The sequence below is a fragment of the Muscardinus avellanarius genome (genome assembly GCF_963383645.1).
Source record: "Muscardinus avellanarius genome assembly, chromosome: 8".
Lineage (NCBI taxonomy): Eukaryota > Metazoa > Chordata > Mammalia > Rodentia > Gliridae > Muscardinus > Muscardinus avellanarius.
In genome coordinates this window covers 80,835,617-80,907,705 of record NC_137794.1, presented here as the reverse complement: position 1 = coordinate 80,907,705, position 72,089 = coordinate 80,835,617, and the positions used below count along the sequence as shown (strand labels likewise).

Genomic DNA, 72,089 nt, shown 5'->3' with positions numbered 1-72,089 from the left:
ACCAGGACAGGCTAATGGCGTTCATTTTTTCTCACATTTTACCCCTCATCAAAAAATTTTTCTAAGTTAGTTCATGCAAAAGTATTTATACCTCATCACTATAATCTCAATGATTAGATCTGTTGTTTAAAATTAAGATTATAAATCACTATTGCTCTAGAAAAAAATGTCATAAAAAGAACAAAATTCCTTTAGCATATTAAAGAACGATGACTTTAGGTTAATACTTATCTTCAAAAATTTTGAAAATTTCAAGGACATAGTATATGCATTTCACATGTATTTCAACAGGTCATCAAAGTTACTAGACGGTAACTGCATATACAACAGAGGAGAAACTTATTAGTATTTAGCAACCCTAACAATTATTTTTCTGAAATCCCAACTTTGTTCAGATATATAATTAAGCAATATTGTACGTAAAATAAAAAATTTGTTTCTAAGAATTCATATATGTAAATCCTTGGTATATACTTCTTTGTAAAGAAAAAATATAAAATATAAATTAGTTTTATTAAACCACACACATCTAGAAGAAATTAACTTCAAATATCATTATTGAGTTCATATTTTACACTGGCTAGAAATTATTTTAATTATGTTTTCTACAAACATTTATAAGGTTACCATAAATTTTTAAGAACAAAAAGAAAAAATTTGTTTAAATATAAAATATAATTTTATCTAATGAATTAATATCATAGAGAAGTAATAAACACACCTTTCCATCATTTATTTTAATCCATATCTATATTTAATCAATGTATTTTATTTTGGTCATTGAAAATTTAGGAAAAACATAATTGTTTTCTTCTACCCACATGTGATCATGTATTTGATTAGTCTCAAAGCAATTTTGTAAAGACATTTCTTCTAATATCTCACAGCTGATCTGAAATTTCAGTTAAAGAAACTAGCTTGCTCATCAGTAGAAAAACAGCCTGTGTGCTCATGATTTGTGGTGTACTTTGAGGAAAGGATAGATAAATTTTCTGTTAATGTTGTATAAAAACAGTGGTGTCGGTAACATATAATGTCCTTCTACAATGTATAATATTAATTATATGTAGCATAACAACTAACAATTTTTAAAATTTTTTTTATTTTTTAATTGGTACATTGTAATCATACATCACATTGGAATACAAGACTTGAGAGGACATACAAAAACACATCATCCAATTAGCCCTCATCCACTCCCCATCCCATTCCCTCCCCCTCCCTCCATCCCATGCTTCTTTGGTGATTAACTTTGATACATTTGTTTATGTATCTCCTGCTTTTTAAAGAGGCTCCATCCTCCCCTATTCCATACCCTCCGATTGGTCACCTTAGTTGCTTCACTATAGGGCTCTTTCTATAGCTCAACCTCTTCTTGTTGCCCCTTTCCTCCTAGTTATTGCTGATTAGGGGAAGCATATGATTTTTATTTTCTGCGATATTTCTCTGTGCATGCCGCGTTGCAAGTACTGATCCCACCCTTGACGTCCCCAGTAGTGGCCTGGCTACCCGGTGGACTGATCCAGACCTCCTGGCTCAAGCAGCGGCCTTGCCTCACAGAAGGCCCCAATTCTGGTCTCGCTGGCCCCGGCCAGCCTAATCCCTCAGCTGGTTCAGATCCCAGCCTCGGAGGCCCCAGTAGCGGCCTTGCCTCAAGGCAGGCTCTGATACTGGCCGCTGGTCCCGGCACCGGCCAAACCCCTCGGCGGGCTCTGATCCCAGCCTCGCAGGTCCCAGCTCCAGCCTTGCCTCACAGCAGGCTCCGATGTGGGGCGCTGGCATTGGCCTAACCCCTTGGCAGGCTCCGATCCCAGCTGCAGAGGCCCCAGTAGCAGCCTTGCCTCACGGCAGGCTCTGATACAGGCCATTGGCCCCAGCACCGGCCTAACCTCTCAGCAGGCTCTTATCCTGGCCTCGGAGGGCCCAGCACCAGCCTTGCCTCACGGCAGGGTCCGATGCCGGCCATTCGCTCCGGCACTGGCCTAACCCCTCGGCAGGCTCTTATCCTGGCCTTGGAGGCCCCAGCACCAGCCTTGCCTCATGGCAGACTCCGATGCCAGCCTCGCTGGCACCAGCACTGGCCTAACCCCTCGGCAGGCTCCAATCCTGGCCTCAGAGGCCCCAGCACCGGCCTTTCCTCACAGTGAGCTCCAATCCCGGCCACGCTGGCCCTGGCACTGGCCTAACCCCTCGGCAGGCTCCGATCCCGGCCTTAAAGGCCCCAGCACCGGCCTTTCCTCACAGCAGGCTCCAATGTTGGCCACTGGCCCTGGCACTGGCCTAACCCCTCAGCAGGCTCCAGTCACTGGCTCGAAGCTCCAGCACCGGCCTTGCCTCATGGCAGGCTCCAATCCCAGCCTTGCTGGCCCTGGCACCGGCCTCACCCCTCGGCAGGCTCCAATCTGAGCACTGTCTTCGCCCAACCAATTGTCCCACGTTCTTGAGGGTGCGTGGTGGTAGCATTCTGCCTGTAACTCAAAGGTTCCAGGTGTAAAGCATCAGATCTCTGCCTCCCCTGAGTACTGGCCACTGCCATTGCCACTGCCTCCACCATTTCAAATCTTTCCCAAGTTTTTTTCCACTCTGAATGTTGTCCAGTGTTCCTAAGCATGCATGATGGTAGCATTCGACATTTGGTGTAATTTCTCAAAAAAAAAAAAAAAATAAGGTTGGTAGGATCAAGAATCTGCTTCTCCTGAATACAAGTCTCTACTGCCATCGCGGAGACCACTTTCAATACCGCCTTTCTCCTTGGTCTCCGCTAAACTCTCTCCTTACAGGTGATGTCCAAAATTCTTAACAATATAGAGAAACAGCAGTCCTCCTTCATGGGAAATTTTTCCATAAGTTCCAGTGCATTTGGATAAGTTTTGTCTGCATCTCCAGTATCCTGGCATCCGCAACAGCCTTCTTAACCCCTCTCCGATATTTTTCTTTTTTCTTTTTCTTTTCTTTTTCTTTTTTTATTTTCTCAATAAGAGAAGACAGTATGTGTTGTTTGAGGAGGTAGTGGGATCAGGCACTCAGTAGCACTGTGACCCAGCCTGGTTTCCCCATGGGTCCAGCATGCTCCGTACTACTCTGCGTGGGGCCCAGAGTCCCGCGACCCGGGCCCCGGCTGGCATGCCCTGCGCGATCCCCACCCGGGACCCAGGGCACTGGGCCCAATTTCTCCAGGGGTCTGGCGTGCTATGCGCGGTCCGGCCCGGGGCCCAGAGTCCCGCAACCCGGGCCCCGGCTGCAACAACTAACAATTTTATATGAAGAAAAATACTGTATAATACACAAAGAAGTCCTGGACAAATAGTGTCATATAATAAAAGGAATTCTCTTGTCATATCTTAAGGATATAAGTTATACAACTTGAAGAAGGAACCTAATAAAAGGCACTTCTCTTGTTCATTATTTCAGGGAAGGATGAACAACAGCCAGAAACATCAAAGCAAAAACTCTTCTGATCCTGGGTGGTGGCAAAGGCCTGACTGGGTCTGAAGATGTCCCCATTATGCCAGAACCTACTGCAGCAAGGAAAGGTAATGCACTTACAAAATAACTTAAATCTGTAAAAACAAAAGGCTTATTGTTACTGTTACAGTTTAAGATGTTACGGTTTGAGGTGAGGGTTACTGTTTGGGGAAACTGTACTGGGGGACCTTTGTTAGGCTCCCAGAAACAATTCCCATAAAACCACAGGTTCTTGTCCTGAGCTAAGGATAAATATGCAATAGCCCAGACTCTTGCTGAAGATTTAAAGTAGTTTATTAAAAAGATAAAAATACAGAAGACAGTTATAGCCCCATGCCATTCAAGAGTGGCATGAGGAGGTGGTTCAAATGAATTCACCACAATACAAAACCTGGAATAGTTTTTATAGACATAGGCCCTTCATCTTGTTCAACATCATTTTGACATAGGTAAAGTTCATCCCCTTAATTTTTCCCCACTGAAATTCTGGTCTAAGCCCAGGTTTCTCCTTTCAGGTAGGTCAATCTCCTCCTCCCAAATATCAATTATTATGTAAACCTGCCTTTAGAATGAGGAAGTCCTAGCTCCCCTTCTCTTTCCATTTGCTAATTACTTTTATCTAGGTTAATTTATATTACAACAGCTATCTGTCTCCTAGCAGTAACCAATTCCTGACAACTCTGAGCTTCATTTTCTGTGACCTATTTTTGAAATATATTTATTAATAATCAGAGCTTCTTTCCCAAATCTTCCTAGGCCATTTCCAATACTGGTACAGTTTCCAGAAGCACTAGCAAATATTCCATTGTGCATATATACCATGTTTCATTTATCCATTCATTATGTAGTTGATATTATTCTAGTTTGGGGTACATATTTTTAAATTATCCATATATAGAAATACATGTATGTATAATATGTTTTTGCCTATATTGTATTTATAATATACATTATATATTCATTTCTATATTAGGCAATTTTCTAAGATAAAAAGAAATTTTGACAAGATATTTGATTAATTTTATTCATTTGACCCTATTAACTTCCTACATCCCTTGCAAAATCTCTTGCATTCATCCCTTCTTTTATACATAGTTCTTCAGTCAAAATCTTGAACTCATTTATTGGGCTTTTATTTCAGCCACTCTAACTTTTACACTTAATATCTGTTTGGTTCTCTTTTGTATTTTCTTTCATCATGCAAGTAACATTTTACCTATATATCTTAATACTGTTTTTTATTTCTTTACTTTTCAGATTGTTCACTACAACTTTTTATCATCAAAATACCTAGAGTAATGTACCATTATTCAAAAAAGAAATTTTGGTATAAATACACATATATATATATATAATCAGTTTCTAGAAAGTGGATTTCAGATCTGTATAAAGAAAACTAGTTAGGGCCTGGTTACTGCCAGGCACTCAGGTAGCTGTTATAATGCAAAGAACCCTCACTAAAAGTAAGTAGCAAGTGGATAGAAGAGTTGGGACCTAGGACTTTGACATTCTAAAAACAGGTTTGCATAATAAATGATATCTAGCAAGAAGCTAAGAATTCCCCAAGAGTCCAAGAGTGGAGGAAGGTACTGACCTTTGTGAAAGGGGAGCAGATACCATGTGGCCCCTGCCCTTGTGAATCATTCTGGTCCTAACAAAGAAACCTAGGCTTATACCTGCAGTAAGGCCAGAAGTTTTTTTTGTTTGTTTTTTTCATTGTTTTTTTTTTTTTTTTTTTTTTTTTTTGGCCAGAAATCCCCATTAGTATAACAAAAGAGGCCTGCACAGAGTTAAGGGGCAGACTTAAACCTAGGTCACAGAATTACATGATACAGCAAGATGGAGGATTATGTATCTATAAAAGCTGTTTTGTATTTTAAACTCTGGTGACTTCTTTTCGAGTCACCCCCTTATACTATCCAGAGATAGTATAGAGCCATAATATATCTCCTACATTTTGATCTCTGTAAAAATAAACTCAATTAAGTCTTCAGGAAGAGTTTCATATATCCTAGTTCTGAACAAGAACCCGTGGCTGCAGGAACAGTTTCCAAGACCCTAAAAGGGTCCCTGGGAATAGTTCCCCAAACTGTAACATGTAACATTGAGAAATTATAATACTTAGAAATGTTCTTCATTTTAGGTACATACATGTTGTAGAACAACTTAAAAACTATTTTCACTTTTTCAGGCAATTTTTACACTCTATAAATGGTGCATAAATGCATATATTTTATCAATTATCCTACTGAATTTTGCTTTATAAAATATACATGAATTAACCAATTGGGAATGTTTATTCCTGAATCTTGAGTTAAGCATAGATTTTTCTTCTTCCCTTGCTCAAATTTAATGTAAAATTATCTTAGTTTATTATGCTCAGCAATTTTATACATCCTATTGTAGAGAAAAATAATATCCTATGCTCTCCCATGGCATGGATCATGGCTGCTACCCCTATAACAAAAGACAGATTACAAGATAAAAGCCAAACAAATTTATTTAAACCCATTTTATGTGATTCTAGGAATTTCATAAAGAAAAAAACCAAAGACCCAGAGAAGACTGTACCTATATGCTTAGGTTCAATGGAGAATGAAGAGTCATATAGAAATGTGATTGGACAAAATATGATCTAAGAGTAATAAATGGGGAGGAACTCAACACGTACTGATTGTTCCAACTTTTTGCGGCTTATGTTTGCAGCATTTCTTTCTTCTGAAAATAGGGCAGAACCCTTACCTAGTGAGAGTCCTATGACCTACTTTCTATTGAGATGGGTCAGAAAATTCGTTTACAGCCAACTCTTACAGGAAGTAGTAAGAGAGAATCAGAGTGACCTTTGGTTTCTGGAGTTTTCTCAGTTCCCAGGGGCCTTGTGCTCTCAGCCCTGACAACAGCACCTCATTGTACATTGCCTTGGCTTATCACTGTTTTGCAGGAAATGAATTCTTCCATGGTCTATTGTAATGTTCAATTTATCACAATCTTCTCTGCCTGAAATACCATGTTGTGAATAGGCACTGTTCTGCAAAGAACAGTAGGTCTTTCTTCTTACCAATACCTTCAAATTGAAGGGATAGACGATACATCTTCAGACCAGGAACACCTAAATGCCTGGATGAGCCTTTTGGACCCTTCACTGATCACTCAGACTGCTACCTTCCTTTTTGTGTATTCAGTCCCAGCTCTGATTATCAGTACTTCTTATCAGCTATACTGTTTTTGCTACTTTTAATATTTTCTGGTGCTTCTACTCTAAGCTGGCTCTACACTTGAAACCCTCACTTTAAAATCTACTTTCTATGTTTGCTTCTTTTTCCTGTTAATGGCATCCTTTTCTTAATGTGTTTCACCTGTTCCTCAGCTTCAGCAGAGCTTTGTCTATTTTCACCATCTGTGAGAAATGTCCATATTAGCCTGTGGTTCAGTAACTTCTCTACAACATCTGTTTTATTTTTACTATTATAATTACTTCTCAAAATTTAGAGGGTTGGATCTACTACATATGAGAATGGTACATGCATATTAGAGGTCTGGATATGTATAAAGAATCCTTTTAGGATTGACTGATCTTAGATTGTATATAGGTGAAATAGTGTGCCATTTGTTCTTAATTATCAAAGATCCAAAAAATATTCTCAAATCACAGTATCTTCAAAGAGTACTTAAATCAGATGAATCTTGCCCAAATTAGCTTTTTTTGCATAAATCTTATGAACACAAGAATATATGTATTCTAAAATTCATACCAGCTAAAAAGATCAGCTAAGAGTTTTTGATTTTTACTAGATACCCATATGGTTCAGAAGAGAATTTCATAGAGGAAAAAATGCAGTTACAATTTATTTGTGATTAAATTTTTATTGCCCAGAAGTAAGATAATCAAGATTTCTCTTCTCTCTGCTTGACCTTAGAGTCACTGTTTCTGCTACCACGTGACAAGCAGGCCCTCCCCTTAAGTCAGTGATTGCCAAAGAACTTTCTCACATTGAGAGGTTATGCAATTTCAGGATATGCTTGATTTACCATGAAGCACCACAGAAACTGTATCTCCTCATACCAATTCCTACTCTACATGGATCCAAGTGTGCTAGCTCAGGCTCCTCTCTCTAGCCTCTTTCCCATCATGCCATGTTAGAAGGGCCTCTGATGAGATTTCCTCCAAAACTTGCAATCAGCTTTCCTAGTGTGCCTGAGAGGGCTGTCCTGTGAGGTTCTTTGGGTTCCAAATCTGTAAATGCTTTTATAGATCCCAAACACCTAAAAATTAGGGTTAGGAGATAAAAGTACTGTGATATCTGATTTCTTGTTGCTACTCATGTTCCATCTTTTCCCCACATACATCGGGACAAAAAGGGAAGCATTTCTAGCTTTTTTTCCCCCTACTTCTTCTACATCGTGTGCTAGTATTATTCTAGGTAATATAGCAGAAAAGGTATGTTTTCTACATTACTTAAGAACTCTGTGAACTGAGGTGACCAAAATACTCCTAGATATAAAAATGCAGGCCATCTGCTTCATCTTAGGTAAACGCATGTGAGAATATCACTTTCACTATAAGAAGAAAAAGTTTGATAACATATAAAATGATATTTTATTTATCTTGATCAGAGATGTATAAAAGTCACTAGGTAAACCAGATTCTGGAGGACATCAAATTCTTTCAAGGAGAAATGAGATATGTGAACAGTTTTGTCATGATGTATTTAAGACAAAAACAACTGAAATTTTAAAAATTCTTAAAAGTGAAACAGGGTTTCTTGAGAAGAAACCTGGCATTTCCTTATCAGGTTCTTGTCTGTGGCGAGTGAAGAATGACACCCACAGACAGCAGGAAGGGAAGTAAAAGGTTTATTGGAAGCAGCAGGGAATAGGGAAAAATGGCCAAACACCCCTAAGGGCTGTAGGAATTTTTGATGTCCAGCAGCTGCCTTCAGGTAACTACCTGAGTGTAGCCCGGGCCAAGTGCCTTCAGTTGCAAGCTGCTTTCTCCCAAAGTCCACGCGATCTGCCAGAAAGGAATAGGGAAAGTGGCAGAACACCCCTAAGGGCTGTAGGAACTTTTGATGTCCAGCAGCTGCCTTCATGTCACTACCCGAGTGTATCCCGGGCCAAGTGCCTTCAGTTACAAACTACTTTCTCCCAAAGTCCATGTGATCTGCCAGAAAAGAAGTCCAGGTCACCCCTAGGGGCCCTGGTCAGCTTTGATGTCCAGCAGAGACCTGCAGGTCACTACCTGAGTGTATCCCAGGCCAAGTGCCTTCAGTTGCACTCTACCTTCTCTCAAAGCTAACGTGACCTGCAAGAGAGAGAGAAGCTCTGGGAGGGGTTCCCAGAGTGGGTAACCATCCTGGTGGCTGGTCCAGGGGTTTATATATGTCTGCATGTTCTCTATTGCTTGGAGTTTGGGAAGCAGCTCTCAAAATTTTTATAGGGTATTTGCATGTCCTTTGAAGGGTCTTCTTTCAGTAGGAGTGTCAGACTTGCTCCAGTGATGTCTCCTGAGCTTGTTGATTAGTAAACAGATGGTTTTGTGAAGCTTTGGTTATTCTTATCTCTGAACCTTGGAAGAGCTGATCTCTTTTAGGAGCCTTGAAAGTTAATTAGTATTCATTGCCCCTCAGGAAATTAAGCTTTTTTTCTACCAAGACTTCTTCCCTATCTACCTACTTCTTATTCTACCTCCTCAAAAGCAGTGTAAGTTACAGGGATAGTGTAGAATGCCTGAGATCCCCAATATAATGAGAGTACAGATTAACTCAATAGCTCTTCTCTTGAAATCCATCATACAACTCATGACAATAATTTGGTACAGTACAAGGACCTGCAGTAATTCTCACCATAAGAAGATGTTCGCGTAGTGTTTGTTTGGCTCTTGGTGAGAGATAGCTCAGTACCTGGACCATTTTCTCATATAAGGCCAAAGTCCCCTGATGCTGCAAGAGGTCAAAACTCATTTTCTCCTCCTAAGAAAAGGTTGCTTGCTGCTGAGAGAGTGATAAAAGGAAAAAACCTTGACATTATGAGAGGAGCAGAAACCTACTCATGCACAAGACCCTGTGATAACACAACAGAAAGTGTCATGGGTAAGCATCTCCAGAGCACCAGAGCAGCTGCAGGGAGAGAGGGGAAATAGCTGCAAAAGCTGCCCCAGAACTGCCCCCAAATGGCCAAGAGCTCCTCAGATCTACACCTTTTACAGGTATTACTAGGGAGCGGGTGGCCAGGTCACATGGAATGATGTCTCCTTCTTTGAAGTTTCCTGGTTCACAAAAGGTGAAAATCCCTCTGGGACAGGACTCCTCCTTAGGAGGGAGTCAGGAAGTCAGGGCTGCCAGGGTGCAGGGCTCTTTAATGAAAGGTGTGACTTTTTCTGGAAGTCTTCCTCAGGGCAGAAAAAAGGTGAAGCTCTCTCAGGTTTAATCACCTCAGAAATTTCCTGAGCCAACCCATTATGATTTAAAAGTATGGGCCTGGCTTTTTTAAGAATGACCAAGCGTTTTTAACTGAAGAGTTCAGATTTTAAAACCATATTTTTTCTTTCTTTCCCAATAAATCTCCTTTCTCCCTAAAATTTTACTTCTTCTATTCTACCTTATCAAAAGAACTGCTACTGCTAGTGAACGGCAAAAACTCACTCCCTTAAAGATCACTAACAGGAGAGTTTAACTGCTATGATAGGAAAAGATCAGAATTGGGAGAATTCTCCCTACTCCAACTGCACAGAAGACCCTCAGCAGATTTGTGCAGAACGGAGAATTCTGATATCAAACACCAGGAGTGAATGTAAAAACAGTCTATTGCTGGAATGCTAGTGAATGTAAAAACAGTCTATTGCTGGAATGCTAGTGAATGTAAAAACAGTCTATTGCTGGAAGAAGAAAGAGTACATGTGAGGTTTGCCAAAATTTGACAGTAGGATAAGAATAAAAAAAAAAAAAAACCTCTCTAGTGAGCACTAAGTACAGGTAGGGGCAGTCCACTACTAGATGGATTTGATTTTTTTTAGATGCACTGAAGAAAACTATAAAAGTAACAAACCAAACCTGTTCAGTTAGATTACTTCAACTTCTCATATTGACTAGAGATAAAGAAGCTTACCAATTATGGGATATAAATACTGATTATATCAGGTGTTGCTACACTTTACACATAATTCTGACATTTAATCAAATACTATTAGACACACAAAAACAATTTACAAAAAGTGTTAACTATTGTCAAAAGATAAAGTAATAAATATAGATGTAGAAAACACAAAGATTAGAACTATTATATAAAACTAATAAATACTTTTGGTGCCAAGTGTGGTGGCACATGATTGTAATCCCAGTACTTGGGAGACTGAGACAGGAGGATCACAGGTTTGTGGCCAGCCTCAGCTACTTAGTGAGGCTGTCTGCAACTTAGTAAGACCCTGTTTCAAAAACAGAGAATAAAAAAAAATAGGGCTGAGGTATAGCTTAGAGGTAGAATGCCGCTGGGTTCAATTCCCATTACTGCAATAAATAAATAAATAAATAAATATTTTGATAAATATGTTATAGCATTTACTCAATTATGTGTACAGCACACATGAAAGTTAATGGATAATTTCATTAGAGAAGAAAACTATAAAAATATTAAAAGAAAATCCTATTAGACTATCAGAGATGAAGAATTTCTTTCATGAGAATAACATTAGCCTGAAAACCACATAAAAATAAAGACTTAAAGATAGACTAAAATATTTTTCCACATTAAAAAAAATTAAAGTTAGTATTTTTAAAAAAACATCAAAGTGTAAATGAGAATTCATGAATTTAGGTGAACTGAATATTAAAGAAAAAGCCTCTTTATGGAGACAGTTCAAACATTTGGATACATTTAATTGGAATCTTATAATGAGACAAGAGAGAAAAAGTGGAAGAAGAAATTTGAGAGATAATAGCTGAAATTTTTCCAAAGTAACTTATATTATGGTTTGGACTGTGACTGTTACCATCTAGGGGAATTGTCCCCAGGGACCTTTGTTAGACTCTTGGGAATAATTCTCCAAAGAAAACAAAAACCATGGGTTCTTGTCCTTGGCTAAGGATAAATATGCTATAGCCTGGACTCTTGCTGAAGATTTTTAAAAGTTTATTAAAAAGATAGAAATACAAAAGACAGTTACAGCCTCATGTTACCTATGAGGTAACATGACAGGGTGCTTCGAATGAAATCACCAAAATACAGAACACGGAACAGACTTTATATACATGATATCCTCCATCTTGTTTCAAATAATTCTGACATAGTAAAAGTCCCTGTAAAGTACTTCCCCTTACTTTTCCCACCGAACTTAGTTTACACTCATATTTCTCCTCTCCCAAAGGTTGAACCCCTCCTCCCATTCAAACTAGATTATCCAATTATTATGTAAATCTGTCTTTAGAATGAGGAAGTCCTACCTCCCCTCTCCTATCCACTTACTAATTACTCTTAGCTAAGTCAACTTAAGTTTCAATAGCTGTTTGTGTTGATGATCAGGAACAGACTGTTTGGGCAGAGGCCCTACCCCCTGGGACTTCGGCACAAAAGGCTGAATCAGTAGCATTGGCTGAGGCCTTGGAACGGGCAAAAGGGAAGAGGGTTGCCATATACACAGACAGTCGTTATGCCTTTCATACTATTCATGTTCATGGAATGATATATATAGGGAGTGGGGGCTCAAAACGGCCAAAGGAAGAGAAATAAAAAATATGCCTGAGATCATCAGACTACTCACAGCAGCCCTTTGTCCTCGTAAATCATAAAGTGGCTGTGGTCCATATTTCTGGACATCAACAGGGAAATTCCCTGGAGGCGTGAGGAAATCAAGTGGTGGACAAAGCAGACCAGGAGGTGGCAGCACTGGCTAAGGACTCACAATTCTTGGTAGCCAGACTTCCTTCACTGGGCACGGAGCTGTTGCCCTCCTCCTCCGACATATACACAAGAGGACTTAGAGTGGATCCAGAGACATGCCCAGGGCCGAATGGATAGCAACAGATGGTACCGAGACCAGATAAATAAATTGATACTACCTAAGCAGCTAGGAATAACCCTTCTGGAAAATATACATCAGACAACTCACCTCAAGGAACAGAAAATGCAACAGTTCCTAGAAGTGGCTGAGTTCCAGTTCCAGCACCAGAACCAGATGGCTGCAGACCTCACTGATCAGTGCCGGGCCTGTCAGGTCATGAGGCCAGGAAAAATATCAGCCCAGCATACAGGTACTAGGGTACGGGGCAGGAGGCCAGGATGATACTGGGAAATGACTTCACTGAAGTTAAGCCAGGAAAGTTCAGTTACAGGTACCTCTTAGTCTTAATAGATACTTTTTTGGGGTGGGTAGAGGCTTTTACTACCAAGAAAGAAATGGCTGGGGTGGTGGCTAAAAAGCTGTTAGAAGAAATAGTCCCCAGATATGGGATGCCGGAATATATTGGCTCGGATAATGGACCAGCTTTTATCAGTAAAATTGTTCTGGGTGTCGCTGCTACACTGGGGGTGAATTGGAAATTACACTGTGAATATAACCTCCAAAGCTCAGGGCAGGTAGAAAGGATGAATAGAACTATAAAGAAGACTTTTACCAAATTAGCAATAGAGACTGGTGGAGATTGGGTGACTCTCCTACCCTTGGCGCTCTTTCGAGCCCCAAATGCCCCATATGCTTTAAACCTAACCCCATTTGAAATAATGTATGGCTCCCCGCCGCCAATTCTCCCCGAAATACATGAGTTGACAGACACCTCCTCAAAAGACCTAATACAGGTCATGAGGGCACTAAACAATGTACAGAGATGTGGCTGCAGATAAGGGCTGTATTCAAGACCACGGAAACATTAGGCTCCGGTCATAATTTCGAACCTGGAGACTGGGTTTGGGTAAAAACACATAACTGTAAAATGTTAGAACCCTGGTGGAAAGGGCCTTACATTGTTGTTCTTACAACCCCACAGCCCTAAAGGTCGATGGGATCAGCCCTTGGATATATCACTCACTTGTCCGCTGAGCCAAAGAACAGGAACAGCCAGAGGCAGAAGCTGACTGGAAGGTGACTACAGATCCGCAGAATCCGCTAAGGCTGAAGCTGACTCAACTAAAATGAACCAACTGATGGAGATAGTGGTAGGACTACAAACCCTGGTCTACAGCGACCCCCACCAGCCCTACCAGATAACCCGGAGACTTCGAAATGGAGAGACCTTCGAGGAATTAACTTCTAAAACTGAAATTAGGGCACCTAACACTTGGTGGCCGGATCTGGAGTTCTCCCTGGCTAAGCTCACAGGAACTACAATGGACCCGGGGTTCATCAGGAGAATGGGTTACCCGGGCCACCAAAAAGGAAACATCGGGAACTGTGGGGGAGGTCACTATTATTTTTGTAAAAATTGGAACTGTGTAACATCAAATGATGGGTGGTGAAAATGGGAAGTTAATAAGGAAGATTTAGTCACCGTGACCTTCAAAGGGAGTTTGCAAGATCCAGATTGGTATGCTCTACGGAGTTGTCTTACCTGTGACACTGTAATAGTCAAATTCAATGAAAAGGGGAAAAGGGACAGCCAGTGGATATTGGGTCTTAGATGGGGAGTACAAATCTGGAATACTTATCATCCCTCTGAAATTTTGGTAATCAGTCAAGAAATTCAAGCCCTTGCAGAACAGGGAATAGGACCCAACCTAGTCCTGCAACCTCCACAAAGAGTATTCCTGCCCAACACAACTGACAAAACTGCAGAGCCCACAGCACCCACTGTGGAATCTGATACAGTCGGCATATGGGGCCTTAAACTATTCTAATCCCAATGCCACCCAAGCTTGCTGGTTATGCTTTGATATAAAGCCTCCCTTCTATGAAGCTGTTGGATTTAATGTAACCTTTAAATACTGTCAGGAAGAAAATCCCCCAATGTTCCAATGGGAGCAAAGAGGGGCAGGTTTAACTATGTAACATGTAATAGGGGTAGGCAGGTGTATAGGCAGGGTTCCCAAAGATGAACAAAATTTATGTGCCACCTACTCCAAGGTTTCCCAGGCTAACAAGGACTGAAGAAGGGAACACTCCAAATAAGGTTATGTCCATACAAGGCTTTACTACCAATCTCACTAACATGTTTGGGGAGGGAAAGAATGGTAGTTATGTGGAGGGAAATACACCAAGTGCTGTGTGCAAGTCTGCTTATATCACTTTGAATCTGATTTTAATGTATAATTACACTGCACCAACAGTATAAAAAATTACTATTATACTGTGAGACCAAGAAGATGCTTAAAAGTCTGAAGGATAGAAACAATAAGACCATTCTCTTTACCACCATAAACCATGTAAGAAGAGCTCTAACCTAGTTACAAGATGAACAGCACTGAAGGACTCTGTATGGAAAATAAGAGAAAGTGCAACAATAACAAATGTGCCCTGATATCCTGACATTACATATGGCAGAAGATGGGAACCCCAATATTTTCATCTGAAGTTTCTCATCTGCAGTAAAACTCTAAACCGGCTTTTAGAAGAAGCTTACTGAGGAATCCATGTTAAAGTGTCAAGTTGAGATATAAGATGGTCAAGAAATAGCCCATCCCATCCCACTGCCAAAAACCTTTCTTTAATATAACTAGGATGAGTTGAAATTTCTTAACTTCAGTAAGGAACCAGATTGCTCTGAGGACTCATCTTGTTGGGGTGAGTCCTCAGCTCAGGAACTCAGAATCTGCAGGGTCCTCGGCTAACGTGACGAAAAAGAATTTCAGCACGCGCCAGTCAGAGACATGGACAGTGGTTTATTTGGGATAGGGAAGGAAATACGCATTCAAGAGAGAATGTGGGCCACCTCAAGATGAGGAAGGCATATTGGGGAATTCAGGGTTCTCTTCTTATAGGAGATTTTCATGAGGGTTGAGCTAGAAAAGGTATGTGAGGATAAGCTCAGTCCAGTAGTCTCGAGGCAGTTTATGATGGGCAGGTATTCTGGTCAGCCTCAGGATGGGTGATTTTGGGTTGGTTGATGAATAAGCTGGAATATCTTAAATTATAGGTTTTCTTGGAAATATTGTTAACTCTAGTATATACAGGTTTCCCAGGAATTTTGGGGAGAGTCAGGCCTAGGAAAAAGAACTGGTTTGTGGACTAGAGGCTGAAACACTGTAGGCCAAGGTTCTTATATTAAAGTTATACTTTACTTTTCCTTCCTGTCTGTCTCCTTCTACCTACTTATTTCTCCTATCCTATATCAATCCTGTCTGCACTATTATTTATTCAGCAAGAATAATTTTAGTAAAATGGTGATACTACTAATAATGTTGATGATTTCAAGAAAATTAAATTTCTTCACTAATAGGGTTTTGGTGTAAGCAGACAACTGACTCCTAACTAGGCTAAGAAGTGAGTCCATTTATATAGCTACTTGCATAGAACTGACCCACATCAAAAAGATTAGGTACTTCCTTTCCCATGTACTGTGAGGAATGTAGGCTTAAAACTTTGAAAATATAAACTGAATTCTGAGAAGAAAACTAGGAAGAGAAAACCTATAAAAATTTTAATCCGAATGCAGTTGCATGGTCTAGAAATGACTAAGAGATAAAACCTTAAATTTATTAATTACTCTTTTCTTGATAGCATGACAGCTCAAAATCAAAAACATGACTTTATTACTTTAAGCATTTTTCCTTTATAAAGAAAATTATCATTTCTGTTTCTTCTCTAAAATGTCAAAACAATAACTTTCTAATATCTTCACCTATAATATTTTTCTCCACAGTATTCATCCCTACCAAACATCATGTAGCATCTTAGTCACAGTGATGGTGGAAATTGTGTCAATCTTCTTCACTGCTGTGTTCTCAGTGCCTAAAATACTGCTGGGACCACAGAATGTGCTCATTAAATCTTTACAGAATGAATTAGCAATACAGTAGTCCCTCCTAATCCACAGTGGATACTTCTAGACTTCCAGATTTTCACTGAATGCCAGAAATCATGAATAGTACCAAATCATATATATATATATATATATATATATATATATATATATATATATATTATGTACATACATACCTATAAAAATGTTTAACCGGTAGGCTATTAACCAATAATAAATAATAAAACCAATAATAAAAATAAACAACAATAACCAGTAATAAAATGAAACAAAACAAAATACTACAACATCAGTTTTCTTAAATTTATGAGTTACTTCTGCAATTTTCCATTTAGTATTTTTGGAATCCAGTTAACCAGAGATAAATAAAAACATAGATAGCAAGACCACAGATAAGGGAAGGACTACCAAATATTTTTTTTAGTCTAGTAGATTAAGAAAAATGTATAAAATGCTAACATTCTAATATAATGAAGGATATATAAGATATGCATTAATTTTATATTTCCATGAAATAATTCTAAATATTTATGTGAACCAAAATACTTAAATAAGTTTATAATATCTAAATAAGTTTTTAGACCCTAAAACTTATCTCACTTGATTTTCTGATGTCAGATTAATAAAGTCTTCTAAAAGTGCAAGAGAGTAAAAAAAAATTTTCAATAAAGTTAGCCAAAAGCATATACATTCAATCGAAATGAGATGTAACAAAATTTATCCTCATAAAAAAATAACCAAGACATACATTTGACAATTGGCTTTTCTTTTCATTACTTCCTTTTCTTTTCTCTTTCCTTCCCTTTTAAAATTCCCTTCATTTTTTTCTCTCAGCAATTGAAACTTAAATCCCTTAATTTTCAAGCAGAACAAAACAGATGCCTACAGAAAGGAAAGGGCCCAGTGTGAAGTGCCAGTCAAGCAGAGTGAGCAAGGCCTCCATGCCACAAGAACCCCTGTGCTGGATGATCAGGCACAGATGAAGTAAAAAAAAAAAAAAAAAAAAAAAAAAAGCATTACCCAGGAGCCATCCAGTGTGGTGCACCAGGGCCCAGATGAAAGAAGAAGGTGACCCTTTAGGGTTCTCTGGATGGTGTATATCAGGGCTAATCAGAGGGAAGAGGCAATTCTACCAAAACAAGTTGTTGCCAGGTGTCACGGCCCAAGCATGGTAAGAGAATGAGCAATGGGGTGGCATGGCATTGGCTCTCTGCCATGGAGAAGAATTTGGGGGACTTCCAAATTTGTCATTGCTGCTCAACCCTCCTTTAAACATTAGATAAATTAATAGCTTCAATTGTACTCTTTACTCCTACCTAAATATCACATCTTTCAGTCTCCTTTGGACATTTTTTTTTCTTGAGGTATTGGGGATGGAACACAAGCATTCTACCTCTGAGCTACACCCCCCAGCCCTATTTTCTAGACTTTATTTTTGAAACAGGGTCTCACTGAGTTGCAAAGAACCTCACTAAGTAGTAGCTGAGGCTGGCCAATAACCCAGATCCTCCTGTCTCAGCCTCCCAAATTCTGGGATTACAAGTGTTTGCCACCACACCCGCCTCCTTTGGACATTTTAAACGGCAGAGCTGCAAACAGACCCACAAGCTCCTGAGAAAACTTATTTAAGCCACTGTATTTTCAATCCAATTATCTGCCACTCTTAAGCACTATAACTGTATGTTATCCCATTATATCTGGATATCTGGTATGGCAAATTACCTAAATTTATGTTCTTAACTATACTCTACCTAGTTCTTCTAAACATATTTTAAAACCAGCTTCTCAATTTATAGAGTATTTATTTGAATTTTAGTTCTCACTACCTTTAAACTAGTAGATCTTCTTAGTCATAAGTATATTATAAGTATATATATATATATATATATATTTATAGTTTTGTTATTTCTTTCTAACACTTAAAATATTTTTAGATTTACTACTGATTACTTAACAGTATTCTATTATGAATTATACCTTTCATAAAATTACAGCATCACATTGATTTTTATTGTTGTATGTAAAAGCAATTGACTTTTTTTGCTTTTTTTTTTGTTTTTTTGTTTTGTATGTTTTGTTTTGTTTTGTGACTAGAACCCAGGGCATTCTACCTCTAAGCTACACCCTCAGCCCAACTTTATTTTTTTATTTTGAAACAGGGTCTCACTAAGTTGCAGAAAGCCTCACTAAATTGCTAAGGCTGGCTATGAATCAGAGATCCTGCTGTCTCAGCCTCCAAAGTACTAAATTACAACTGAATTTTGAATGTTAATCATGTACCTAACAAATTTTCAAGAAAAGACATTTTATCATGGAGAGGAAATACATATTTATTCAGTGTTTGTTAATAGTACTTGTATCATTCACTGAGGTTGAATATTATTTAATTATTTGCCTCTATTATTTTTCCTTTGATTTAAAACTTTAATAGATTAAATTACTATTTTATCATATTAAATAACTTTGAAATTCTGAGAGAAATCAAGCTTCTGGTGCCAGGCCATGTTTTGCCATAAAAATAGTTTGTAAGACTATTAACTAAATGTATAAACAAATGCTAAATGATACATTGTTTATGATTTTGTAATTTATTTTATCTTTTGGCAGCACATCAGAAAACCTCAATGCAAAAGAGAAATTTTTATTTCTTTATTTACTTATTTATTTATTTTGTGGTACTGGAAATGGAACCCAGGGGCATTCTACCTCTGAGCTATACCCTCAGTCCTAGTTTTTATTCTCTATTTTTTGAAACAAGGTTTCACTGACTTGCAAAGGGCCTCACTAAGTAGTAGCTAAGGCTGTCTTCTAACCACCATCCTCCTGTCTCAACCAAATACTGGGATTACAATCACGAGCCACCACATCTGGGAAGAAAAAATTTATCTAAATAGATTTATAAGATAGAAATAATGAGCCAGGTGTGGTAGTACATGCTTGTACTCCCAGCATTTGGGAGGCTGAGTCAGGAGGATCTTAGTTTAAAGACAGCCTCAGCTACTACTTAGTGAGGTCCTTTGCAACACAGTGAGACTCTGTTACAAAATAAAGAATAAAAAATAGGGCTGGGGGTGTAGTTCAGGGGTAGAATGCCTCTGGGCTTCATTGCCAGTAAAAAAAAAAATGCAATACAAAATATAGAAGAGAATAGAAAGAATTGCCTTTTTTACTATTCCTATTTAACTTCTTTGTAACAACATTTAACTCTAGAAAACAGAATGTAATGGAGTAAAAGTCATAAATAATTTTATGAAAAGAATTTTGTACTACATTTATGAAGTTAAAATCACCTCAGTAGGCTACAAAAACTTTTTTATTTTATTTCTCAGGGAAAAAAAATGTTTGTTAGTTACATAAGCCTATAATTTTATCTGGAATGTTTGCTAGCATAGTTAGATATAATATGTCCCCTAAAGATATCACTTATTATTTGGAGCTGATGTAATTATGTCATGAGGGTTGTAATCCCAGAAGTGTATAAATCATTATAATGAGATTTACCTGGGTAGTACCCATTAGGTTGGTAGAGTGTGGCTGGAAGTGGGTCCCTTACTATGTAGCTCTGGGAATTATATAAAGGGTTTCTGTTTCCCCTACTCCTTTTCTTGCTTCTGATCTACATGATCAGAAGAGCACAGCCCATGTGCTCAGCCTTCACCTCCTGCCATCATGCCCTGAGATCCATGGTTCCCAGCCTCAAGAGCACTGAGCCCAAAAATCATAAGAAAATAAATCTTTCCTCTAAGTTATGTGGTCAGATATTTAGATTATGGCTGCAAAAATGCTGGCAGATACAGTTTGTCAACCATAACACTGATACACAAATTTACATTTCGTTTCTACTTTCACTGATTTATGCCATACAATTGTAAATGTATTTATCATACTGATAATAGTTGAGCATTTATTGCAATTTTATAATGAAGTCAATGAAAATTAAAATATATATATTTAGATCTTAATCTCTTTCAGAAATGGAAATAATTTGGAATTTTATCAAGACAGATCTAGTCAGATTTTGCTTCAGAAGAATATTTTGATTCATAAGTTTAAAGCAAGCCCAACAAATCTAAAAGTAATGATTTGGAAACTTGGCCAAATCCTATAAAATTCATTTAAAAAAAAAAAAAAAAACAGAGAAGGGAAGATGGTGGCCACCAAAAAGGACATGCATTCCTCGGAGAAGCCATGGACACCAGACTTTGGTTTAATATCTTATTGGGACAACTTAAGGAGACATTTCCAGCTGTGACTTCCTATCTAGAATATAGAAGAGAGAGTGGATAATGGCAGAATTAGAAGCAAGATGACAAGAAGGAGCATGCCACTCTTGAAAAGTGATTTTTGGAAGAACATCCCAGAAGAGATTAGAGAAAAGACCACTTCAGCCATGCATGCTGGGGAACTCTTAACAACATATTTTGTAAGAAAAATGATCCGGGCATGGTGGAGGGACCCCTGCAGTGCCAGGCAGGAAGCCCAGCTGTGTGTCCCAGGGAGCTCAGCATGCCTGGCCACAGAGCTCCTCTATGCTGTGCTAGGGGCCATGATGTGCTTAGGACAGCAGATCTTGCTCTACGCGGTTAGGCTGTGAGCCTCTGCTCTTGGAAGGGGGATAAAATTAATTGCTGCTGAGTGCTCGATATCACAACCTCTTCAAAACACAGATACTGTCTTCTCTTATTAAAAAATATTGGGCCAAGATGGCAGTGGCAGCAGCCAGGATTCAGGAGCTGCAGACAAATCCTATTCAATCCACCTTGAACTTCTGGAAAAAAATCTCTGCGAAGGGGGACTGCTCCTGCCGCACATGCTTAAGAATTCTGGACACCATACCATTTAAGGACAGAGCTCAGCAGAGAAATAGGGGGAAGGTAGTGGTAGCAGGGGCGGCAGAGGCCAGTATTTGGGAGAGGCAGAGATCCGACCCAATCCACCTTGATCTTTTGAAGAAATTCCCCCACAGGTAGGCTGCTACGGCCACGCATGCTTAGGAAGTCTGGACAACTTGCTGTGTAGGAAAAGTGTTTGGGAGAGAACTGAGATGGTGGTAGTGGCGGCAGTGTTGGTGGTGGTGGCAGCGGCGGTGGCAGTGACTAGTATTTGGTAGAGGCAGAGATCTGATCCAATCCACCTTGATCATTTGAAGAAATTGCCTCAAAGGTAGAATGCTACCACTGTGCATGCTCAGGAATTCTGGACAACATGCTGTGTGGGAAAAGTGTTGGGGAGAGGACTGAGATGGTGGAGGAAGCAGCAATGGCGGCACCCAGTATTCGGGAGAGGCAGAGATCTGATTCAATCTACCTTGATCTTTTGAAGAAATCACCCCAAAGGTAGAAAGCTACTGCCACACATGCTTGGGACTTTGGGACAACATGCTGTTTGAATAAGGTGCTTGGAAGAGAACGGAGATGGCTGTGCCAGCAGCAGCAGTGGTCAGTATTTGGTAGAGGCAGAGATCCAATCCAATCCACCTTAAAATTTTAAAGAAATGAACTCAAAGGTAGACTGCTACTGCCGTGCATGCTCGGGAATTCTGGAAAACATAGTGTGTGGGAAAGGTGTTCAGGAGAGAACCGAGATGGTGGTGGTGGCAGTGGTGGTGGTGGTAACCAGTATTTGGAAGGGCAGACAGATCCAGTTCAATCCATCCTGAATTTATGAGGAAATCTCCCCAAAAGTAGACTGCTTCTGCCATACATGCTCGGGAATTCTAGAAAACATGCTAAGTGGTAAAAGGATCTAGGCGGTATCAGAGGGAGCTCTGCGTAGCTGGGATGGGCTACCATGCTGCGTGTTCTGGGAGACATCAGCCCTCATGGCCACTACACTCCTTTGTGCAGAGTGGGAGGCCAGGGTGCATGTGGAGCAGCAGAACCTGCTCTCTGAAGTGAAGCTGTGGACCTCTGCCTTTGGAGGGAAGACAAAATTCAGTGCCACTAGGTATTTGGGGTCCCTGCTTTTGCAAAAGACCTGTACTGCTTTCTCATATTACAAAAAAAAAAAATGGAAGAACGCCTGGCGTGGTGGCACATGCTTGTAATCCCCGCACTTGGGAGGTGGAGATAGGAGGATCATACAGATTCGAAGCCAGCCTCTCTGGCTTAAGAGAATCTGTTAACAAATGAAAATATATTTTAAAAAAATAGGTCTCCGGGAGTGTAGCCTGGAGGTAGAAGGGTTTCCAGGAACCCCAGTACCACCAAAGAAGAAGAAGAAGAAGAAGAAGAAGAAGAAGAAGAAGAAGAAGAAGAAGAAGAAGAAGAAGAAGAAGAAGAAGAGGAGGAGGAACATCTGTGTAGATGACCTATGCATAGTGATAGAGACCAGAGCCCAATGCATGGCAAGGCCAGTGCCCGGGCCTCTGAGGCCAGGATAGGAGCCTGCTGGGCAGTGAGGCCGGTGCCAGAGCTGGTGAGGCCAGGATCAGAGCCTGCCATGCTGTGAGGCCTCTGCTGGGGCCAGTGAGGCCAGATCAGAGCCTGCTGTTAGGCAACGCCAGTGCTGGGGCTTTTGAGGCTGGGATCAGAGCCTGTAGAGGGGTGAGGCCATCCCCGGAGCCAGCAAGGCCAGGATAGGAGCCTGCCTTAAGTCAAGGCCAGTGCAGGGGCCTCTGAGGACAGGATCGGAGCCTGCCATGAGGCAAGGCTGGTGCTGGAGCCAGCAAGGCCAGGATCAGAGTCTGCCGAGTGGCCAGGACAGTGCTGGGGCCTTCAAGAGTAGGATCAGAACCTACCATGTGGCAATGTGGCATACACAGAGAAATATCACAGAAAATAAAAAATCAGATGCTTTCCCTAATATGCAAAAACTAGGAAGAAATGGGTAATAGGAGGAAATCTAGTTGAAGAAAGGGCCCTATGGAGGAGCAATTAAGGTGACCTATCAGAGGGGATGGGATGGGGGAAGATGAAATCTCTTTAAAGCACATGATATACTTAAACAAATATATCAAAGTTAATCACTAAATCAAGCATGGGATCAAGGGAGGGAGAAGGAATGGGATGGGGATTGGATAAAGGCCAATTGAATGATGTGTGCTTGTATATCCTCACAAGTCTTATATTCCATTGAGATGTTTGACTACAATGCACCAATAAAAATATATTAAAAAATAAAACAAGTTTGTGAAAATAGCCAAAAAAGCCTAAAATGAGTAGCATTTGAAAATCATTGCTTTCACCTTATACTGTCTGTACTAGTAAAGCCTTTGAGATATATTTATATAACTCAACACAATACCAGATGGAGAAAAGTTTTCTGAAGCAAAAGAATGGAAATTTTTGTCCTGCTTTTTCTCACAAATTCTGACGTTTACAAAAGTAAAAAAATCTCAGACATATATACATAGACACCCATGCACAGAGGCATTCACCTTGTAAACTACATCTATGATAAATAACGAGCTACTGTGCCATCTGCCCCTTCCAACATGTTTCTTCACCATTATATAATTGTCTCACTATAATACAGAGACTTGAGTTTTCTCACTTTGAGAAGTATATTCTCTAGCCTATCAAAATAATATCAACTAGAGCATCTTTTAAAACCCTTAGCTTGAGGCACTGCACTAATTTTCTTACACACACTATCACATTGAATCATCCTAGATGTCAGGAGTGACCAGCATATCTGAGAGGAAAAGAATGACACAGACATGAAAAGCAGATCCAAAGGGATGGGCCAGGGGCCCACACCCAGAGGTGAGGTCCCTGGGCTACTTTTCCACAGATTTTATTTTTCAATAAGGTTATATATTCAAACACTGCTGAATCATTACTATTATTTATAATAAATTTGAAGCTTAAGATTAATACATAAGGCTAAGGAACACATACCATAACAGAATCACTAATATTATATCCAAGGGTTGTTGTATAATTGTAAAAATGAGAATAATTTTCATGAGAGATATTGCAAGCAAACCAGGAAGACCTAAGCCTCCAAATCTCATAATACTAGGAACATATTAGTTCTGTTTTATTAATTGGGGGAATGGGCCCTGGAAATTTCCATATAAGGGGCTATAAATAAATTTTCTAATGTGCAGGGACTCCTGTGTGGTAGAGAATCTCCTTGGTACTCTAGGTGACCTTTCTTATGACTCCTCAAGTGATTCCTGGCCTTGTTAGTGTGATGACACGTAAGTTGAACTGAGGCATTCCTGGTAGTAAGGGATCAGCACTGTTATTAATCCATAGGTAATGCATCTGAAGGATCAGGTTGTTCTATTGATTTTTCAAGCTCATAATAAGGATTGGCTCTTTTGTCATGCAACAAAAGAGGTCCAGTTTCTGTGTAGACAGAGGCATATATTCCTCTCTAAGTTAGCGAGGAAGCAGAACAATGCCATTTTTTCTTTACAATGTGAATCTTTATAAAGGACTTTAAATAAAGCTCCTTGCAATGAATTTTTTGAAAATTTTTATAAATAGGGATTGTGCCATGTGTGTCACAAAACAAAAAATTAAAAGTACACTAAAATGTTTTGAGTAGAGGAATGATATTTAGATGATAAGAGATTTTACTGATCAATAAACCAGGTCTTAAACAAAAGTAAACTCAAGAGATTATCTTGATAAAGGGCAATTATAAGTTATTTTTAATAAATGTTAGGAATAAAAAACCATATTGTTTTGAATATAAAGAGAATAGAAAATTGTCTTAATTAAAAATAATTTTAAGATATATTTATAAAATTTTACCAAGAACAGAAACAGATCAATATGTAAGAAAACCTAATTGTTTAAACATGTAACTAATACATTAAATGATATTTTTAGAAAACCCTTTAAATATTTTCTTAACTTTAACCAACTTAATTACACAAACAAAAATGTTTTATGAGTGTTATCCTTTATAAATGATTTGCAACTTTCTCAAAGCCTCTGTGACTTGTTTAATCTTTTGATTTGTTTTTACCTTTTTCTTTATGGAATAACTCAGTCATTTAGAACAAAAATATTGTCATATAAGATCCTTTTCTATCTAAAAGCATTTTTACCCTTCTTTATTAAAATACTTTCTCATAAGCCGGGCGTGGTGGCACATGCTTGTAATCCCCGCGCTTGGGAGGCAGAGACAGGAGTACTGCGCAGGTTCGAAGCCAGACTTGCTGATTTAAGAGACCCTGTTTCCAAATAAAAATATAAAAAATAGGTGTCTGGGAGTGTAGCCTGGAGGTAGAACGGTTTCCAGGAACCCTAGTACCACACACAAAAAAAACTTTCTCATATTTTTTATTGGTGCATTGTAATCATACATCTTAATGGAGTACACAATGTTAGAGGCATATATGCATTCACAAGGATATCAATGTCAATCACAAAGCCAAACATGAGAAGGATGAAGGGGGAAGGAAATGGGGTAGGAATTGGGTAAGGGCTAAAGTGTTGTGTACTTTCTCATATTAATAAATATTTTTATTATTTATTGGGCTTTTGTCTTAATTCTTTTGTCTTAATTCTTAATCTTATGTTTAAAATAATTCTTATAAAAATATTTGAATTTAGATTTTTTGGGGGGTTACTGGGGATGGAACCCAGGAGCATTCTACCTCTGAGCTATAGCCCCAGCCCTAGTTTTTATACTTTATTTTAAAACAAGGTCTCACTGAGTTGTAAAGGCTGTCTTTGAACTGTGATCCTCCTGTCTCAGCCTCCCAAATGCTTGAATTACAAGCATGTGCCACCATGCCTGGCTAGATGAATTATTTTTAGGTAAGATAAATTATATTCTTAATAGTTTTTGTTAAAACATAGCCTAAATTTTTAGCAGTATATATAGCATCACATATTAATTAGAATTTTAACTTTTAGTAATTTATGTTTAGTTAATATCCAAAAGAAGGCAATATTTTTTTTTTACAAATATAAAAAATAGGCCAGGCATGGGGGCATACTCTTGTAATCCCAGCATTTGGGAGTCTGAGACAGGAAGATTATGGTTTGAGGACAACCTCAGCTACTTACAGAGGTCCTTGGCAACTCTGTAAGACCCTGTTTCAAAATAAGGAATAAAAAATAGAGCTGAAGGTATAGCTCAAAGGTAGAATGCCCCTGGGTTCTATCCTCAGTATTGTAAAGTAAATAAATAATAAGTAAATAAATAAATTTGATACACTAAAATATATTGTTTTGGGCTGATACTATGATGCCAATAGTATTTCATATTAAGTAATTGATTTAATATTTTAACTTACTTATAAATAATTTAGATTTTTAAAATATAGAAATCTATAACACTTGTAATCCCAGCATTTGGGAGGCTGAGATAGGATGATCACGGTTCGTGGACAGCCTTAGCTACTTAGTGAGATTCTTTGCAACTGACTGAGACTCTATTTCAAAATAAGAATAAAAAATAGGCCTGGGGGTGTCAATTGGAGGTAGAATGGCCCTGGGTTCCATCCGCAGGACTGAAAAAAAATACATAGCCATCTATAAAACAAGTCATTTATATTCACCCAATTTACCAATTAATAATTATCCATAAAAATAAAGATATTAAACAAGTAGACTTAGCATTTTAAGCTACTTCTCCTGTAAAAGAAGGAAACCTAAACAAAAATGTTAATTATACTTTAAACATAAAAAATAGCTACAATTCTAATTGGCTAGCATCCTGGAAAGAGTCATGTTAGTAATTTTTAATTATTTTATCTTTATTTTTACCAACAAATTTAAATTAACTTATTAAAGATTATTTATTTATTTATTTATTTATTTATTTGTTTTGTGGTACTTGGGGTGGAACCCAGGGACTTTTCTACCTCTGGGCTATACTCCCAGACCTATTTTATACTTTAATTGGAAACAGGGTGTCACTAATTTGCTGAGAGCCTCACTAAGTAGCTGAGACTAGCTTCGAACCTGTACAATCCTCCTGTCTCAGCCTCCCAACCGCAGGGATTACAAGTGTGTGCCACCATGCCCGGCTAACTTATTAAAGATTTAAATCACATAAACTAAAGGGTGTTTGAATATATTTTTATCTTTATTATTACTGTTTTTAATTTATGAGTATTCTTTTATTTATATAAGCCAATTTTGATACCCTGTAGACAATAGACAGACAATACACTTATGGATACAAACATTCATAAAAATAGATAGTAAACAATATCCTATAGCTTAAACTTGCCAGGTATTATATTCTCACCAGTAGGATCAAGAGAGTTACAAATATTTACTAAAGATGCCAGATTTAAAGCTTTAGAATTAAAACATAACCTATCACAGATGTTTGTTCTTGATATAATGAGTAATAGATTGTAAAATAGAGGACACAAATATAGTAGCCTATTTATTTATTTATTTATTTTTAATTTAGTTTTATTGGTGCATTGTAATCATACATCACATTGGAATACAAGACTTGAGAGGATATACAAGCACACATCATCCAATTAGCCCTTATCCAGTCCCCATCCCATTCCCTCCCCCTCCCTGGATCCCATGCTTCTTTGGTAATTAACTTTGATACATATGTTTATATACCTCCTGCTTTTTAAAGAGGCTCCATCCTCCCCTATTCCATACCCTCTGATTGGTCACCTTAATTGATTCACTGTAGGGCCCTTTCTATAGCTTGACCACTTCCTGTTGCCCCTTTCCTCCTAGTTATTGCTGATTAGGGGAAGCATCTGGTTTTAATTTTCTGTGATATTTCTCCCTAGCACGCCGCGTTGAAAATACTGATCCTACTCTTGTCAGCCCCAGTTGTAGCCTGGCTACCCGGTGGACTGATTCAGACCACGCTGGCTCAAGCAGCGGCCCCGACACTGGCCTAACCCCTCAGCTGGCTCCGATCCCAGCCTTGGAGGCCCCAGCACCGGCCTTCCTCATGGCAGGCTCAGATGCTAGCCTATGGCCCCGGCATTGGCCTAACCCCTCGGCAGGCTCCAATCCTGGCCTCTGAGACCCCGGCACCGGCCTAACCCCTCGGCAGGCTCCGATCCCGGCCTCAGAGGCCTCAATAGCGGCCTTGCCTCATGGAAGGCTCAGATGCCGGCCGCTGGCCCTGGCACATGGTAGCCTATTTAGTATAGGATGTCTGGGACAGAATCTACCAACCATGGCTGACACTAAATCAACTGATTTAGGAGTCCACTTGTTGCTCCATGGGGAAGATTCTACATCAGATATTACCACCTTTAGTTTTTTAGCAGGGACAAAAACCAAATATTTAGATCATACTTTTGATCACTTTTTTTCTCCAGTGTTTGCCTTCTACATATACGTACCCAAGGAATAAGTTTTTAGGGATAGCATGTTTTAAATATTCTAAAGCCTGAGACATGTATCCCTCATTATATTTTAAAAGTCATACACTATATTAAGTGGGAATGAGCAAGAAATGGTCATGGGTTTTCCAATTAAAAGGAGTTATTTATAAGTGGATGATATAGCTTTTAAGAACTTCTTTAGTAAGCAATTTTGTTATATTTTATCATAACTCTTTGAGTAGCTGAAAAGGCAAGGATTTATGTCTCAGATATTGAATTGTGCCTTGATTCCTAAAGCCAGAAAATGTCTGGGTTTATTATTATTATTTGTACATGTGTGTGTGAGTGTGTGTGTGTGTGTGTTAGCAACATCCATAAGCAGGCAGCTATTACAGGCACCAATTGTCTAGAAGTCCTTATGGGAGAGAGGAGATTAGATGACCAAGTAGATGAATGTGGTAAAGGAAACTTTTCCTCTGTTGTTAAACAGGATCTCAACTCCAGAGAAAGAAGAGAAGAGAGAGCAGGAATAAGCAATCAACCCTTCAATGTGTCCTTAGGATCTCTACCAACTGGCTGTTGTCCTAAGGAAGGAGGAGAAGCCAGCCATTTTTCCAATGGTGCCAAGCTCCTGGAAGAGGGACAACTGGAGGAGGTGGAGGGCAGCAGTGTTCATGGTTCATATGCAGCAAATTCCTCATTATCTGAGTTTAACGCCCATAAAGCTCCCCAAACTAGGCCCCAAGTGATGATAATTTTCCCTAGGATTTTTTCCCACATGCTGTGCCCTTTGAAGGTTCTTACTGAGTCTACCCCATATTTTCATATCTGAGAGAAGGAAAAACAAAAAGAACACTAAGTTCTAGGAAACTGCCTGTTGGACCCCAACTGGGAAAGGAAACTCAGAGAAGCATTTAAACCCCTAGACAAGCCACTCTAAATGGTTACCCATTGGGGGACACCTCCCTTTGAAAGCTTTTCTCTCTCTCCCAGGTCACATTGTGTCTTTGAAAGAAAGTATAATTGACAACACTCAGCCGGGACAACTTCTGCGTAGTGACTAGAAGACACTCAGTGGACATCAAGGCTGACTGAGGATCCTATGGGTGGTCTAAACCTCTCTTTGGTAGATTGCATGGAATTTGGGAGAAATCAGTTTGCAATTGATGATGCTTGACCTGAGCTACTCCAAATTAGTGCCAAGAAGGCAACGCCTGGACACCAGGGTCCCCTACCCATTGCCCAAAAGGATGATCTGCCTCTTTTTCCCTTTCCTGTTCATTACAATAAGTTCCCCGCTTGCTTTTCTGTTGTCTGTGAGTGTCATCCTTTGTACTTCATAGACAAGAAACCCAGTAAGGAAAATGTGCATTTCAGTTATAAGCAGAAAGGTCATGTACTGCTGGATACATGTAGAGAGTCCTTGAGATAATGGTAAAAAAAAAAAAAGCAAGATATCTGGGAGTTTGTACCAGCAAGAAAAACAGAGACGCTTACCTTGGAGGAACAGTCCACGTCCAGCAAGTTTCAAAGTCCAGTCATGACTTTCCAAAATCATTAGTTTTTTCCAAGGCAAATGTTTACCTGCCTCTGGCCGTCACATTCTCCACACCTAAGCTCTATGAGAGATGTATCTTTTGTCCTTATTTTATGGAGAGAAGAAACTGAGCTTTAGCAATTTTATGTATTTTTTAAGAGAACATCTAAACTTGTGTGGTTAAGTTGAAAATTCTAAAGTCTAACCAGAGACAAATTTTCTTAACCATAACTGACCTGATTTTTTTGTGGTTCTTATGTGTGCAGTCATCTCACATGATGTTTTCACCATATCCTACAAGTTTAACTGGTGGTGCAGAAACTATGCTTCTTAATGGGATGAGTGAAGATGGTGGAGGAGAGGTGAAGAGTGTGTTCAAGCTTCTCTGCAGCTCAGGATGAAGCAGGTGGAGAACAACTAGTCATTGGAGTGAATGACTGAAGGAATAAACTGTGGTTCAATGTTAGAGAGTCTGATGACTGAAATGACTCAGAAGAGACAAAAAACTGTCACTGAATACTGGTAAAGAGAGCAATTGACCAATAAGGTATTGAGGTGGTAGAAAGAAGTAGGCAGATAGGGTTGGATGGACATGATGGAAAAACTTCATTTCCTGAGAGACAACTTCTAAAACTCTTAAAGAGACCAGACCTCCTAAATGTCAAGTGATAACAAGATTATATGCTTCCTGAGAGTGACCAGAGAATCACAAAACTCCAGTTGTTTCTGCTGAAAAGCAACCCCAAGAGATTCCTTGAGGATGCTCCAGAAGGCTCAGGAAACCCCATCTGAAACTCCAACCAAGAGAAGGAGAACTAAAGAAGGACACTGCAAATACACCATGTGAATCCCAGGAAACTGCCTCTGAGACTCCAACTGGAAAAAGAGATTCAGAAGCATATAAACACTAGAAAAGTCACTCTGGTCAGTTTTCCCACAGGATATTGGTCTATGCTTGATACATGTAATACCCTCTATTGATGTTAGTGGGGCTCAGTGTTCCAGGATGTGAACTATAGGGTAATCAGGATGTTGGTCTTTGCTTGCTACATTTACTATAGGGTAGCAGGATATTGCTTTAACTCCCTGAAAAGCTCAGGAGATGCATTAAACAATTTTGGCTTGGCTCTTGTCAGGGCATTAAATTAATATCCAACCAAGCAGACTTCAAACCAAACTTAGAAGAGACAAAGGACACTCTGGAGATATGGCTAATGAAATTCTGTTGTAGACTCAGGGATTAGACTCAGATCTCCAGATTCTCTTTGTGCTATAATATATCTATTTCATTTTCCCTTATCTCCTCCCACCAAGAAAAACAACACTGTGAGAGAGGAAAATGTATGAGTGTCTACATTAAAAAATCATATTTCAAGTAAACAAATAGATAAATAAGTAACCTAGTATTACATCTCAAAGTCATAGAAAAAAATAACAGGCCAAACCCAATATCAGAACAAGAAAAATAATAAAAACCAGAGCTAAAATAAATGAAATAGAGACTAAAATAACAATACAAAGGATTAATAAAACAAATGGTTTTAAAATATAAATAAAACTACTAAATACTTATCTAAACTGACCGAAAAGAAGACTCAAATTTCTAAGATAAGACATGAAAAAAGATATTACAACAGATATCACTGAAATGCAAAGGCTCATTAGAGACTATTTTATAAGCTTACATACCAAAAAATTGGAAAATCTAGAAGAACTGTATACATTTTTAGATACATATGACCTACTAAAATTGAACCAAGAGGATATAAAAACACATCAAAAATAAGCAATGAGATTGAAGCAGTAATTAAAAGTTTCCCAACAAAGAAAAATCCAAGACCAAATAGATTCACTGCTGAATTCTACCAGAATTATAAAGGACTAACACCAATGCTCTTCAATTTCCTTGCTCCATTTCATAGCATAAAAAGAGAAGTGCTTTTAAACTCATCTTTTGAAGCCAGTTTTTCCCTGATAGCAAAACCTGTTAACAATACAATGAAAAAAGAAAGAAAGCAATAGATGAATATCTGTGATCAAATAGATGTAAAAATTCTCAATAAAATATTTGTTAACTGAATTCAACAGTACATTAAAAAGATTATAAAGAATTTCAGCAAAATTCAACAACCAATCATGTTAAAATCCCTAAATAAACTAGGTTCAGAAGAAGTTACCTCAAAGTAAGATAGGCTTTCTATTGCAAACCCAAAGCCAATATCATATTGAATGGGGAAAACCTAAAGCTATTATCTCTAAAATCAGGTATGAGACAAGAATACAAACATTCTAAGAGCTCATATTCAATATAGAACTTCAAGTGTTAGATATATGGTTTAGTGAATATTCAATTGAATGTAAGAAAGATCACCTCTGATTAAGCTTGTGACACTTCCAAAAGGAACAGGCAGTGAATGTCAAAACTAATAAGAGTATTTATTTATTTATTTATTTATTTATTTATTTTGTAGTTCTGGGGATGGAATCCAGGGGCATTCTACCTCTGAGCTACACCCCCAGCCCTGTTTTTTAAATTATTATTATTATTATTATTATTATTATTATTATTGTTGTTGTTGTTGCTGTTGTTATTATTATTGTTATTATTATTAATATTATTATTATTATTATTAATTTTGAAACTGGTCTGACTGACTTGCAAAGGACCTCATTAAGTAGCTGAGGCTGTCTGTGAACTGCAATCCTCTGGTCTCCGCCTCCTGAATGCTGGGATTACAAGTGTACGCCATTACACCTGGCTAAAATGATTAGAGTTTTTAATCAATTTGGATTTAAAGTAGAAATTATTGGGAAAAGAGAAGGTTCCTGCACATTTTGAGATTTCTTGACAGTTAATGCAATAATATCAGAGCTCCTATTCAATGTGAAATCTTTCCCTCTGTCCCTGAGATCCAGTCACCAGAGCTTTGATGTTATTTAGAGGATCCCTACATTAGATAGAGATTGGGCTAGATCAGGCAGGGTGAAATGATTTATGTAGTCACTTCTAAAGTTAACATGATCTGAATCCCATTATCTCATTATGACAGAATATATTTATTCTAATTTTTTCATCTCCCATTTTTCTGCTTGGCTATGGACTACCTTGAATCAGCATATGGGAGAGTGAGACTAATAACTGTCAAAATGATAGATCAAACTTTCCAGCCACAAGCTTATGATAGTTTTATGTGAATAGGAGATGGTAATAGCAGGTAATATTTCTGTGGCACTTTGCATTTTATAAGCACTTGAAGATCCATTATTTCATTTGATAGTTCTTCTACTCTGTGAACCAGTTATTATTATTAAGCCTCATGTGGTGATAAAGAAAGAAATTTCAGACATTCCTCAAGAAACACAGCCCTTGAGTTGTAGACTCAGGGATTAGATTTAGATCTTCAGATTCTGATTCTTTTTGCTACAATATATCTATTTCATTTTTCCTATCTCCTCCGGCCAAGAAAAACATCACTGTGAGGGAGAAATACTGTTGCTATCCCTTTTAACAGATAAAGTCACAAAAGATAGGATGTGATAGAAATGGAAATTAAGTCTGAGTTTACTGCCTAAAAATCTTGTGTTCTTTTTATCTACAATGTATATTCTACAGCATATAGTTGTATTGCTATTTGTGATATAAGAAAGACATAAGAATCTAAAGGCAGCAGTTGGGGACAGTGGATTATGAGAAGAGGAAATGAAATCCAAAAGAACATGGGGCCCAGGCTATTTTCCCCACCAGGCACTAAGAGCCCTAGCCTGCAGTGCAGTTAACACTGAGGGGAAAAACTATGGACAAAGAAGATAAATCCAAGTTATTAAAATGACTAACATAATGTATGAAGAATTCTATTTCTTCCTGTTTTAACATCACCTTTCTTCTTTCCCAACAATTAGTTGTTAAGCTCCTCAGAAGCCACAAACTGTCTGTTTTCTATTTCATTTGTATCATAAAAATTGTAAAGTTTGAGAGACGATTTTAATCTCTTTATACCTATCCGCCAATTTCATCTTTGTAGCAACCCCTTACATTATTATGTCTCCCTTTTCCCATTCTTAAATTTGAGGAAATGAGGGCCTTAAAATTAAGATAATTTATTTCACATTATATAGCTAGTAATTGCAGTAAATTAATCTAAGAAGGGAGAAAGAAAGAGAACAGGAAGAAATAATGGAAAGAGGGAAAGATGAAGAAGTAAAGGAAGAAAGTAGGGAAGGAAAGAAAAGAAAGAAACGGAATAGATGATGTCATTCATAGACTAATACCCCACTAGGTGCAAGGTCAAAATGGGTTCCTGTCAACTCTTCTACATGGTTGTTTAGAGTGCAAAGTACTTCAGCCACTATGGAATCGGTGTGGAGATTCCTTAGAAAACTGGAAATGGGTCCACCATACAATCCGAATATTCCACTCCTGGGTATCTTTTCAAAGGGGTTGAAATCAGAGAACTACAGTAACATATGCATACTCATGTTCATAGCAGCACAATTCACAATAGCCAAAATATGGAACCAACTGAAGTCCCCATCAACAGGTGAATGGATTACAAAATTATGAGAAATACAGAGAGAATACAGACAATGGAATTCTACTTAGCAATAAAGGAGAACAAAATCATGTTATGTCAGAATTCCTACTTGCTTTACTTGAGAGCTTGGAAGCATGTGGTGTTAATGTGGGGTCTGTGTATATGTTAATGACGAGCATCCATGCAAGCTCATGCTTGAAAACATTTGCTTCTCCTCAGTTTAACTTCATCTCCTTTTCCTCCTTTGTCATTCTGAGAGCTCCACTAGGTTTGTGTTTTATTCTAAAGCTGTAGCACCAGAGCCAGAATATTGGATATGGAATAGACATTTTTGGATGACAGCTTCCACCACTGACTAGCTGTGTGTCACAACTTTGCTGTGGCCTAACGTACCCATAAACTAGAGATGTGATAACCATAAACTTTACAAATGCATGGAAAAATATCTTATCCTCTGAAAAACACTTTACAAATTTAAGATATTATCTTCTATCTCATAGAAATATCTACTTTTTTCTGAAGAATTTATATCTCCCCCATTTATTTTATTTTATATTTTGGCACTTCTTACTTGGCTCCTGTTTATTTCTCAAAGGCATAAGTGCATGTAACTTTCTTATAAACAGTATTTGAAACCAGGTACTTTCCTTCCCAGATGTGTCTAATATATATTTTTGATGGCTCCCTCACCCCTTATCTTTCCTTTAGAAATCTTCAAAAATAACAAGATGTGATGAAAGCCATTTGGGCAATGAACATAAACATTGTGATGGAAAAGGAAGTCTAGCCTTCTAGCTGGTAAACAACTGTTCCCCAGTGCACCCCAGGAGAAGCTCCACTGGCCACTGCAAAAGAGAAAACAATCTCAAAAGTTTTAACAAAACTGGGTGCAGTGGCTCATGCCTGCAATCTCAGTATTTTGGAGGCTGAGACAGGAGGATCACAGGTTCAAGATCAGCCTCATCAATTTAGAGAAGCTCCCAGATGCTTACACCTTGTTTCAAAATAAAAAAATAAGACTGAGGGTGTAGCTCAGAGGTAGAACAGCCAAGGTTCAATCCACTTTAACACACACACACACACACACACACACACACACACGTTCACACACGTTTTAACCTATGATAGGACATTTACATTGTCTATCCTGTTGTGTCAAAACCTGTATTGTTGCATTGTTGGGGGCAACACTTTTATTCAGTATGCTTATTTTTATGTGCCTGCCTCTTTTTTCCACTACCAAAAGCTAATCAACTAAAAATTATATTATACTTAAATTTCTCTGTAAAAACAGTTGAAAATAGGATGAAAGCTCACCAACTATTTTTACTTTCTAGAATTTGTTTAGTCATTTTTCTAGTGTTATCATCATTCCTGTTAAGGCTAACTTAAAATATATATAATTATATCAAGGGTGATTTAAAACAACTAACCTTCTTAACTGATTCCCTAGGAACTGTGGAAATAAATTTCACTTTACATTTTTCAATTTGTTTTATAAATATGCTGTACTCTGGTGTTTTGAAGAAACAAGAAAAGTCTTTGTGAGTTTTAGAAACTTTCCATAACTTCATTCTCTGGCCCCTAAAAACCCATTTATATCTAAAATATCTCCAAAGTTTTGATAATATTCTTTATTTTTTATATACCATATACTAGATTATTCTTTAGATGAATGTTTATAGAGTTGTAGAAAAACGATTTAGTCAATCATAATATTTTAAAGGAAAAGGCAATAGAACTGTAATGAGAAATAAGTTTGGTTGACCAAAAGCCAAAGTGATCTGTAAATAGTGTGTATTTGTACATCACTTATACCTGTAAAAGCTGTAAAGAATACTTCAAAAGAATCACATTTTGTAGTTTATCTTATTGTGTTTATTCAGAAACAATAAATCTTTGCCTCTAGTAAAATTAAGAGAAAGCACATTTATCTGGTAAGAGATACACAAACATTTAATAACAAGCCTTAGACTTTTTTCATTAGTCATACTCTTAAAAAACTGAGTTTGATCTGATAAATATTTTATATTACACAAAAAAATTTGTATGTAGGATAAGAGAGAGAGAGAGAAAGAGAGAGAGAGAGAGAGAGAGAGAGAGAGAGAGAGAGAGAGAGAGAGAGAGTGTGTGTGTGTGTGTGCGTGCTGGGTATTGAATCCAGGGGCATTCTACCTTCGAGCAACACCTCTCAGCCCTTTTTAATTTTCAAACAGGATCTTGTTAAGTTGCTAAATCTGTCCTTGAACCTGCAGTCTTGCCTCAGCCTTCCAAGTACTGAGAATACAGGTGTGTGCCACCACTCCCATCTTATTAGATATTTAGTACCAAAGAGTTTCTGATTATAATAAATCATGAAACAACTTTTAAAAAAAATTATAGAGATTTCTCCTGCAATGTTTATATTCTGATTTTGTTCACTCCTTTTTTTTTCTTTTTAAATTACAGTGAACCTTGATTTCCAGTGCTCTGAAGTTTGTTTAGTGATTAGATTCTGGTAATATTATATGTTGTCTACAATTTCTGAAACTTTATGGGACGGTTTAAACTATTATTTATTTTGCCTATTTATGCCCATAGAAACAATACATCACTAAGGTTTATGTTCTCACATCTGAGGGTTTTGTTGTTGTTGTTGTTGTTGTTGAGTGTTGTTTGTTTGTTTTGCAGCACTAGAGATTGAACCCAGGGATATTCTATGTCCAAGCTACAACTCCAACCCTATTTATTTATTTATTTATTTATTTATTTATTTATTTATGGTACTGGGAATGGAACCAGTGCCTTTCTATTTCTGGACTACAGTCTCAGACCTATTTTTATATTTTATTTGGAAACAGGGTCTCAGTTGTTGAGAGCCTCACTAAGTAGCTGAGGCCGGCTTCGAACCTGTGTGATCCTCCTGTCTCAGCCTCCAAGTACTGGGATTACAAGCATGAACCACCATGCCCGGCTCCCACATCTGAGTTTTGAATGCTAAAAAGAATCATCATTTAATGCCAAGAGCTTGGCACACCGCACCATAGATACTTTTGCACTTACACAGTTTGCTAATTTTTTTGTAATAGGAAATACTTATTATTTTTTTAATCTGGTACATGAGAACAATTTAAATTTGTAGGTTTTTTTTTTTTTTTTTGGTGGTACTGGGGTTCCTGGAAGCCCTTCTATCTCCGGGCTATACTCCCAGACCTATTTTATACTTTTTTATTTTTGGAAACAGGGTCTCAAACCAGCGGGGCTGGCCTTGAACCAGAGTGATCCTCCTGTCTCCACCTCCCAAGCGCGGGGATTACAAGCGTGCACCACCATGCCCGTAGTTTTAAAGTACAATTCTTTGATTAGTAAGTCAAGAGAATTAATATTTTACTTTGGTTGTCAATCATCAAGGGCTTTTTGTTAGAACTCATAGAACTTTTCTAACTTAATATAACTCTCTAAACACTATATTTCCAATTGTATTGATGTTAAAAGTGCAATAAACTTCATGTTCATTATAGCAGATTTTGGGAATTGGAAGTAGATTTTCTAGTTTTCATCCATATGTGTTTCTTGTTATGTTTAACTATAAAATAACTAATTTCCTAAATAATTAAAATATTCTTTAACTTGAATTAAAATCAAATTTTCATGACTAAGAAGGAGAAATCATAGATGAGCAAATAAGGTGACCCTTCCCCCTTCAGGGAATTGGAAGGAAGAGAAATTCCCTAATGCACATGATGTTGATTCACAAATATATTAAAGTCAATCACTAAGCCAAACATAAGGAGGGAGGGGTGAGGAAATGGGGAGGGAGTTGGGGAAAGGCTAAATGAGTGATGTGTGCATGTATGCCTCTACCATCTTGTACCCCATTAAGATGTATAACTACAATGCACCAATAATAATAATAATAATAATAATAATAATAAGTAAAATTTTAAAAAGAAAGTCCTCTTGTATGTAAGAGCCAGGAGCAGGGAAATAGTTTTCCTTCCCCTCTTCAACCCAATAGATCCACAGTGTTGGTCCCAATCAAAAGGACCAAGTGTTGCAGCATGGTCATGCTACATAAACAGGTACCAAGTCTACTAATTATTAATGTTGTTAGTGGATAATGCTGCCCCCTTCATAAGGGAATCATTCAAGCAGTTTTTGGAATGGGGATAGAAAGAAAATGAGAAACAGAAAAATGTGATGCTTTGACTTGGGCTGGCTCAACTCTTACAACCAGAACTTCAATATGAAACTCTTCTAAGAGGAAAGTCAACAACTAATATGACTTACACATATTCATCCAACGGTTTATAACTAAAGTTACTTCTAGTTAGAGACTATGTAAAGTTGTGGGATATGTGAACCAGAATTAGGCTGGTTCACTTAAATCAGAATAGCATGAAAGTGTTTGTATTTCACTGTCAAAATATTCCTAAAATCTTACCACCACTTTTTACTGCTCCTAATTTCCCTATGGCCCAAGCAGCAAGCATTTCTGTTAGGTTTATGAAAGTAACTCTGGAACCATTATTTGTATTCTTACCCCTGCTAACTATCAATCTATTTTCACTGCAGTAGTTGAAACAGTCTCATTAAAACATATGCAGCGCCGGGCGTGGTGGCACACTCTTGTAAATCCCCGTGCTTGGGAGGTGGAGACAGGAGGATCGCGCAGGTTCGAAGCCAGTGCACTGGCTTAAGAGACCCTGTGTCCAAATAAAATATATATGTGTATATATATAAAATATGTCTAGTGTATCCCAGAAGTAGGTTTCCAGGAACCCCAGTACCACCAAAACAAAACAAAACAAAACACATATGCTGCACAGGACAGTCACTCTGCACCTCACTCTGTAAAACTCCAGATTGCTAGAAGAATCTGTGTTGTCCTGTGTGGTCTATTCCCGTTGCCTCTAAGCTCTTCCCTCTGATGCTCTCTCTTCTCTTGCTTTGTGCAGACAGCACTGGCCTTCCTATTGGTTGTCCTCCATGCCAGGGAGGGCACTTCTACACTCAGGGAATGTAGAAGGATGGGACAAGGGTACCTCCATCCCAGGAGGCATATTCTCTCCTGGTGTGCACATCACCTCTGTTTGCACCCGGGGAGTCCTTGGGGTATGGAGAGAAGCACCAAGGTAAAGGCACATGTAGATGCTGGTGAAGAAAGGAATTGTCCAGGGGAAAAGAAAATGCAGGGACTTCTTTTGTCTCAAGCAGAACTCTCAGGCATGCCTTCCAAAAGATCGCTCCCCTCCATAGCTATCTGCTTTTAAGTTGAGAAGCACAAACACTTCTCATGCACCAGACTGTTACGCAGCTCCCACATCAGCTACTTTCAGGCTGCCTTTATGTTTTGCAACTACTTCATACAATTTTGTCCATTAGGATTCTCTCTCTTTTTCCCTTTGTGTCACCCATATCCCCGCCTGCCCCAGCACGGCCGGTGCCAACGCAGCCCTGGTGGAGTTTTTCTCCCTCTCTGTGCAGTGTTCAGGATCTGTAAGTCTCCTTCAGTCTGACCACTCGTACTGAACTTTGGTGCATTCCCTCAGTAACTCACCTTGCTGAGTAGCTGCTTCAGTTTCAAACCACAGGGACGCTGAGATGTGCTGCCTGTCTTTCTCTGTCACATCGCTCTCCCTCGAGTCATTCATTTGCTGACAGTTTTTAATGTAAATACAAGTTTTGATTATTTATTTGCAGATGAGACATGAAAGATAAACCCAGGATACCTTTCTTTTGCCATAAAGTAATTCTTAGTATTTTTAGCTCAAGTTGAAACAATTGACAAAAATAAACGATGGCCTAGAATACATGCAGATTCTATTAGATCAAATAATGGAGAAGTATCGACAGCAGAAAAAGTTAAATATCTATCAATTTCACCTTTAAGGTTAAAGTTGGCAAAGTCTTGTCCTTCCGAATAGCAAAATCCAACCCTTCTTATGATGGTAAAATAGCTAAACATTTCCTTACATAAACTTTACTAAAGTAAATTAAATTGATTATAAACTGAACATGAACATTTGCAAATAATGTTCTAATATGTACATTAAACAAACATTTAATTTTAGTTTTCTGAGTTGTTTTTTGTTTGTTTGTACTTAACTCAAAATCCTGCCAGACTATTGGCCTATAACTGAATTTTAACTATGAAAATGAAGATAGGGTTTAATCATAGAAACAGCCACTAGATGTTGCTATTTGTCTAGTTTTAAATATAAGCAGTCGGAATTCTCAAGTTTGATTCTCCCTTATCATCATCAAATATTTATTTATTTATTTATTTATTTATTTATTTATTTATTTATTTATTTATTTATTTATGGTACTGGGATTCCTGGAAGCCCTTCTACCTCCGGGCTACACTCCCAGACCTTTTTTTTTTTTTTTTTTTGGAAACATGGTCTCTTAAGCCAGCGAGGCTGGCTTCAAACCTGTGCAATCCTCCTATCTCCGCCTCCCAAGCACGGGGATTACAAGCGTGTGCCACCACGCCCGGCATCATCAAATATTTTTATCAAACACAATATCTAATTCAATGCTAACTTTGAGTAAAAACAAATTATTTTATTTTATTTTATTTTATTTTTAATTTATTTTATTGAAAGTAAATGTTATACATTTAATCTGTATTTGGTGCCCTCTTTCCCCCCTCATTTCCCTTACCCCCTCCCGATACTTAATACCCAGGCTAACCTTGCTATATTTGTACTTTTACAACTATTTGGGAATAGCCGCTCATCAACCAAGTTCAGCCTCCTTCCTCTCTTAGTTTTCCATTCAAACTTTGCTGAGATTTCCCTTCCATTATCTGGATTCTCTCTGGTATCCCCAATGCTCACTCGTTTGGGCATATTAGAGGAAACATATGTCCCTTCTCTTTCTGTGTTTGGCTGATCTCACTTAACATAATGCTTTCCAGCCCTTTCCATCTTACAAATGATGTGATTTTGTTCTTCTTTATAGCTGAATAGAATTCCATTGTGTGTATTTCCCATAACTTTGCAAACCATTCATCTCTTGATGGGGGCCTAGGTTGTTTCCAAATTTTGGCTATTACAAATTGTACTATGAACATATGTATGTATATGTTGCTGTAGTTCTCTGTTTTCAATCCCTTTGGAAAAATACCCAGGAGTGGTAAAGCTGGATCGTATGGTGGATCTATTCCCAGTTTTCTAAGGAATCTTCACACAGATCTCCATAGTGGCTGAACTAGTTTGCAGTCCCACCAACAATGTAAAAGAGTTCCTCTTTCCCCACATCCTCCCCAGCATTTATTATTGTTTGATTTCTTTATGCTTGCCAATCTGACTGGGGGGGGGGTAGATGGAATCTCAGTGTAGTTTTGATTTGCATCTCCTTGATGACTAATGATGAAGGACATCTTTTCAGGAATCTATTGGCCATTTGTATCTCCTCTTTTGTAAAGTGTCTATTCATTTCAGTTGCCATTTCTTGATTGGGTTGTTTGTTTTGCTAGTGCTGAGTCTTTTGAGCTCTTTGTATATTCTGGATATTAGCCCCCTATCGGAGTGATGACTGGTAAAGATCTTCTCCCATTCTGTAGGCTTCCTCTTTAGGTTCTTGATGGTTTCCTTTGATGAGAAGAAACTTTTTAGTTTGATGCTATCCCACTTGTTGATTTTTGCTTTAATTTCCTGAGCTTTGGAGGTTTTGTTGAGAAGGTTACTGCCTGTGCCTATATGTTGTAGTGATGAGCCTATGTTCTCCTCTAATAACTTCACAGTCTCAGGTCTGATTTCTAAGTCTTTGATCCATCTCGAGTTGATTCCTGTGCATGGTGAGATATAGGGGTTTAGTTCCATCTTTCTACAAATGGATAGCCAGTTCTCCCAGCACCATTTGTTGAAAAGGCTGTCTTTTCTCCAGCATATGAGTTTGGCCCCTTTGTCAAAGACTAATTGACTGTAGGTGTGTGGATTTGTTTCTGTATCTTCTATTCTGTTCCACTGGTCAGTGTACCTGTTATTATGCTAGTACCATGCTGTTTTTACTACTATTGATCTATAGTATAGTTTGAAGTCTGGGATTGTGATGCCTCCTGTGTGATTCTTATTGCTGAGAATTGCTTTGGCTATTCTGGGTCTTTTCTTTCTCCATATAAAGTTCATGACTGATTTTTCTAGGTCTGTGAAGAATGTAGTTGGTATTTTGATGGGAATTGCATTTAATCTATAAATCATTTGGCAGAATGGCCATTTTGATGATATTTATTCTGCCTATCCACGAGCATGGGAGGTCTTTCCATCTTCCAAGGTCTTCTTCAATTTCTTTCTTTAATGTTTTATAGTTTTTGTTGTAGAGGTCTTTTACATCTTTGGTTAGGTTTATTCCTAGATATTTTATTGGTTTTGAGGTTATAGTGAATGGAATTGATTGTTTTATTTCTTTCATTGAGGATTCATTTTTGGTATAAAGAAAAGCCTCTGATTTCTTTAAGTTGATTTTGTATCCTGAAATTTTGCTGAGTTTGTTAATTAACTCCAGAAGTCTTTTGGTTGACTTCTTAGGGCCTTCTAGGTAAAGTATCATGTTATCTGCAAATAAGGATAATTTTAATTCCTCTCTTCCTATTTGAATTCCTTTGATTTCCTTCTCTTGTCTTATTACTGCGGCAAGAGTCTCAAGGACTATATTGAAGAGGAGTAGTGATACTGGACATCCTTGTCTTGTTCCCAATTTTAGGGGAAATTCTTGCAGTTTTTCCCCATTCAGTATAATGTTGGCTTTGGGTTTGTTGTATATTACCTTAATGATGTTGAGGTATGTTCCTTTTATTCCAATTTTCTGTAGTGTTTTTAACATGAATGGGTGTTGGATTTTGTCAAAGGCTTTTTCAGCATCTATTGCTATGATGATGTGGTTTTTATTCTTGATTCTATTTATGTGGTGGATGACATGTATTGATTTGCGTATGTTGAACCAACCTTGTTTTTCCGGGATGAAACCAACTTGGTCATGGTGTATTATTCTCTTGATATGGTGTTGAATGCGTATGGCTAGTATTTTGTTTAGAATTTTTGCATCTATGTTCATTAAAGATATTGGTCTGTAGTTTTCCTTTCTTGAGGTATCTTTATTTGGTTTGGGGATTAATGTGATACTGGCCTCATAGAAGGAATTTGGGAGAGTTCCATCTCTTTCAATTTCCTGGAACATGTTATGAAGTATTAGTATTAGTTCTTTACTGAAGGCTTTGTAGAATTCAGCTGGAAACCCATCTGGGCCTGGGCTTTTCTTTGATGGAAGAATTTTTATTGCCATTTCTATTTCATTGTTTGCTATTGGTCGGTTTAGGCTTGCTATGTCCTCTTGGTTCAGTTTAGGTAGGTTAACTGTGTTTAGGAATCTATCGATTTCTTCCATGTTTTCTTGTCTATCGGAGTATAAATTTTTAAAGTAGTTTCTGATAATCCTTTGAATTTCTTCACTATCTGTGGTGATGTCTCCTTTTTCATTTCTGATTTTAGTAATTTGCATTGATTCTTTTTTTCTTTTGGTTAGGTTGGCTAGGGATTTATCAATTCTATTAACCTTTCAAAGAACCAGCTTTTTGTTTTGTTGATTCTTTGAATTTTTTTTGTTGTTGTTGTTCTCTATTTCATTTATTTCTGCTCAGATTTTAATAATTTCCTGTCTTCTGCTGGCTTTGGGGTTGGACTGTTGCAGTCTTTCTAGATCCTTGAGTTGTGCCAGTAGGGTCTGAACTTGGTGATTCTGAGTCCTTCTTATGTGAGCACTCAATGCAATAAAGTTTCCTCTTAATACTGCTTTTATAGTGTCCCAGAGATTTTGGTAAGTTGTGTCTCTGTTTTCATTTATTTCCAAAAATTTCTTTACTTCTTCCCTAATTTCTGCTCTTACCCATTCATCATTCAATAGTGTATCATTCAGTCTCCACGTATTTGCATAGTTTCTTTTGAGTTTCCTGTTGTTGATTTCTACTTTAATTCCATTATGGTCTGAAAAGATGCAAGGGATTATATTACATCTTTTGAATTTGCTGGTGCTTTCTTTGTGTACCAGGATGTGATCTATTTTGGATAAGGTTCCATGGGCTGATGAGAAGAATGTGTATTCTTTAGTTTCTGGATGAAATGTTCTGTATATGTCTATTAGGTCCATTTGGTTTATAGTTTTCTTTAGTTCTAAAGAGTCTTTAGTCAACTTTTACCTTGAAGATCGATCCAGTGGTGTGAGAGGCATATTGAAGTCTGCCAGAATTATTGTATTTTGGTCTATTTGAGATCTGATGTTCTGAAGGGTTTGTTTTACAAATGTGGTTGCATTCATGTTGGGGCCCACTCGGCAGGACCGAGGTGGCACCCAGGCTTGTTGCCAGCGTGGACTCAAGATGGCGCCTGGGCTTGCAGCCAAGTCACGAGGCTCACGAGGCTGGCGGTGCCCTGAGCCTGCGCAGTGAGCCCTATCAGGCGCCTTACGGATAATTAGTGACGCAACGCCTCGTGCTACCACCTGCCCGCCCAGGAGAAGGTTAAAAAGCGCGCATGCCCTAGCGGGAAAAAGGAGAAGGAGCTAAGAGGGTTGGTGGACAGGAAGAGCAGTTCCTTGGCGGACTGCTCCGGGCTCCGAGCTGGGACGGACATGTTCACAAAGCCACCACTGTGACCGGACCGGCATGTGGCTGCAGCAGAGACATAGAGTGCCAGAAGGAGGGTTGGTGGAGTGATGAGGGAGAGGATAGAAGACTGATGTTGTTTTTACCTGAGAGAGCATTAAAGAGGAATGGTAACTGTATAAGAACCTGGGGTAATAAAACTGCTTGAGGAAGATCGTGTAAGAGTCGTCACTGCGCGCGACAAATGGTGGCCCGTACGGGGAACTTCGCTTTGATCAGAACCTCGGCAGTCCCGGGCAGCCGGCTGGTAAGTACTCCTTTGACTCCGAAAAGGGAGGAGGAGGCTCCATTAAGGAGGATATTTAGTAAATAAGGCTCGCGGATAAGCGAGGCTCGCGGAAAAGCGAGGGACAGCGCTGTATTTTCCCCGATCAAAGGGGGCTCCATTAAGGAGGATATTTAGTAAATAAGGCTCGCGGATAAGCGAGGCTCGCGGAAAAGCGAGGGACAGCGCTGTATTTTCCCCGATCAAAGGGGGCTCCATTAAGGAGGATATTTTCCCCGATCAAAGGGGGCTCCATTAAGGAGGATATTTTTTAGTGTAAGCAAGTTAGAGAATCGGGCTGGTCCTGATTCGACTCCCTCTCCTAATCCGCCACCATAGATGGAAGACACCTGAGGTTAGTTGGAAAAGGCGCTTAATGTGTAAAGGATAGGTCAGAAGATTAGTTCCTAACGTAAGAGTTGTAAACTGCTGCTCGGTACCGTAGAGATGAGTTGTTTTCTTTAAGATCTTTGGGGAATTATTTCTACTTTCCCTCTTCCTTTACCTTGGTTAATGATAGTTTAGGTTGTTTTATTGATACCTGTTTTCTGACTTTCTGCTATGCTTCTATGCACCCTTGGAGACTTTGGAATTTCTGCTCTTATTGCTGTAATTGTGGCCTCTGTGGCCGTGGCAGTTATTGCAGCCACTATGAATGCTCTATCCTCACATGTGGCTGCTGGCATGGCTCAGCAAGCTCAATTATCTGGACTATATGTATAACGTATGTGCAGTATCAGAATTTCTCCCATGCAGGCAATTTGTTTCGTCAATTAAGCAAGACGCTTCTAGGAACTTGGAGCCGTGAATTTGAACACACCATGATTGAGCTACGAGCGTCCATCGCTGCAATTAATCCTACCCGCGTAGAAGTCGCTGCAGTACAACAATGGATGGACTTGATACATGGAACATTGGGTTTTTTAAAAGACTGGGGTGGCATGGCGTTCTGGGCATTCTTGCTGGTGGTAGCATGATGTTTCATGGTTGGATATATCAGGCGAACTCGACAACGCGCACTGCAACAACAGCGCATATTGGTGCAAGCTCTGGCAGCCCTAGAAGCTGGCTTATCTCCCCATGTATGGCTCAGTATGCTGGATCGGTAGTCAGTGACGGGTAAGATCGTCCCCGGGACCTTTCAACCTAAGACAGGGAAACAATCATGCTATTGTTCTCCCAATGACGGGTAAGAATGGTCCTTGAGGGTCGGCAACCTAAGACAGGCACGATCCCGAGCCTTATTTTAATAAAACAAAAAGGGAGATATGTTGGGGCCCACTCGGCAGGACCGAGGTGGCACCCAGGCTTGTTGCCAGCGTGGACTCAAGATGGCGCCTGGGCTTGCAGCCAAGTCACGAGGCTCACGAGGCTGGCGGTGCCCTGAGCCTGCGCAGTGAGCCCTATCAGGCGCCTTACGGATAATTAGTGACGCAACGCCTCGTGCTACCACCTGCCCGCCCAGGAGAAGGTTAAAAAGCGCGCATGCCCTAGCGGGAAAAAGGAGAAGGAGCTAAGAGGGTTGGTGGACAGGAAGAGCAGTTCCTTGGCGGACTGCTCCGGGCTCCGAGCTGGGACGGACATGTTCACAAAGCCACCACTGTGACCGGCATGTGGCTGCAGCAGAGACATAGAGTGCCAGAAGGAGGGTTGGTGGAGTGATGAGGGAGAGGATAGAAGACTGATGTTGTTTTTACCTGAGAGGGCGTTGAGAGAGCATTGAAACTGGGGTAATAAAACTGCTTGAGGAAGATCGTGTAAGAGTCGTCACTGCGCACGACACATTCACATTTGGAGCATAAACGTTTACTATCATTATATCATCTTGGTGTATTGTTCCTTTTAATAAAAGGAAGTGCCCTGATTTGTCTCTTCTGATGTATTTTAGTTTAAAGTCTGTTTTGTTGGATATCAGGATTGCTACCCCTGCCCTTTTTTGTTCTCCAGTAGCATGGTGTATCTTTTTCTATCCTTTCACTTTCAGTCTGTGAGTGTCTTTGGCTGTTAGGTGAGTTTCTTGCAAACAGCATATATTTGGGTTATGTTTTTTGATCCACATTGCCAATCTATGTCTTTTGATTGGTGAGTTAAGTCCTCTAACATTAAGAGTTATTACTGAAATATAATTTTTGTTTTCTGTCATTTTGTGTTCTGTCATCTGTTTGGTAGCTTTTTCTTTCTTCCTTACTTAGAAGCCCCTCTGATCACTTTCCTCTCTTCTCTGGTTCTGAAGTCTGCTTCTTTTTTCTTCTTTATGGTTTATTTCTTTAAGTATTTTCTCTAGTGTTGGCTTTGAATTCATAAATTTTTGGAGATTTTGTCTGTCCTGAAATACTTTTATTTCGCCGTTGACTTTGAATAGTAGTTTTGCTGGATAAAGCAGCTTCGGTTGGAAGTTATTTTCTTCCAAGGTCTGATCACGTCATACCAGTCTCTCCTGGCATTCATGACCTGGGTTTTATAGTCTGGGGTGATTCTTATTGTTTTGTCTCTGTATTTCACCCAACCGTTTGTTCTCACTGCTTTTAAGATCTTTTCCTTGGCCTCTATGTTAGTCATTTTGACTATTATGTTGCATGGGGAGGTTCTTTTTTGATCTTGTCTTAATGGTGTTCTGTATGTCTCTTGAACATGAAGATCTATGTTTGGGAAGTTCTCTGAAATTATTTCTGTGAAGAGATTATGGATGCCCCTGGTCTCTACCTCTATCCCTTCTTCAATGCCTTTTATCTGTAATTTAGGGCGTTTCATGTTGTCCCAAATTTGCTGTATGTTTAGGTTTTGTTGCTGTAATGACTTCTGCATACTACTGACTGTGTTTTTGGTGTTGGATGAACTGTCTTCTAACAGTGATATTCTACTTTCCATTTCCTCTAATCTTCCAGAATTTCTTTCTATTGCTGACTTCATTTCATTTATTGACTCTTTCATTTCATTCCAAACCTCTTTCTGATTCTTTTTTAGTGTTTCTAACTCATCTTTCATCTCCTCTAAACTTGTTTTAAATCCTTTCATCATATTGTAGATCAAGATTCGGAACTCCCCTTTCTGCATTTCTTGTAGGTCAGTATTTGTGATTTCTGTCATTTCTCCATTATTCCTAGTTCTCATATTTTCAGAGTTCTCATGTCTGGTTTTCTGCTGTCTTCCCATCGTTAGTGGGTATTATTTTTATCCTAGTCTTTGTATTAGAACTTTAGAAAAGACTTATCCCCCCAGAAAAAAAAAAAAAACTTATCCCCCAGAAAACCAAAAACCAAAACAAACCCAAAGACCCAAAAAGTAAAACAAACAATACCAAATTGCAGTAGTGAAAAATAAAATATAAAAAGATAGAAAAATAGTAAAAAATAAATAAATAAATAAAAGAGATAACAGTCCTACTATGTTGCTGATATATGGTGAATCTTGTATTTGCTTGGAGTGTCCCCTTGTGGCCCCGTGCAGGTATCGCACCTTAAGCGCTCTTCTTTGGTCCCGGAGTTGAATTGGCCCACTTTGCACACACTGACACTCACATATGTCATACTCACTGTGTGCTTGCCGGGTCCATGGCTCCTCTGAATTCACGCTGGCAGTCCAATCTGTGGCTCTGAAGCTCTGGCAGCTCTCCCGTATCCTGCTGACTTTTTACTGCCTTGGTGAGCAGGTCCACTTCCTGGTCCCTGCCAATCTCTGGGCATGTCTGCGGGGCCACCTTTGTTGAGTGCCGCTCAGGAGCTCCAGTTAGCTAGCAACTTCAGGTATTGGAACTCTCTGGTCACTTTCAGATTTTAGAGCTTCTCTGGGAATGTTAAAGAACCAAAAGTCCCGTTTGGGCCAGCGGCCCTGAGGCCACTGCGCCTGTGTCTGCACTCCGCAGGCCGCCGATTCTTCAGCTCACTATCTGCTTTCTTTGTGTGTTGTGGTGAATCTTGCAGATCAGTTGCTGGATTTTTTTCTGCCGTACTCCTCAAGTCTGTTTTGGATCGTACGTTTAATTTTTTTTTTTTTAAGACACTTCTGTCTCAGTAGTTGAACTTAGTTTGCTTCAGCTAGTGAGGGATGCTGCATCTCTCCGTCGCCATCTTGGAAAAACTAAAAACAAATAATTTTAAAACCTATAATCTATGCCTGCTGAGGGGTTAGGCCGGTGCCGGGACCAATGGCCGACATTGGAGCCTGCCGTGAGGTAAGGCCACTACTGGGGCCTTCAAGGCCGGGATCAGAGCCTACTGAGAGGTTAGGCTGGTGCCAGGGCCAGCATGGCCGGGATCAGAGCCTGCTGTTAGGCAAGGCCGGTTGCTGGGTCCTCCGAGGCTGGGATCAGAGCCTGCTGAGGGTTTAGGCCGGTTCTGGGGCCAGCGAGGCTGGCATCGGAGCCTGCCATGAGGCAAGGCTGGTGCTGGGGCCTCCAAGGCCGGGATCGGAGCCTGCCAAGGGGTTAGGCTGGTGCTGGGGCCAATGGCTGTCATCGGAGCCTGCCGTGAGGCAAGGCCGCTACTGGGTCCTCCGAGGCCAGGATTGGAGCCAGCTGAGGGGTTAGGCCGGTGTTGGGGCCAGCAAGACCACAATCAGGGCCTCCCATGAGGCAAGGCCGCTGCTCGAGCCAGTGAGGTCTGGATCAGTCCACCAGGTAGCCAGGCCATTACAGGGGCCATCAAGAGTGGGATCAGTACTTGCAACGTGACATGCACAGAGAAATATCGCAGAAAATAAAAATCAGATGATTCCGCTAATTAGCAAAAACTTGGAGGAAAGGGTCAACAGGAAGGGGTCAAGCTATAGAAAGGGCCCTATAGTGAAGCAACTAAGGTGCCCAATCAGAGGGTATGGAATAGGGGAGGATGGAGCCTCCTTAAAATGCAGGAGGTACATAAACAAATGTATCAAAGTTAATCACCAAACAAGCATGGGATCGAGGGAGGGGGAGGGAATGGGATGGGGGCTGGATGAGGGCTAATTGGATGATGTGTGCTTGTATATCCTCTCAAGACTTGTATTCCAATGTGATATATGATTACAATGCACCAATAAAAAAAAATTAAAAAAAAAGAAAACCTATCATCTATAACATTCACTTGGTCATAAATTTTTTTTCTTGTATCTCTTCATGCAACCTCTTTTCTTTATATTCTGAAAGGTAGCCACACAAATCTAGAATACAGTTATAATATCTAAAATTATATTCTTAATATATTTTTAAACTTTTAACCTGCCTAATTCAATATCCTTATTAATTTTTCATTTATTTTGTACAGAAGTACACATATTTAATTGCTACTTAGTCCAAATTAAAGGACAGGTTACAGAAGCTTGCTGTATAAATACTCTTAGATGTTGGTAGAACACATATACCCTGCTTCTCTGCTCCCTTTACTCCCATAAAACTTTGATAAATATTTAGTGTTTTAAAAAATAGAAAACTTTTTAGAACAGATTTAAATTTATAGGAAAATGGAACAGAAAATACAAAGAGTTCCCATATACCCCCAGATCCTAAACACATAAAGCTTTTCCCACTATCAACATCCTCACCACAGTAGTACATGTATTAAAATCAATGAGTCTGCATTTTTATATCAGCCCATAGTTTTCATTAAGGTTCACTATTTTTTTTCATTGTATTAAGGATTGAAAAGGGGTATTCTCTGAGCTATACCCAGCCCTATTTTATTTTTTCATTTTAAGCAGTGTCTAATAAGTTTCAGAGGGCCTCACTAAGTTTTTGAAGCTGATGGTGAACCTGTGATCTTCCTGTTTAAGCCTGTCAAGCACTGGGATTACAGGCATGCTCCACCATGCCCAGCGAGGTTCACTCTTGATGATATGCATCTTATAGGTTTTGATTTTAATAATTTCCTGTCATCTACTGGCTTTGGAGTTAGATTGTTCCTGTTTTTCAAGGGCTTTAAGGTGTGTCATTAGGTTATTTATTTGATGATTTTCTGTTTTTCTTATGTGAGCACTCAGTGCTATAAAATTTCCTCTTAATACTGACTTCAAAGTGTGTTATCGGGTTTTCTTATTGTGGGGTTGTGGGAGCTCACTGCTCCATTGTTGTTCCTCCTTCCCATGATTTCAGAAGTTTGTACCTGTTGCTTTTGATAGATTTCTCTCAGTTTCTAGGTGTCAGCTGGTATATCCAAGGGCAAGTTGTGTTGTATTCAACAGTGAAGGTTGAGTTCATGTATAATGTTATGTGTCTATTATTATACAGTATGAAAATATATACAGAATTGTTCACTACTTAAAATTCCTTTGTGCTCTACCCACTCATCCCTTGCTCTCTCAATCTCTTGTACTTTACATTTAAAATCATATTTCATTTGAAGTTAATTTTTATTAGGTCCACATATAGATTCACTTGTTTCATATGGCTATCTAGTTGTTTTTCTCCCTTGTTTGAAAAATCATCTTTCTTCATAGTACTCTTTTTGTTCCTTTCTCAATATGAGCAGATTTTATTTATGTAGTTTTATTTATAGGTTCTGTTTTTCAACTTCATTGATATATTTATTAATTATTTTGCCAGTACTACACTTTCTTGATTACTATAGTGTTATAGTGAGTCCTAAAGTAGGGTGGCATCAGTCCTCTGACTTTCTTCTACCTTGATATTGTGTTGGTCAATACTTTTTTCAATATAACATAGTTGCCTGACAGTGACTACGCAGGTGTTTCCAGTAAGTATAGCAAAGCCTTAGTAAAAACATGTCCAGACAATTAGCAAATTGCAAAAAAGAAGGCAGTACATAAAAGAGTAATAGATAAAGATGATAGGAAGATCGAGCTGGGCATACTGGCATGGAACACACCTGTAATTCTAGTACTTGGGATGGTGAGAAAACAGGTTTGAGACAAGCCTCAGCAACTTAGCAAGACCCTTAGCAACTTAGGGAGAGCCTATTTCAAAAAAATAAACAATACGAGCTGGGTGTGGTAGGCACAGGTTTATAATCCCAGTACTTGAAAGGCTGAGACAAGAGGATAATGAGGGTTCATGGACAGCCTCAGCTACTTAGCAAGGCACTCTGCAAGACCTTTTTTCCAAATAAAGAATAAAAAATAGGGCTGGGGGTGTAGCTCAGTAGAATGCCCATGGGTTCTAGGCCCATTACAATGTCTTCCTTGTCTTGGTTTATTTCTCAATATTGAGAGATTTAGGACTATGATATCTGGCTATTTAATTGTTGCTGAATTGGTGTTTATATTTCTTCAAGGGCATCAGAAATATATAAATAAAAGATGCCAGATGATTGAAATATCATCAGAAATTGTAAAGCAGAATGCAAGGAGACAGTCAGAATACTTCCAATAGTGCCACCTAGTGGAAGCACATATTCATTTAAGCATTCATGCATTAGAGTCCTTTAAACATTTTGGTCCTGTTTACTTTTTAAGAAGATTGACATAACACGAGCGATTATATTTTGAACTTAAAAATTTTCCTCCTTTATCCCAGAATAAAATTTTTCTGAATGCATTGCTAGTTATTCATACGGTGGTTTGGTTTCAATTGCCCCTTTAGACCTATTCCAATTGTCAGTAACACATCAGAAGGGAAATGATAAGAAAATTAGAGGTCAGCTCTTTTTCTATGTGAACAACAACAAAAAAGTTTAGAAAGAGTGGGTTTTAGGGTAAGTTTACTTGGAGTCCATTGTTTTTGTTTTGTTTTATTTTGTTTTGTTCTGTTTTTCTGGTACTGGGGATTGAACCCAGTGGCATTATCGGAGGCCAGCTGTGGTTGCAGGAGAGGTTTTAACAGGGAGATCCTCAGAGAGAAGAAATTATGTGCAGTCATCATTAGGAGAACAACAGTGGCTTTATTCTATAGACCTCTTCCTTATATAGAATAGTGTTTGCACTTGAGCATGGGTAACAGGCAATTCCCATCACTGGGCCACCAGACCCATGGTGTGGGCACCTATGATTCCTAACTTCATATGTAACCACAGTGATACCAATTAGGGCTTCAGGAGTAGTCAAAGAGCCTGAACTTGAACTAAAGTGTCAGCAGAATTATTATGCAGGGTCTGTAAAGGCTTATGCCCCAGAACATAATGTATAGTAGCTCCTTCCTGAAGGCCCCGATTTTACAGGTCCTCCCACATATCCTTGCTCCACAATGGTCAGTGTCCAAGGGGGCAGAAACAGTGTTATCCTCCACTGCACAGCCCAGCTATCTTTACAAGCATGTAACTGCCCAATCTCCATCATGAGAACCAGTAAGACTGCCTGGAGTTCAGTCTATTGGCTATAGTGTTTCACACTGGTCTCATACCAAAAAGCTGTAAAGCTACAGCTGCCCACGACAGAAGCCATCAGTATACCACACTCTTGCAGGTATTGGAGCTTTCCCTTCTTCATAAGGACTTGGGGCATCTTCTACTTGGTGGCTTCCAAGGGAGCTGTCATTTGGAAATGATGTGCTGGCTCCAGAAGAGTATGTAGCTTTTTAGACAAAGGGCTACCATGTTCAGTGTTCTAAATATGTCCCCAACTTGGCCATAATGGTTGTTTGTGCTACCCCTGTCCAGGAGGCACAAGTCCGATACCGTAACCAAACTTCAGTGAGGTAGGTGGTCTGCTTCATCGCTAACCCAGTACCTTTAATGGGTTCATATAATGGGTGCCCTAAGAGGGCAGTGTACACAGCTGCTAACTGTTTTTCAATGAGGGTGTGGCACTCCTCTGCCTCTTTCCACTGCTGTGATAAAAACAAAATTAGAGTTTGCCAAAACAAAAAAAAAACACAGATATGTCTGTAACTATTTAACTGTTCCTGGTTGAAGATAGGCTTCTATTTTGTCTGTTACTGCTTTGGGTATCACCGTTGTCTTACCTGACCAGATAACACCCAAGAATTTGACAAAATATCTAGGTCCCTGTACTTTGTCTTCATTGAGAGCCCATTGACTGTCCCTCTGACTATACCTGGGGCAATAACGAAAAGGTCCATTGCTGCCCTTCCCAAGTAAAAGCAAATTACTTTTGGCTTTCTGGGGTAATGTCAATGGAGAAAATGTGTTTGTCAAGTCTACAACATAATGGAACTATCCCAGTTCATGTGACAGGCAATTTATCAGTTCTGAAATGTGGGGTACCTCTGCATGCAAAGGCAGTGTCACTTTGTTTAGTTCTCAGTAATCTACTTTCATGCATGAGGAACCATCAGGTTTTTGCACTGACCCTATGGGAAATATGAATGGACTATGAGTTCAGTGAATTACACTTGCCTCTTCTACCTTCAGTATTATCTGTCCAATTTTCTCATGTTCCCTGGTAGCTTGTGCTGCCATGCATTCACAGTCCTTGTGGCTTGTGGGAGTTGTAAGGGAGCATTATCTTCTAGTGATGATGTTATCACATGCACTGATAGCCACCAAACTTGTCTGCATGGTCAGTCTTTACAATATGTCCACCCCAGGATATATACACAGCTATGAGAGATACATACATGTCACATTCTTTAGGAGGCAGATGTTTTATTCCCCAAATCACTGGGGTACATAGAACCATAATGAAATGTACCTCGTCCCTCTATGGCAGCTTTAGGTCTGGTAAATTTATCTGGGTTACCAAAGAGGATAATGCTGCCTGCTTCCTATTAACTAACACTAAGATGCGTTTCACATTATGGGGGGACCAGTAAATAGTCAATTTCACATGTGGCCTTGCATCAGCTGCTTCCCCCTGCTAACCTGGTACCCCAGCAGAGTCTCTAGTCTGGGAGAAAATCAGTCACAGTATCTCTTGGGCTATTTCCTTGGTCTTTTTTGGAGGTAAAGAGGTATATATCTGGGTAGGAGCAAAGCCGCCACCAGAGCTCCAAAAGTATTTTGTTGGGCTGGCATTTTATCTTCTCTGCCAATCCAGCCACTCCATCATCACCACTGCTGGGGCCTGCATGACCCTGCCAAGCCCAAAGTGATTGAATTCATAGGGTGCATGCCTCTGCTACTGTAGCAGGGAAGAGGTCCCAGCCCCATGCTGGCTGGGCACTGGCTGGCACCGTGGGTGAGACTGTGAGGCTGCATGCCTCTCCAACAGTAGAATACAGCTGTCGAGTCACATCCAGCAGCCCCTAGGTGTGCTAGCCCAAGCCCTAGCTTGTGCTAGCCCTAGCCCCAGCTTTCTGAGGCCTACACCAGCAGCTCTCTGGTCTCCTTCAATCCTCCTGAAGGCTGAGGTCCCTTTAAATTACCAAGAGTGGAAATGGAGCCAAGTCTCCCAGATGGGAAGTTGGTTGGGCGCATCACTTCCTCCTGAAAGCAGGCCTGGACTGATGTCTCCTGATTGACCACGCACAAGGCTGAGGAAAGCAGTGGTTGTTGGCATAGGTTCGGGCAAGGGGCTGGTGGGCTTTGTTCACACTGACCACAAGCTCCATTCTGGGGACCCCAGGGCCTGCCTGTTGCAGCTCCAGCACCTTCAAAGCCTTGTGGACTTCTTTCAGCAGGAAATATACATCCTCCAATCTTTTAGCACATTTCCTCCACCTTATGTTGTTCATTCTGGAGCTGTTACTCCAAAAGAGCAAGGGAGGTACTCACCTTATCCTGCCAACTATGCCAAGAGTCAGAGGCCAGTTGTGATTGCAGGAGAAGCTTCAGTGCTGAGATCCCCAGAGAGGAAAAAGCATGCACAGTCGCCATTAAGAGAACAACAGTAAGCCGGGCATGGTGGCACACGCTTGTAATCCCAGCATTTGGGAGGCTGAGACCAGAGGATCGCAGTTCACGGACAGCCTCAGCTACTTAGTGAGGCCCCCCGCAACTTAGTGAGACCCTGTTTCAAAATAAAGAATAAAAAAAATAGGGCAGGGGATGTATCTTGGAGGTCAAATGCTCCTGGGTTTGCAAAAAAAAAAAAAAAAAAAAAAAGAATCAGTTTCATTCTACAGACCTGTTCCTGTTCCTTATATAGTGTTCTGGGCAATATGGCACACACCCATATCAGCATGGATGTGCGCAGACGTGTTGTGTTTTGCCCTATTATGCTTATATAATTAAGTGGACATTTATGGCTGCCAGGACAAGCAGGGTCACATCTTTAGTGTCCACTTGTATTTCCTCTGGCCGCCCCCACCCCAGGCATTCTACTTTCTAGCTATAACCCCAGGTTTTTATGTTTTGTTTTGAAACAGGGCCTCCCTAGGTTGTTCAGAGTCTTACTAAATTGCTGAGGCTTTTTATCAAACCTGCAATATTCCTGTCTCGGCCTCCCAAGTACTAGGATTACAGGCATGCACCACAAGGTAAGTCTATTGTTAAACGTAATCTTGTCTGTCCTATAGGCAACAGCTAGCATCTCAAAATACTAGGAATTATGCTATGTAGAATTTTCATAGGCAGCAGTTCAAAAGTGTATAAGAAAGATACAAAACAAATCAATAAATGCAGAATAGATCAAGTTTTCACAGCAGATTTGAACACAGAAACATCCTATCAATCTTACCCAAAGAAAATCTATTTACTTGTTAAAAAAAAAAGTTTAGGTTTAGCTTTACCAAAAAAATTCATATAAGAGTGTTTTATAGAGTCCTTTTCATATAAGCCAAAGTGAATTAACATTATGGCAGAATTTTATACATTTAAATTGACTCAATTCAAAATGTTCTGGATTTTGGTTATTAATCAGCAGACTATCTCCTTCCAAGTTTTCTGATATTATGTTACATAAGATAACAAAAAAGCCACATAAATTCAATAGCTTTTTATTAATTTCTTAGTAATTATTTTTATAGATTCCTGCAAGCTCCTTACCATTTAAGTATTGATGAATTTAAAAATAAAGAACTATTACTTAAGCAAAATAATCAGATACCAATTTGAATTTAAAGGCATAAATGCATGGACAAATTTTTAATGAATGAGAATCAGTCAAAAAGTACCAGAAATAACAAGACTACATGGCTTTAGTTTAATTAAAATTACTACTTGTCAAAACATTAATTTATAATACTTTAAATCTTTTCAGAAGTTTTAGTTATTACACAATAATTTGTCAAAAATCTCTAGAACTTGCTTCCTTGAAGCTTCTGTCTTCATTAACGTATTCCATAAAAGCAGAGATAATGAACCTTGAAAAAAAATAAAAAAATTACTACAAGTATATTCCTGAAAACATTTCTTGGTTCTATTTGGCAATAGATAATTAATCAATTTTATTTAATTTCCCTTCTACTAATCAGTGGTAAAAATCAATTATAACAAGAAAAGTAAACATTGCATGTCACTGTACATTACTGGCAGTATTGTTTAGCAATACATGACCTAATAATTATTTTTTATTTTATTAATTTAGTAGCAAAGTAGTAAATTATCCAAGAGAAGTATATCTGGAATACAACTTTTGCATAATTAACAATAGATTATAATAATAAATAATGTGCACAGTTGTGGTACACTCATTAAATTCAATATTATATGTCTATTAAACCAAATGACTTGAATCAACTCATTTTATGGGATAAAGTTCAAGAATTATTTCCACAGATTAAAAAAAAATTGGTTCCCTATTATTGTGCCATAGCTACCTGCTAACTTACAGTTCTGCACTAGAGCCATCACTTTTTTTTGGGTACTGGAGATTTACCTCTGAGATATGGTCCCATCCATTTTTAATTTTTATTTTGTGGGAGAGTCTTGTTAAATTCCCAGGGTGGCATCAGACTTAGATTCTTCTGCCTCAGCCTGCTGAGTAACCGGAATTACAGGAGTGTACCACTTGCACAGCCAAAAGAAACATCTAAGAAGGAGCTTCAATTGCACCAAGTCCCTAATGTATTTGAATGTTTTTGTTACTCCATTAATGCAATGTTTTATTTCTTAATATATATTATTTATTTATGCTTAATTTACTCTCTGTATGTATGTATATATATATATATATATATATATATATATTCTGATTTGAACTTTTTGCTTTGAAGAACACTAATAGTATAATTATGATTATAGTTTGGGTGAAGGATTCAGTCCATTTGAAGCAATGAACCAGAGGACTTTTTCCATGATTAACAGTATTATAAGTTGGAGAAGTCAAGCTGCTAGTACTTTAATAAATTATGACAGGCTTTTTAAAAACTTTCTTTTTTTTTCTTTAGCTTAAGAGCAAAGTAAGACGTTTAAAAATAAAAGTTTTGATGAGAAAAATAAGAAATACATATGGGTGTGTGGAACAAAGAATTCTTTAGTTGATAGATGCACACCAAGGTTTAATGTCTATTCCATATGAAAGGACAGGCCAGCAGTGCGAGGACTAAGGTGGCTCAATGATTCTGCCAGATATCAAGAGTGATTATTTCTTTAAAAAAAAATGCCAAGAAGAGCCATAGGAGATCCTACATTTCTTTGTGGAGTATATATTGTGATGTCTCTAGCTCTGATTCAATTAGTCTATCACTATTTGTCCAGCATAGTCTTGATTTTTACACTATTACAATTCTTACCTGTAGATTCATCCAACCTGCTAAGAAAATTCAGACCCAACAGGACTGTGTTCTGAAGAGCAGTAAAGTCAGTGATGTAAGGGGCTATATCCGTATCAACAAGTACTTTTGGTGGCAGGCCCTTCTGGGACTCGTATACTCTTTTCAAGGTTGTAGGAATGTAGGCTACACCTAAATACTCCACAGCAGTGTACCATTCTTTCTCAAATTTAGCTTCCTGTTTAGAATAATAGGCATATCTAAAACAACCAAAAAAAGAGTTTAATTATAATTATTCATCTTCAATTTTCAATATGACTTCCTTCAGAAATGATTGCCTCTTGATACTAAATAAAATTTATGCTTTATTTAGAAAAATAAGTTTTAGGTGTGATGGTTTTAGACCTCAGGAAATGTGAAGATATATAATTAAAAAGTTAAGACTGGAAAGGACCATCCCATTTGTCATTAATATTTTGATTTTCACTTTGTCTTTGAATTAGGAACATTATATATTGGGAAACCATATAATAAATGAATGTTAGTAAATGTTTAAATAATATTTTTTGAAAATAGAAAAATATCAAAGATCTAAGTTACAATTGTTGGACTCAGACGTTCATTGTAAAATTTGTTGACTTTTCTGACTTGGAGAGTCCCTAAAACATTGAACATCTAGCAAAATAGACGTCTAGTTATTTGTCTTGACTAATTTGCTAAGTAATTGGAGTTTAAAAACCACTGTAAAAAGTCTCTTAAAAATGGAACTTTCTGCCGGGTGTGGTGGCGCACACTTGTAATCCCCGCGCATGGGAGGCGGAGACAGGAGGATCACGCAGGTTCGAAGCCAGCCACGTTGGCTTAAGAGATCCTGTTTCCAAATAAAAATATAAAAAAGTAGGTCTGGGAGCATAGCCCGGAGGTAGAAGGGCTTCCAGGAACCCCAGTACCACCAAAAAAAAAAAAAAATGGAACTTTCTTATTTCAGGTACAAATCATTATAGTGGAAAGTAGTGAATTGTTTTATAACTATGTCTATAAAGATAAAAAAAGATCAATTCATAAGGATTTTGAGCAAAAGCCATCAAGCCTAGTGATAGTGTATTGAACAGTTTGTAAATAAAAAAGAGAGAAAAGAAAAGAGTGAGGACATCAGTCCAACATACAAGAGTCACAAGACAGAAATTAAATTTAGCAGAAACTTTTCCAAATGCTTTAGCTGAAAGATGCATTGGTCAGCTGATCTAATGAGTAAGAGAGAATTGGCCATAAAAATAATAGAAATAAACTTTAAGACCTTCTCATAAATTAAAAATAAAAACATAGATACAAGAGTCAATCAGTCTTAGAATTAAGACCATAGAGTTTTATTGGAGTTTGTGTGGGCCACGCAGTATTACTATTGTGTCACTTAGATAACCACATCCTATTATTTTCGCCTGAAGAAAGTGACTTATAAGATTTTAAGGTTGCTTGTTAGTGTGTAGTAATTTGCATCTGTGGCCCTAACACTCTCCCACTCTTTATTTTATTTTTGCGTGTTTGGGGATGGAACCCAGGGGCATTTGACCTCCAAGCTATACCCCCTGCCCTAGTTTTTATTCTTTTTTATTTTGAAAAAGGGTCTCAGTAAGTTGCAGAGGGCCTCGCTAAGTAGCTGAAGCTGTCCGCAAACCGCGATCCTCCAGTCTCAGCCTCCCGAATGCTGGGATTACAAGCGTGTGCGACCATGCCCGGCTCTCCCACTCTTTTAAATCCTGTCTTTTTTCCTTTAACTTTCTAGGACCACTTTTCCCTCCATCTTGATTTGGACAATAAAATATTAACTGATTTGATACAGCAGAGAATAAAACTGTCACAATTTGGTTTCTCTCTTGCAGCTCTGCCACCACTATGGAAAACACTCAGACTCGTCTGATGAAGAATGAGGTAAGCACAGAACTGAGGCTCCCCAGTCATCTCTGTTGGGCCAGTGAAGTCAGCCCCCATGGGAGTATAAAAGGGAGGCCAGGAAAGATCAGCAGAACTTCCCTGCTAGCCTAATCCCTCTGAGCAGTACACACCCTCTGTGGCTTGACATGGAAGCTTAAGATGTAGGTTCTGTTGCTATTTTTTTAATGTAACTAACATAATGATGGGTCACACACTTAATAAACTGCAAAAACAGATTTAGTCCTGACAATCAGTCTTTAAAACTCATGTTCTTTACAACGATTATGACTCATATCATGGTTATAATCATTATTTTCTGAAGGTATCCAATGTGTCAGTGGAACTTTAAGCTTAACATGTATATCTCTCACTCCCCCAAATTACCCTTCATTTTGAATGATTTTGGAGCAATTTTTAAATAAGTCCGGCCTGTTAAAAATTTAAATGTGACTTCTCGATTTTTTTCAAATGTGACTCAATTGTTAAAAAAAGAAACTAATACAACGTGGTTGAATATCTAATTTTATAATGGAAAAGAAATACACTTGAGAAGAAAAAACCTGCAATCCCTCTGAATTTATTTATTTTGACTCTTCAGTGCTGGGGATCAAACCCAAGGCCTCAGACATGCTAGACAAGCACTCTACAGACACTGAGTTACACCTCCAGCCTTCCATAAATTTCAAAGTATTTATGATCCTATATTCAAAGTTGTACTTTTCTAGCCAGGATTGTTGGTGCACACTTGTAATCCCCGCGCTTGGGAGACAGAGACAGGAGGATCGTGCAGGTTCAAAGCCAGCTGCACTGGCTTAAGAGACCCTGTTTCCAAATAAAATATAAAATAGGTCTGGGAGTGTAGCCCAGAGGTAGAAGGGTTCCATCCCCTGTATCACCAAAAAAAAAAAAAAAAAGTTGTACTTATCTATTGAGGTTTATCATCACCACTTGGGATGCTTGTTGGATAATCTCATGAGTGTTTCTTATCAGCATAGAAAGAGCAAGTTAGTTCTAGCTGCTGAAATGAATGTAACCCCAAATTATTTCACAGACATTGCCAAGGGATCAAACTCCTTCATTGCCTGATGTAATTAATACTCAGTTGTTGAAGCCATATCAACAGGAAGAGAAAATGTCCTGTGATCAGCTGACTAAGGCATTTACCTTGAGGGATGATCAAGTGAGTATAAAAAACATGAGAGTAAGCCAGGCATGGTGGCGCACGCTTGTAATCCCCGTGTTTGGGAGGCGGAGACAGGAGGATCGCGCAGGTTTGAGGCCAGCCTTGCTGACTTAAGTGACCCTGTTTCCAAATAAAAATAGGTCTGGGAGTGTAGCTTAGAGGTAGAAGGGTTTCCATGAACCACATACCACAAAACAAAACAAAACAAAACAAAACAAAACAAAACAAAACAAAACAAAAAAAACCATGAGAGTAGAACATGAAAAGCTCACGTGTTACCACCTGGATTTATGCATCTACTGATAAAATACCACTGAAAATCCTTTCCTTTGTTTCTGCTTCTTACCCTTTCTGGGTTTCTACCCCATACCTTACTCTGGGTGGTTGATATCATGCCTTAGAGTGTGCTATTTACTTCCAAATCCAAATTATGCTTACACCCACACTTCTAGGTGCCCCTCTATGTGGAGTGCTTTGATGATCTTCTAGGTTTTCTTGTGAAAAACCATGAAGCTGTCTGATATTTTCTCATGTGTATGCCACTATAACTCATATCTATGATCAAAGTAATAAAATCTATCTACATATTTATATTGTTTCTTCAATAATTAAAAAATTTTGTTGCATGTTGTTTGATTTTTAGTGCAATCCTTTTGTCATAATTTTGTTTCTTCACCATAAAATACTTTCTATGTTGTATCGTGCTAAAATAAACTAGCATCTCCAGTGGTGAAATCCATTATCTTATATTCAGATTGGAAATCACTATCAGTCTAGCTGAGTAACAAATGGTGTAAATAAGGCAAAAATCATTTAGCATATTAAAGAGAGATCACTTTGGATTCATTCTTACCTATCTTCAAATGCTTTGATCGACTTTTTCAAGGATAAGATATGTGCATCCCATAAGTATTTCACCAGGACATCAAAGTCACTAGAAGGTGATCGCATATACTAAAAAGGAGAAACATTTTAGTATTTAAGCAACTCTAAAATGTCCTCTCCCTGAAAATCAATTCTGTACAGAAATATAATTGAGCAATATTCTATATAAAAAGCAAATCATGTTTCTAAGAATTAATATATGTAACACCTTAGTATCTAACCTTTGTAAATGGAGAAAATATGCATTACATTTAGCAATTCATCTTTATCTAGAAAAAATGAGCTTCAAGTATTTTCAAAAATTTCACATTTTATACTGGCCAGGAGTCTTTTTTCATAAATGTTATTAAAATTGCCATAAAATCATAAGAGGAAGGAAAAATTTGTTTGAATGCTACATTTAATTATCTCTAAAGTAGTGAATTACTAATTTAAAGAACTAATAAATAATGTTTCATCTGTGATTTTAGTCTGTATCTATGTTGACCACTGGGTTTTGAGTCACTGAATATTTAGTTCGGAAAAATATATAATTTTGTACCTCTACCAAATATGATAATTTACTATTTAATTTCAATAAGTTGATTGACTGGTGTGCCATCCTTAACGAAAAAAAAGCAGTGAGACAATATGCTCCTGGATACCCTCTTTTTAACTTCCCAAAACCTAGACAAGTTAATGGAACAATTTGAGCAAGTTTGGGCCAGAATATCCAGATACATATTCTCTTGATGGAAACTTGCTTTCTCTAGGGTATGCTAGAAATTTGGTCAAATTAACATTATCTGCAAAAACAAAAAAGCTGCTTTCTTTCATGACAGCCACACCTTGTGATGTTAGTCATATAAGAAAAAGACAATCTAAGCAAATTAATGATGTTATGTCTTCTGTAGACTAACTTATGAAACTCCTCTACACATGATAACTAGTGCAGATCAGAGCATGTTGGAGAGGAAAGTATTATCTAATTGGTTGCTTTCTGGACAAAGTGTCATGTGAAATAGTTGTTGCTAATTTTTGGTGAGGCACTGGAGGTACTCCATTGAGCAGAGGTATACCTGTCCAACCTATTGTCACTGGACCGTCCTTGTGTTTTTTAGTAAATCTTGTATCTCATATTTCATCTCAGGGTGTTTTTTTTTATTATCTCGGCAACCTATCCTGCTGTCCTAGGACAACTAGGCTGTCAATGATATATAGTTGGTCTAAAACCAATTTCATAATCTTCCAAGATCTCATAGTTGACCTGAAGTTTAAAATAGTCCAGTTTGCTTACTGACCTATTCACCTGTAGCAAAATATTCTGTATTCTCACCATTTGTGGTATAATTTGTTTGATGTGAGAATAATGGCTAAATTTTGTGGTTGTCGATGACATGCAATGTCCTACTACAATATGTACTATTGATATATTTAGCATAACTATTTACATTTTTATTAAAGAACAATCCTAGATAAAAGTATTACAGAACTAAAGAAATGCTCTTGCTATGTCTTAAGAAACTTAAAGAACAAACCTGATAAAAGGCACTCCACTTTTTCATTGTCTCAGGGAAGGATGAACGACAGCTAGAAACATCATAGCAAAACCTCGTCTGATCCTTTGGTGGTGGCAAAAGCCTGACTTGGTCTGAAGATATCTCCATGATGCCAGAATCCACCGCAGCAAGGAAAGGTAATGCATTCAAAAAATAATTTAAATCTGTAATAACAAAAGGAATATTGTTACCAGAAGCACTAACAAACGTCAAAAAGTATACTTTTAAGTAAGCCCTATGTCACTTTAAAAGTATACTTTTAAGTAAGCCCTATGTCACTTTAAAAGTATACTTTTAAGTAAGCCCTTCTATCAAATATGATAGAAGTTAGTCACTAAAAAAATATTGAACAAAATCATCTTAAAGATCAGATATACAATTCTGAAGTGCCTCAGTCATTGGAAGGCCAAGACAAGAGGATCACAGGTTCTCAGCCTCAGCTACTTAGTGAGGCCCTCTGCAACTTAGTGAGATCTTGTTTCAAAATAAAGAATAAAAAATAGGGCTGGGGGTGTAGTGCAAATGTAGAATGCCCCTGGGTTCCATCCCAAATACTGCAAAAAAAGTGAATGTAATTTAATAATCATGGATATCTATTAATATATTCACTTATATTATGCATTTATTTAAAAAAACTTGACTAACAAAACAAAAATAGTTTAATGGGCTTGGTAATATTCAGTGCCTAAGTTTGTTCTAAATTATATTTTTTCTAAAATATTCTACCATGACTGTAGTTTGGTAAATGTATATTCCTTATTTAATACATATAAGTTTAATTTGTAAAGAAAATATCACTAAATCCTTGCTTTATCCTATGCCCCTAATACAGAATATTTTAATGAGTCTGGCAAGAGATCATTAGATCAATAAATAATTGGATGGAAAAACAAATAACCTACAAATAACCTATTCCTACAGACTTAACTAATTACATTTAGTAAGATATTGCTACTGATTTCCAATGGAAATCAGTGATGCACAATACTTTTCACTGTAGACAGCCATTTGTGAATATGGCCCTGTAACCCCCAACACAGTGGGCCGATACATCAACTAGCAAGCCATCCAAGAAAAGCAATTTCAATTCCAAATCTTTGGGTATGACTATTGGTGAGTGTTTCAAAATAATGCCTCAAGTTAGTAGAAGGAAAGAGGGATATGTACTGTAAGTGTTACTTTGAAAAAATGAAATTTAATGTGATCTTGATTGTGATTATTAGGAAATATCTCTAAGAAGTTGCTTTATAAATTAATTTCAAACAAAACACAAAGCTAAAGAATTAGAAAATATCTTCTGGTTATTTTAGTGTTAAGTTTATAACTAAAGCCTTGATCAAATGAATTGTAGTAATAGTAATCTCTGTCATGTTTATGAATTTCAATGTTATCACATATGCTAGGAGCAAAATGACAAAGCATTATTCTCTTGGTCTCGTATCACATTTCTCCATCTTTCCTCATTCCACAGACTTCCTGGCCCTTTGGGATCTTCCACCTAACTTCCATTCTTGGTCTCTCAGAGGCCATGGACCTTTGCAGTTCCCTGTTTTAGTCCATCCTTGAAAAACTGAATACGTCCTAAAAGATTGTAGAGATTGTGGCTCTTAACTCCTATAATGTGACATAAAGATCCAGGTACAAAGTGAAGTAGATCCACTTTTAAAAAGAAGAAATTCTGTTTTTGTTTTGTTTCCGTCCCTAAGATTTTAGGTTGAATGTTTGCTCATTTGTTATTTTCCTGGGTGGGGGATGGGGAGGTTAGGGTAATATAAATTTTGCTATTTAAGAGAACCTACCAGCCCACCAACTGTCCACAGATATGCAGAGATGATCAGACTCATAGCCACAGTTTGTCCTTCCAGTGGGATCAACTAGTCTTCCTAGAGAAGAGAGAATGCACTTTGATTTGTTTTGCACATTATAAAACTAGCCATGCTTATTACTGAACTCAATACATTTTATTTGTAGATGCAGAAACATTTCTTTTTTTCTTGTTATTTAATTTTCATCTTATTAAAATCACATATGCATGCAAGTTTCTTTCTTTCTTTCTTTCTTTCTTTCTCTCTTTCTTTCTTTTTTTTTTTTTTTTTTTTTTTTTTTTGGTGGTACTGGGATTCCTGGAAGCCCTTCTACTTCCGGGCTACACTCCCAGACCTATTTTTACATTTTTTTATTTGGAAACAGGGTCTCCTAAGCCAGCGCGCGCGGCTGGCTTCGAACCTGCGCGATCCTCCTATCTCTGCCTCCCAAGCACGGGGATTACAAGCGTGTGCCACCACGCCCGGCTGCATGCAAGTTTCTAAAAATTAAATAATGCTCTAAACCTTCAATAAGAATGGCATTTCTCTTCCTCATCATTCCTCACTCTCAGAAAGTATAAAAAAAAACACTTTCCGTGAATTCCTTGTGTATGTATACACATCACTCTATTATTTTCTACCTCGCAATTTCTTCAGCCACGTGACAGGGTTTGACTTTTAAATTATAAGTCCTATAATTTGCTTTTGTGAGTATTCATACTTTTACTGCCTCGTCTACCTCCTGATCAAAATTATGGATATGATGTTCAGAGTAAAGGAGGTAATGATATTCATTATATCATAAAGTTGTTGTGTGAAGTGGCAGAAATCATCCAACATGTTTCATTTGGTGAATATCTACTACATAAATATTAAAAATAATATTTATTTTCCTTGATAAATGACACTGTCATTCTCCTCATACGTTTCTCAGGACTTTCCTTGTGGGCTGTGTTATCAGCATGAGGTGTAAGCAAGCACCACTTTTCTCATGAGCTTTTTCTACCAGCCAGAACAAAATTATATTTTTGATAAATATTTTGCACCAAAACATATCTTCTGCATATGCACACAAAGGTGCCTTATTTTCAAGAAACAGTCACTTGTAGAAAAATGGTCCCCCCAAACAAGGTGCTACTTATTGGTAATTCCATGTCAACCATCAGGTAATCACTTTTAAAACTTTATAAGTTCAAGCTAAGTTGACATCACTGTCTGTTTGTAATATATTATCCCTTCGCTGTTTGGTTCATCCCAGTGCTTTGGATGCAGTGTGCCACTTAGAAGTTCAGCAAATATTTGTAAAATGCTCAATCACTTAGATATAATGTCCTTTAGGGATTGGTCGCTGTGCCTCCTATCTCAATTAAATTTTTAATAGAAATGCACAGTCCATGTGGGAAGGATTTGTGGAGAGAGAGAAGTAGAATTACAAAAAAAAAAAAAAAACGATTAGGAGGAGAAAAGAGGAAAGGAAAATAAGCAATATTCAAAAAATATATATGGAATATACAAAACCTTATTTTTCAAATAGTCCACTATTATACTGCTAAATCTTTAGAAAGAAAACAGCAATCTATCTTACCTGATCTGAATTGCCAGCCATGCTGCAGAGCTAATCCCCATAAAATATTGTCTTCATTTTCAGGAGCAAATTTTGCAAAATAAGTGGCTGTCTGGTTCAAGAGGATTTTATACATTCCCATTCTTTCAGGGAACACCCAGGGGTCAATAATATACTTTCCATTCTCCACAGCGTAGTCACTGAACTGACCAGGACTCTCCTTCCACAAAGGAGGATACATATCTGAGAGCTCTGAAGCTCCCGCTAAAGAAGTAGAAAGGCAAATGACTAGCACACAGACCCAACAAGGAAGGAGAGCCATGGCGCCAGAGTTGGGGATTAAGGGTGAGGTAGGGCTTTTATTGGAATATGGAGGAGGAAGTCACAATATTTTTCTAATGTCACATCTTATCACCACTTTGCACTTTGCATTCTTTTAATAGGTTGAAAATGTAGAGGAAATTGCAATTATTTAATGAGTGTGGCCATCTTTTCAGTATCAATACATTATATCTGAACCTAAATGCAATGAAACTATTTGTCAGCAAATAGCTTCCCACCAATTTTTCTAGCTTAAATCATGATTACATAATATATAACCAATATCATGATTACATAATATATAACCAATATCATGATTACATAATATATAACCAATATCATTAGAATGCTTTGCTCTCATATAAACACTAACACATTTCACAGAAAATATTGAATAGCTGAAAGGAGAAATACTAGAATTTGTGATCCAGTTATAATAAGAGTTTCTGCTTCAAGATTAAAGCTGAGAGTACTTCCAAATAGCCCAATCAAATAGAGAAACCAGTTTGTTGGCAGATGATGAAAACATTCCAGTGATGCTATATTAGCCCTTTTTTTCAACATTTTCTTTTTTTATCCCTAGAATGTTTTCATCATCTGCCAGTAACTTCATAATATTGTTTCTCATGATTATATATTATTTAGACCACTTGTTGAGTTTTTATTTCAGCCATTACACACTTTATATCTAGTATTCTGTTTGGTTCTTTTTTGTGCTTTCTTGTATCATACAAGTAACATCTTATCTCACCTGGTATGTTCATAGACTAATTTTAACATTTGTGCTTCAAGTGGAATCTATGACCAAATGCCATTTTTCCTTTGAAATAGTTGTGTCCCTTACTTTTATTCTGTAAAGTCATATTTTCCTGAAAGTTTGACTTCTTTGATAATGTCAGATAGCTTTTTCCCAATGAAGTCAGTGGGGAAGTAGTTAGGTCTTGTGTAGTTTCTCATTGCTGTGACAAAAGACCTGAGAAAAGCAAATTAAAGAAGCAAATATTTATTTTCACTCACTTTGTCAGAGGTTTCATTTCAAGATCCACTGGCTCCATTGCTTTTAAGCCTGTAGTAAGGCAGAAACATCATGATGGAAGGGCACAAGGAGGACAGCTAATTGCTTTATGGTAGCCAGGAAGCAGAAAGACACAGAGAAAGAGACAGAGAAATAGAGAGGGAGAAAGTGGTTGGAAACAAGATACACCCACCAGGGCATGCCTGGAGTGCCCTACTTTCTCCATCTAGGCCCCAACTCCTATCATTTCTGCTATCATTCCAGTAATGCAACCAAATAATTAATTCATCATGGGATTAATCCACCAACGGAGTCAAATCCCTCATGATTCAATTACCTGCAAAAACTCCACCTCTGAACATTGTTACATTGGGTACTAAGCCTTCAACACATGAGCCTTTGAGGATGCTCAAAATCCAAAATATAATAGGCCTTGAGTAAAAGAACCCCAAGCAACAGGAAACTCCTATTACTTCTGACTCAATATAATAACTCTTCTGGTGGGAATTTTATCCTTTTTTTACCTAGAAAGAAGCAAAATCTAGAAGAGACTTTCTTTAGATTGCGGTTTGTCCATACAGGTAGCTTAGAAGAGACGAAATGAGTATGTGACTTCCTGAAGTTAACTTGGCTCCTCACTGTTTTCTAAGCAAGTCCTAATCAGGGAGCTTTTACACTGCCATGAGGTTATTCCCTAGTTAAAGCAGGAATTGACATAGATCCTTTGGCTCACTGCCAGGCTGTCCCCACTTGAGGTGAAAAACACAACAGCAATTGTGCCAACATTCTGAGATTTCTCCAGTTTCCTGTTTCCATTTGGTGTTTTTTTTTAATAAATTGATCTTGGAAGAGAGAGTCGGAAATTACTCCAATTCGATATTTTTAAAGATACAAGAAAGAAAACTAAAATTGAATTTGAACTTTTCAACAATTTCCACTAGATCTAGAATTCTAGAATCTGTTTTTTTTTTATTTCTTCAATACTTTTCACATTCTTTGCTCTATTGTCTCTTGAATAAATTACTAGCATTGGATATTCGGGTCCAAAGGTACATATTGTTAAATTGTTCTCTTAAATTAAATGAAAAATTATCTGGAGTTCCTCTGGTATCCCCAGTGCTCCCTAGTTTGGGCATATTAGAGAAAACTTATGTCCCTTCTATTTCTGTGCTTGGCTGATCATTGGGGATACCAGAGGGACACCAGATAATAGAGGGGAAATCTCAGCAAAGTTGGAATGGAAGGAGAGGAGAGGAAGAAGGCTGAGGCTGATTAATGGAGGAGCTACCCCCGAATATGTGTAAAAGTATGAATATAGCATGGTCAACCTGGACACTCATTATTGGGAGGTGGGGGAAGGGGAACCAGGAGTGGGGAGAGAGTGCCAAGCATAGTCTAAATGTATACCATTTTCAATATGTTCCACATATAAATAAAATTTTAAAAATTTATAATTTAAATTTAAAAATTAAAAAAATGAGCTATTATAAATAAATTTTATGCTATAGTGATTGGCATATAATGCTCATGTAATAAACATGTGTTACTATTAAAAGTATAAATAAATAAATAAATAAATAAATAAATAAATAAATAAATAATTTCTGGGCAGAGTGGCACACGCTTGTAATCCCAGCATTTAAGAGGCTGACACAGGAGGATCTCAGTTTGTGAACAGCCTCAACTACTTAGTGAGGCCCTTTGCAACCAGTAAGACATTGTTTCAAAATAAAGAATAAAAAACAGAGCTGGGGGGATAGCTCAGAGATAGAATGCCCTGTGTTCAACCCCTTGTACTGCAAAAAGTAATAATAATAACTAAATAAAATAATAATAATTTTACCAGAGTTAATCGTAATGTCTATTTTCCCACTTTTGGGCCAACACTGTACTGAAAGTTTTTTCTCCATTTGATAAAGCAAAAAATGTATAAATTTTGTGTTGTTGATAAACATTTTTTGTAATCTTTTTGGTACTAGGGATTGAATTTAGGAGTATTCCACGTCCAAGCTACACCTCCAGCCCTATTTTTTTTTATTTTAAAATAAAATCTTACTAGGTTGCTGAGCATCTCCCTAAATTGCTGAGACAGGCCTCAAACCTGTGATCCCCCACTCTCGGTCTCCCAAGTAATATGTGCCAACATGTCCTGCCCATTTTGGGTAAATTTTCTAGCTATTTATATTTCTTTGTTACTTTATTTTCATTCCATATTTGACTAGCTTTTCTACAGATATGCTTAGCTTTTGATTAATGAATTGCATAAATTAGAATGTAGTAAATTTGCTTAATAATATTTACATTTTGTTTGTTCTTCAGATTTTTCTCTACACTATTTTATTAACAAAATACCATTTGTAATATTGAGAAATTATATTTTACAGTGTTCTTCATCTTGAATACAAATATGTTAAAGACCAATTAAAAACATTTTCACCTTTTCAGGAGTTTATGTTATGTATATAAGCACATAAATGTATATATTCACCTGTTATTCTATTGAATCTTGACTTATAAAAATACACTAATTTTTTCACTAATTTACCCACTGAAAATATTTTCTTGACTTTTAGATTTGAGATAAATTTTTTCTGTTGCTTAAATTTAATGTGGTTTTTAAACTTACCTTCTCATGTTCTTTCATTTGTATATATCCTACTGTAGAGAAGAAAGGCAGTAGTAAAATTTTCTCACCAACCCCAGGGTCATGATTGATAACTCTGTATTGAGTGGCATATTAACAAGAGAAAAGAGAAAAAAATCATTTAAACAAAATTTATGTGGCACAAGAGACTTCAAAATAAAGAAGGTACCAAAAACCCAGAGAAAACCATGCTTATGTTTATGCTTATGT

The 72,089-nt window shown here is 38.2% G+C and overlaps 1 protein-coding gene across 1 annotated transcript; it reads right to left on the bottom strand.

Annotated features, from left to right (window-relative positions):
• Positions 1 to 35,448: 35,448 nt before the first annotated feature.
• Positions 35,449 to 68,221, bottom strand: LOC308266092 (protein LEG1 homolog; the record flags this gene model as incomplete). The annotated part of the gene is made up of 10 exons (XM_080700120.1): positions 35,449 to 35,510; positions 40,205 to 40,301; positions 54,088 to 54,267; positions 54,403 to 54,494; positions 55,869 to 56,009; positions 59,014 to 59,252; positions 62,961 to 63,061; positions 64,510 to 64,694; positions 66,330 to 66,413; positions 67,921 to 68,221. 10 exons carry the CDS (start codon positions 68,219 to 68,221, stop codon positions 35,449 to 35,451), a joined length of 1,482 nt encoding a protein of 493 aa, XP_080556246.1.
• Positions 68,222 to 72,089: the final 3,868 nt, after the last annotated feature.